General features: G+C 35.7%; 3 protein-coding genes across 9 annotated transcripts; 2 read left to right on the top strand and 1 right to left on the bottom strand.

The window, feature by feature from the left end:
- Positions 1 to 969: 969 nt before the first annotated feature.
- LOC113352389 lies at positions 970 to 3,011 on the top strand. Its single transcript, XM_026596213.1, has 3 exons — positions 970 to 1,078; positions 1,894 to 2,169; positions 2,260 to 3,011. Exons 1-3 carry the CDS (start codon positions 970 to 972, stop codon positions 3,009 to 3,011), a joined length of 1,137 nt encoding a protein of 378 aa, XP_026451998.1.
- A 22,258-nt stretch (positions 3,012 to 25,269) lies between these two features.
- Positions 25,270 to 32,426, top strand: LOC113349667 (ABC transporter C family member 4-like). 3 transcript variants are annotated; one of them, XM_026593675.1, is made up of 12 exons: positions 25,270 to 25,423; positions 25,857 to 28,056; positions 28,909 to 29,229; positions 29,340 to 29,426; positions 29,501 to 30,127; positions 30,205 to 30,369; positions 30,462 to 30,756; positions 30,839 to 31,053; positions 31,133 to 31,438; positions 31,549 to 31,612; positions 31,714 to 31,953; positions 32,063 to 32,163. In XM_026593675.1, exons 2-12 carry the CDS (start codon positions 25,957 to 25,959, stop codon positions 32,161 to 32,163), a joined length of 4,521 nt encoding a protein of 1,506 aa, XP_026449460.1. In that variant the 5' UTR covers positions 25,270 to 25,423; positions 25,857 to 25,956. The 3 variants fall into 3 exon arrangements, with proteins under 3 accessions (XP_026449460.1, XP_026449461.1, XP_026449459.1); XM_026593676.1 differs by having other exon boundaries at positions 25,349 to 25,538; XM_026593674.1 differs by lacking the exon at positions 25,270 to 25,423 and having other exon boundaries at positions 25,957 to 28,056; positions 32,063 to 32,426.
- On the bottom strand, positions 32,240 to 37,144 carry LOC113349668 (double-stranded RNA-binding protein 4-like). Of its 5 annotated transcripts, XM_026593681.1 has the most exons (8): positions 36,921 to 37,144; positions 36,643 to 36,727; positions 36,099 to 36,372; positions 35,089 to 35,133; positions 34,926 to 34,981; positions 34,159 to 34,412; positions 33,934 to 34,049; positions 32,240 to 32,973 (listed from the first exon to the last, which is right to left on the bottom strand). In XM_026593681.1, exons 2-8 carry the CDS (start codon positions 36,668 to 36,670, stop codon positions 32,925 to 32,927), a joined length of 822 nt encoding a protein of 273 aa, XP_026449466.1. In that variant the 5' UTR covers positions 36,671 to 36,727; positions 36,921 to 37,144; the 3' UTR covers positions 32,240 to 32,924. The 5 variants fall into 5 exon arrangements, with proteins under 5 accessions (XP_026449466.1, XP_026449465.1, XP_026449464.1 ...); XM_026593680.1 differs by having other exon boundaries at positions 34,154 to 34,412; positions 34,926 to 35,133; positions 36,104 to 36,372; positions 36,921 to 37,143; XM_026593679.1 differs by having other exon boundaries at positions 34,926 to 35,133; positions 36,104 to 36,372; positions 36,643 to 36,720; positions 36,921 to 37,141.
- Positions 37,145 to 72,089: the final 34,945 nt, after the last annotated feature.

Below are 72,089 nucleotides of genomic sequence, written 5' to 3' on the forward strand. Positions count from 1 at the left end.
GGGCAAATTTTCCTGGGTTGTTTCTCGAAATGGTATCGAATCCACACCTTCTGTTTAGCTGCATTAAGAAGCCAATTACCTCTCTTCAATGGTTGGCTAAGTTCTACTTCAATTTTTGCAGAAACTACTCTTCCTCTTTTAGTAAAACCCATGCTCCCTTCATGAGTTATTTTCCTTCCAATATCTTGACATAGTTTGTCAAGGATGCCATCATGAACATGTTCAAGAGCAAGACCCTTAAACATTACTGAGAAAACTTGACGATAAAACTCATATTCTTCAAGCGGAATAGAGTTGTCATACTTTTTCAGCACCACCAGGTGTTCGTAAATGATCCATGGGACCCTTTTTAGAATCTCGTTTACATCATCAGCTGTCTTGAATTTGAAAACAAATAGATTTCTGCCCATGGTGTTGATTTCAACTCTTTTATGTTTTCTCCAAATGATATTTACATCCTTCTGCACCTTGTCGAAATCAATATCATCTTTTGAGATGATTTTGCCGATCAAACTGTTCTTCCATTCATTGGCAACCGCATCAATATCTGCTTCCGAGATAAGGCTTCCTCTAGCACGGTTAAGTTGTCCCTGACTCAGATTTGAGTCTTGCAATCTCCTAGTTAGAGCAGCAACTTGAAGACGAGAACTCTGAGACATATTGTTGGAGGATAGAACACAGTGTTTTTTTTTGAGAGGAAGAGTTATTTTTTTTGAATATGTTCTTCCTTTCTTAAGAGCTTAAGATATATCTCCTTGGGATTTTAGGGTTTTGCTGGAGGTTTCCTAAAATTGTGGGATACTTTCCAAAATAACGTAATACTGTTGATATATTCATATAATTCTGATTAATAAGATCCGCACTATAATAAGCTTTTAATTTATGAAGGTGAAAATTGCAGTTTTTGATTAGCTGTTTCTGCACTTTTGAAACGGAACTGTTGAGGCTTGATTTATGGAATTCTATTAAATGTGCCTTTTGGTTATCATCATTGCTAAAATTACGGTTGAGGTTGAGGAGATTGAACATTGGGGTATCTTGGAATTGATAATGAAGATTGAAGAAAGGATAGTAGAAGGTATTTATAATAGTGAAACCTATCATTTCATGGTTCAAACTGTGACAGATCATAATGGAGAACTCTACAAGGAGTAAGATAAAAGTTCTAATGGAGATGAACATGGCCATATCTATGATATGGAAAACACTACTGTTTTAAAGAGTGTATAGAGAACCAAACTGCACCACTGCTTCCTTAACAACCACAACTGGTACCCTACTGAGATCAACCAAAGCACTACAAATCACACCGATTAGTTTTCCATGAAGAATAATGATAAAGAATAAAATCACAAAAAGTAAAAATACTAATAGAAAAAGAAGATCAACAAATCAAAGTGACAAAATACCAATTCTACCGGTTATCAAACCAGCCAAACACTATAATCTCCCAACATGTAAACCCCTCTTCTCTCATTAGGTTTGTAGATGAGCAAACTAGTGATGAAGATGCTAAAACTGAATTTGTTTTGCAACAAGACAACGAAACAGTCATCCCTGTTTATTTAAACAGTATCAAAACTTACTCGTCTGTTTCAGAGTAGATATTCAACACCTCAGACTCATATCTCATCTCTATGCACAAACTCTCTCTCTCGCACCTATTACAAAAAGTAATAATCCAATCTCTTTTGGGTACTATACACTATACAGGTTGCTTTGTTCATAACGTCAATGTTGTTAATGCATACACAAGAAGCTCCGTAAGATCAAGAAGGATCGGAAGCCAAAAGGTAAGTAAGAGATGAGAATGTCAGGATTGGTGATTTTATTGATGCTGGTAGTAAGTGTTGGAATGTGGGTTTATTAAATGATTTATTTTCTCAATTTCAGGTCAAAAAATTTGTGCTATTAGATTAACTCCAGAGAAAAATGATAGGATAATGTGGAGTCATACTAGGAATGGTAATTATTCAATAAGATCCGCTTATAAAGCTTTTACAAATGAAAGAGCTTCTCAGGATGAAGCTATCTTTTGGATAAAAGTCTGGAATTTATACCGTCTTCCGAAGATAAAATTATTTATGTGGAAAATTTTTGCTCACATGTTACCAGTAAATGTCTTGTTGAAGTTTTATAATCCTTATGCAGATGAAATGTGTCCCCTATGTAATGTTGATGAAGAATCAGTATTTCAGTTGTTCTTTAAATATCCTACAGCTTTGCATATCTGATTTGGTTTATCTTTGCAACATTTAGTTTCAGTGGATTCAGATTGTTCAGAAGATGTTTTCTTGTATTGGTTTGATAAAGATTTAGGGATTTCCCCTTTTGCTGTGAACTGGCCAAGTATTGGTTCTATAGTAATGTGGTGCATATGGAAGCTGCGATGTTATGTTGTTTTTAAAAAAGTAAACATTGACATGGTTAAAACTATTTTGGAAATAAGAAGAATGATTAACACTTATATGTTCTCTCCTATAATTACTCGGATTGCTAGAAAAGAGTTTAAGATTTCCAGTGAAGATGTGAATCATTTTATTTTTGTTGATGGTTCTTTTAAAGATTTTAATATGGGAAAGGGTTTCATTTGGTGTGATATTGCAGGAAGGATAAAAAGTCGTGGTTCAGGCTTTGGGCTGATTCAAGATGCGGTTGGTGCTGAAGCAACTGCGCTTTTTTGGGCCATCTCTTGGGCACAAGAGAAGAATCTGTCTAAAGTGATTTTCGTTAGTGACTATCTCCAGCTAGTAGATTTTGTTAATGGGGATAGTAATATTATCGGATGGAGAAGTAGTGATAGTTTGATAGATTGTCAGTCTTTGCTTTCTAGTAGTAGTGCTTTCAAAATTACGTATATTAAGCGTGCTAAAAATCGTTTAGCAGACCTGCTTGCACGTCGGGCTAAAAAGTATTATATTAAAGACTATTGGGTTCATTTTCCTTCTTTTCTGGACACTCTAGTTAGGAAGGAACCTCTTGTAGAAGTTTGTAATTCTATTCTTTTGTAATATATGGTGTGTTTCCATGTAATGGTAACTACAGCTTAGTCACTAGTGATGAGTATGAAGTTGCTTGATCCGGAAACCAAGAGTAAAATAGATAGGTATTCGTAGGTATATATCCATCGGGAGATTTATAATCCACGGATTTACAACTGTAGTTTTGTAGTTAAAATAACTTGAATATTTCAATTCACTTATATACTTGCGGTTTCAAAATCGTTCAATAGATGTGGTTTGGTAAAGTTTTGTAATCATTGACGGAAACTAAATTAAATTTGTGGTTTTTCATCGTTTCATGTGTATGCAATAGGTCGCATTAGGGTGCAGATCTTGCACTTTTGTTAATAATTATGTTCGCAATTTTGATTAGGCCAATGATAATTACATTTCACCAAAATAATTGCAAGTACGATGGTGAGTCGGCTGAATTATCAGCTTGTAGCTTTGCCCATCTCATTACTATCCTTCCCAAACGTGAATGACTAACTTATTATCCTAATAGCAAAAGTGATGAAGAAAGAAGAAGCGTGAATATTATAGTGAAAGTTGTGATTTTACTACTAATAAATATATATGAAACATGAGATTATCACTGATCACCGTTCAGTGGAAAGTGCGATTTTCACCAGCACATAATGAAAACTGCGATTTTCATCATATAATTACGGGTGAAAACTAAAATATTCAATGAAAATTTGAATCTCATATTAATTACAGACGAAAATCTGAAATTTACGGGTGAAAATTGGAATATTCAATGAAATTTTGAATTTTCACAAGTCCCGTTAAGCACGTGAAACCTAGAAATTTCTAAAACTTCTTGGTGAAAATTGTTTTCTTTGTTAGTTTCCTGAATCTCCGACCGTGGTAATTGAGTTTTCCTATTTATTATCGGCAAGATGTCAAGAGTTATTTTAGGGAGTTAATTTGGGAATTAAATTGATGTCAAGAGTTATTCTAGGGATTAAAATAAATCATTGCTTTTCACGTTTTAGTTATTTTAGCAAATTAGTTTAGGAAAATCAGGAGTTATTTTACGGATTATAATTATTCTTTTCTTTTTCACTTCTTTTTTTTCTTTTATATAACGATATTAATCTAGATTAAAGGTTGTTTTTGTAATCATGTCATATTTATAGATAATTATGAACATAATTATGAGTTTCTCATATATGAAATTTTAATGACGGGTTTTTAATATTTAAATAATACTTTTGGGCTAGCAAAAATTCCCCAAACCCATATTTGATTCCTCTCTCTTCCATAAATCCATCATTAAAATAATATATATTTGTAGCCGAAAATGTAAGATTTACGGTTAAAAATAATAATTTTAGATTAAATATAATGTTCATGAAAACAGAAATAATCAGCTCTTGGTTGGTAGCCTAGCAACAAGTTGGGCACCAACTCCTTTTTGAATAACAATGCCTAATCTATTAAAAATAAAACCACCCAAACCTCTAATAACGTCATTGCTAGCTAGACAATTCTTCAGACGCTTAAAAAAACACAAAGTATCTTCATTGAGTTCCCCTACAATAGAGAAAGCTGTGTGAAACGCACTTGTCCAAGTATTTAGTACGTTTTTGGGAAACAACACTAGAAATAGCTTTTCCTGGGACGAAAGAGCGAATGTCATTACCAGTGAAGGGCGATACACCCGTGACATCCATAAAAATATCTTGTCCATTTCTCAGTTGAGAACAAGAATATCAGCAGGCCTCAAATCTCTGTCGTCATCCATTAGAAAATCAAGAGAAACTTCCTTGCGCGCAGGCACACCAGCTTTTTAACAAATGTCAGCAATAACATCACGAACAAAATCATGTCGAAACTTAGTTCCAACATCCTTAGCATAGTGAAGCGCGTGATCCCCAAAGATGTCCATGGATCTGTTACAACTCGAGGATAAACTATTCTTAACAAATAGTGGGATACCGAGACGATAGCAAAGCACATCTCTAAATTGTCTTGGATCGAGGAACTGGTTAAGCCCACTAATAGGTACTGCTAACAAATAGTCTTATGCGTGTTACGGTTACACTGCCATAGAATGGAGTCTCTTACAGACATAGGAAATTGGTCTGGGATTTGCTTTTTGACTGCATCAAATAAGTAACTGCCAGGAAGTGCATTGAATGGGGGGGCAGTATCATCGACACAGTAAGTAGAAGGTAGTCCACATACCTGAAGGAAATTCTGAAGAGCCAAATGATAAGCAAAGCCTTTATCTATTGAGAATAAATTACCAAGGATCACCTTTTGCACTGGCGCAGTCCGACTCTGGAAGTTAGATAACAATAAGTACGGGTATCAGCCATGGTATAAATGCCAAGTCCACCAGGCAAGGTAGCTACTCTCTGTTGTAAAGGACCAAAACCCGCACCATCACCAGTGATTAGGAGTCTCAAATACTTAAGCAAATGGTCATCAAAAATATCAGTGGCTGGTTGTAGGGCAGCAGGATTGGTAGTACGCATAACAAAATATAATCTAGACACACCAGTGCAATTGCGAAGTAATATCATCTCGCTTTGAGGGTCGTTGAGTTTTTTTATTGCGGTCATTAGTTGAACAGTCTTGTGCACCCTGATCAACATCATATCACTAATAAAGTCCAAATCCAAACTCACAGGACCACCCAAAAGTTTAACGCCATTTGAAGGTCTACCGATGTCCGGAGGAAAAACACTGTCAGCTGTGCTTCTGGGATCAATAGAAGGCCAAAAGACTTCCGTTTTCTTCACATTAAGATGTAAACCCCTGTTTGGTCCTTCATTTTCTATTATGCTCAAGGCCTTAGCTACCTCCAGTGTATCACCAACAATTGTACTATCATCAAGGTACCAGGCATGCAGATCAAGTGTGCATCGAGAAGCAATAGACTTCACAAGGGGGTGAAGTGTCAAAGCAAACGACAAGGGACCGAGAGGATCACCTTGATGGACACCAAGTGCAAAAGAAAAAATATATTGGCCATAACAGAGTTTAGCAGGTCGCAAGTAACAAAATTCTACCCAAGCGATAAATATCTGGACAATGGAGGAGATTTCCTTGATGAGCTGGGATCTGCTCACCATGTTGAACGCATTAGAAAAGTCAATGAGCAACATTGACATTTTTTCCGAGTGGCCCTTCAACTCCAATAAGTGATTTACAACATGTAAAATACTTTCACCCCCAACAAGAACACCAACCCCGAATTGGAATTCGGCTGAATATGATGTCATATCCTTTCCGTCAGAGAAAGAAGTCACTTTGAAAACCAGTCTGCGCCAAACCGTACCAACATCAATGGGCCTAAGACTACCCCCGGGTTTAAGAAAAGGTGTCAAGGCCGCACTAGCAACGAACTCTCCTAAATCCACAGAGCATTTTCCAGCCAACCAAAGATTGACAACCCCTGAAATAGAAGATAGCAAATCGTCTGCTACAGCTGCTGCAGCCCCATTCAACACATCAACTAAGTGTTGTGCATGTAAGCCATCACGACCACACGATGTGCCTTTTGCGAAACTTTTGATAGCTCCCAAAACTGGCCTAGAATCCACCGTGACATGGTCACCAATAACATCATCAACGGGAACTTCAGAAGGAAGCGCATGTGGATGTTTCTCAAGCAGTTCTGAGTACGTTTTCTAGTTGCATGGAGCAACCCTAGACGAAGATAAAACCCGGATAACATCTGCTAAGTGGTCGCAGCCCATCTTACTCCGACAAGCTGTCAAATTGGCATCAAGACTAAATTAACCTTTATCTATTAATTATTAATCCTTCTTGATCTTACAGAGCTTCTTGTGAATGCATTAATAGCATATATATAACCTTATATATATGTTCTCTGTTTATTACACCCCCATCTTTATTTCATATTGGTGTTGTAAACTTAGGCTTCCTATTATTAAGTTAGTTTTATTTGAAGGTTATTATTGGGGCGTCACATTCCATTAGAGAGGCGTCACCTAATATGACAAAAACGAGTTATTCATAAGTAATTTCAAAAACTCTTTATCTTAAATAATTTTGTAATGACCAAACAACCCTTATTTAGTTAATTTTAATTTTAATTTAATTTAATTTAATTAGATAATGATTAAATTAATGAATTTTGTTATATACTTGATGAATTCTGGGATAAAGTTTTTGTGGGAAGAAAAACTAGAGAGAAGAAAAAAATTTAGATTTTTCCACTTACTGCTCATGTTACGGTTGGGTTGAAGCTTCGTTCCCAACCGTAATCTGTAGTTACGGTTAGGTTTGGATAAACCTGGACATAACTCGATACGGTTGGAAAAATAAGCCAATAAACAGGCCGTAAAATCAACTTCTACGGTTAGAATTAATCAAAACCTGGACGTAAAACTACATGCAAATCAAAATTTATGGTTGGAATTAATCCAAACTTGGTCGTAAGTTCTTCATAAACTAAAGTTACGGCTAGAAAAGCAGTACCGAACCTAGACGTAACACTAGCAGAAACGTACTGGAACCCTAATTTTACTTCAATTTCATTCAATCTAACCTATTTTAAGCACAAAAACGAGTAAACAAAGATGGGTTTGTTCTATTATTACCTAACATACACCATGGGTTGTTGTTGAGGAGTTTAAAATTCTGATTCTTCAGTTGCTTGAATCGGTTGTTGTTGAATTAGAATAGAAACGATTAGGTTTTTAAGTTTTTATTTTAGTTAAAGGGTAATCTAGACATTTTGTATTTGTGTTAGGATATCCCATAACCATTTTTTGGACATTAAGAATCCAAGTGAAATCCCTCCGTTGGAGTGTGACGCCCCAATAATAACCTTCTTTTATTTGTCTGTGTCAAATGAAAACACTGGTTACAATCAGAATTAGTAGCTTTGCATGATAAAAGGATTGCAAAACAAACCACATTTTCATGTAGCGCAAACATGTTATCAAAATGAAGTTCACATATGGCCGTAGCGCCTACCATATCAGTTCTTGCAAAATGTTAGGTTATCAAAATGAAGTCCACATATTGCGGTAGCGCCTACCGAATCAGTTCTCACAATTGTTGCCAAGCCTTTAACATGCCTTGCATCGTTTTCTAAGCTCTGAAAAGCACGTGCGCTTTCTTTTTTTTGTGGTTTGAACTTGTTTCCATTCGTCACTCATGACATCACACAAAGTGGCCAATCGACATCACAGCTGTCATTGCAAGGCCAAACTACTCAAAGAGATGCGGTCTACCTGAATGTCAATTTCGTAATGAAAATGCAGTTGATTTATGCTAAAAACAAAGTAATCAATTCCTGGCCACTGTGCTGGTATCAATAGCAAAATTCTAACACGAAGAGTGACAACTTTTCATAGTCTAATTTTCTCTGTCAGTGACGACTTTAGCATCTGGAACATCACCGAGGGTTGGTACCCTCCCCACCGAATCTAATCAACAGAACAAATGGAAGATTTTCAGTGAATACATGCATCGGGCAACATTGTACATGAATGTAATGTGCACGTTCCAGACTAGTTAAGCTCTTAAAATTTGATAAACTTCACCATTCTATGATAGTGGTTGTATGGCACCCGCCATTTTCATTTTTCAAAAGAACTTCCAAATTTGCAGTTTATATTGCATCCAACCAAATGGTTTACATTTAGACCAACTAAATTGGTCCGTCTTCCAAACAAAAGTGGGCTTCCATAAGACTAAGAAAATTTGAATAAAACAAGGCATTCCTTGTCATTCAACGTAACGGTGCAACAAGTTACATCAACATGTAGTATTATACTTTGTTTTGATGACAAGGATTGAAAGAATAATCCAACAAAAATATTCACCTTATGTGATTGTGGAAATTAGTAATTAACTTAGCCATCGTTAACCCGCAACATGCATATAAGGTCCATGGTTTAAACTGCGTGTATTCGTTTTCCGAAAGTGATATCATCTTTAGAATGTAGCAAACATTTGTATAAGAACTAAGAAGGGTATCTGATTCTCTGAATGAGTTGAAAAAAACAATATCTCAGTAAGCATGCAGCACGGTCAACTTGCATTCAGTTTCATCCACAGAATATATATATATATATAATACTCCTATGTCACAATCCTAGTTACTTGAGATACAAGATCATCTCAACTAGATTCCGGAATTATTTTTCAACTCTCAGGTGAATCATTGGCTCCCTAGCTAGCTTGTGGGAGGGCCACGCTCCTTACTCCCTGGCCTATGGGGAGAGCTTATACTTATTTTGGTCACTTCTGTGGTTGTTTCCTTTCTTTTGTCGTTGAGCCTATGAGGTTGGTGTGTGAATTCTCACTTGGTTGTTGGGTTTTATGAATGTGGTTCATTCTTGTCAATGCTCCTCTCCTCATGGGTCATTTAAGATTTTGACAAGATCTGTGCAAGCAAGATTGCAGGAAAGCTGTAGCAGTGTATTTGCTGTTTCAGGTGCTTAGTTAGGTGCAACAATCGTGGTGTTACAAGTAATGAATTTCTTACTTAAATTCTGTCGGTGGGTGCATATGTAGGTAGGAGTGTTGTACTGCATGTTTTATATAAGAAATGACACTCCAAGTGTAGTAGCATGTGTTTGCTGCCTGGTTGTTGTTTTAGTATTAATTTTGTTGTAGTAGTGAAGTAGTATTTCCCACCATAGGTTTGTCACCGCCCCAATTGCAAAAGTTAAAACTTTCCGGGAGATATAATTTGAGATCGAGACCTGCTATTTTCTTCGCACAAAAAAAGAGGATATGGAGTCTAATTTGGTAAAAATACCAAACTAACTGTTTACTAATTAGCCCAGATTCTAATATAATTGAGTCCAAATTTGTGCACCTGTAATAAACGGTTGTGCATATTCCGACCGTTGTTATTGGTTAATATTGATTTGAGTGGTTTTCATTTATTTTCTGAAAATTTCGTTGAAAACCGAAAATAACTGTAATTTCCAAAAACTCCGTTAAACCTCTTTCTTCTTGTTCTCTTTGTGGCTCAAAATTTTCTCTTCATCTATAAATTCTCTCTGATTTTTAGAAACCAAACTATAGAAAATGGAAAATTAATGTTGTGGAAGCAAGACTTAAAAAAAAAAAGGAATTAAAATGTTAAAAGTTAGTTCCAACCTAGACAAAGCCGATATTATTTTTAAAGATTTTGAAATCAATTTTTGTTGCAGCAATAGCTAATGAAGAGTTGATGTTCAAAATTACTTACATCCTTAAGATTTTAAGGTATTCAAACTCTAGCAAATTTATATTCAGATTGGGAGCCCATAAATAACCAAACTCAGATAACATTCCTTTGGCCGGTTCCTATGGGGTGGCTAACCCATCTATTTGCCATGTCAGGTGGCCTGCCAAACTGGCCGCGCCATTATGGGAAATAAGTTAAGCGGTCGAGTCTCAACCTAGTGGTAGAGACTACACCGTTAGCGGTGCAATTTAGACAGCTAGCAGTCTTTGTAAAACCGGTCGGTGTTGCCGCTTATTAGATTACGAAGTAACGGCTATTTCCCCCTAAATTCACCGCCATTCAATTCAACTTGATCACACCTGAACAACTCATTGTGTCATTAAATCTATCATCCTACTTTTTTGTACCTTTAATCCTATGTTTAATTTTTAGTTTCAAATCAAATGGATTCTTCTGATGAAGAGGTGCGTATTCATATGGATCGATTTGAAGAACAACAACGAATATTCGTTCAGGCGTTGCAACAAATTGATATGAGTCAGATGAAGATAGACAACTAACCAATAATTTGCTCATCTATATTCATCGGGGCATATACCTAGAGATCCAGAGCCAAGAGAAGTATTCACAAGAATATATACATACCGGGATTGGGATGAATGACACGAGAAGATGATGCACGATTATTTTCTTCATGACTGTGTGTTCTCTGATGAAAATTTCCAAGGCCGGTTTCGCATGCCCCGACATTTGGTGCTAAAGATTATTGGTGAGCTTTGTCGGATAAAACCTCAATTTAATTATCAGTATGATGCACTGAATATTAGAGGTCATAGCCCTGAACAAAAGGTTACTTCGGTCTTAAGGATTTTAGGATATGGCAGACCTCCAGATTCTAATGATGAGTACCTTCGTATAGGCAAAACAACCGCATACAAGTATCTTTCGTTGTTTTGCGAAGCAATGATTAATCATTTTGGTCGAACTTATTTAAAAAAACCAACTGACGCGGATGTTAGAGAAATATTAAAGCAAAATCAGGATAGGGGATTTCCTGGAATGCTGGGTAGTCTTGACTGCATGCATTGGGTATGGACCGGATGCCCTGCTTATTGGGCCGGTCAGTATAAGGGTCACTACGAAAAACCAACGGTTATCCTTGAGGCTACTACTTCTTATGATTTTTGGATATGGCACGCTTTTTCCGGTCTCCCGAGATCTCAGAACAATATCAATGTTTTACACAAATTGTCGTTGTTTGAGGATTTAAAGTATGGAATTAGTCCTCATGTAAATTTCGCTACCAACGGGAATCACTACACTCATGATTATTATCTTGCAGGTGGAATTTATCCAAAGTGGTCAACTTTAGTTCAATGTCACCGTCATCCACCTGCCGGTGAAATGGGTCCTTCATACTCGTATTTCAATAGTAGACAAATGGAGCTGAGAAAGGATGTGGAACATGCTTTTGGAATTCTGAAGCGGAAGTTCACAATCATTTGTGGGCCTTATCGTGGTCTAAGTGCTCGTGAAATGCATAAGACTATGTCGACTTGCATCATTATGCATAACATGGTAATTCAATAAACTCGTCGTAATAAGAATTGGACGAACCATGAAGATGGAGATTTAAGGCCTGAGATTCAACCAACAAGAGGATTACCTGCAAGAAATTATGCGCAAATTACTAGTCATATTGAGAACATAACTCTGTATAACAGGTTAAGAGAAGATCTCAGAGCGAATATATGGGTTGAGTTTGGAAGAGATGGAGGACGAATTGAGTAGTGTTATCAAGTTTAGTTGTTTAAGTTTAATTCTTTATTTCATAGTTTTGTTTTGAGGTTGTTTAAGTTTAATTGTTTGTTTCATAGTTTTGTTTTGAAATTGTTTAAGTTTAATTTTTTTTTACGTTTTTCATTAGAAGTAGCGGTCTAGACTCGGTCGCTAGCGGTCTAGCCTCAATCGCCAACAATCTCTTATAAATACATACCACTTCATCCATTTCAAAATCACACCATTTCATCCATTTCAAAATCATAAATTCACTTAAAAACTTCTCTACTTTCTGGATAATTTATGGATGATCCTAGATTTACTGAAGTTGAAGATTTATCTCTTTGTAGAAACTATGTAATATATTACTCGAAGAGAGGTGAAGAACGACATATGAATAGTTTACCCAGTATGAGTTATTTGGGTAAAATTCATGATGCCTTATGCAGAGAGACAGGTAATCCTCATAACCGGGATCGAACTGCTTTGTTTTTCCGATTCATGACTATCAAAAAAGATCTTGTGGATTTTATAGCTATGAGAAGGATTGTGAATCGATATCGTCTTAGAGGTGAAAACAATGCGGAACTGGGAATACGAACTCGAGACGAGTGGCGAAGATGAAAATGATTTTTTTTAATACGAAGCGCATTACCAAATTCTTAATTAGTTTCTAATAACTCGTATGGGATGTTAGGCTTAATTTAGTTTTAATCTTAAGTTTAATTTTAATGGATGTTGTCAAGTTTAAGTTTTAATGTAATGAAAAAACTACTATAAAGTTTTGTAATGAAAAAACTAGAACAGTTTCATTCATCATAACCGAACTACTACATCTTCATTCAAATTAAAACTGATATATTAAAATTGAAACTGGTACATTAATTAATTAAGCGGCATTACTTCATCATGGTCTTCATCATACTCATCTTCAGCTTGACCTCCAAATTGTTTTTCCACATTTCTCTTGTTTCGTTTTTCTCCTAACTCCTCTATTAACCTGTCCATCTCCAGCTCCCATACTATCAATTGTCTTGGGTCATTGTTGAGGTGTTTGCATTTTGAATCTTATTCTTGTCATAGTCTGAAATAAAATTCTCTTGAGTTTTTCGATTTTTGTCATCTCCCTAGTCAAGAAGTACCGGTCTACTACTCTTTGCTTTTTGATGGTCTTCTGATGATCTATTAAAGCATCCAGAAAACCTTCACTTGCTTCTCCTTCTTGGGAAGATTTTCTCGCTGCTCTTGCAGCGTTTTTTCCTGAATATTTTCTCTTAAGTGCAGCATTGACATTCAAGTTGGAATTCTTGTTTGTTATGGTTTCTCGTGAAGAAAATGGATTCTCTGGAGGGGGATGAGATGTTTGAGATGGTTGTGAAACTGGCGTTGAAGGAGAAGAAGTGCATGGTGAACTTGCAGGTACATTCTGCATGTTTTCTAACACCTCTGGATTATATTTAGGCAACATTTTCAAAAAATGATAACAACTTTCATAACCAATTTTTTCCCATATTTGTGGTGCCAATTATTTCGACACTTTCGTTTGACATCAACATCAACATCGACAAGACCGCTCGCTCGAGCACGAGCAACTTGCATTATAGCAACAACATACAAGGCAACTTGGGCGTTGATTACAACGAATCGACCAGACAATCCATTTGCATCACGATCGTCGATGCTCATAGTTTCATCACGAAATTTAGCAAATATGTTATCCCACAACTTGGTAGATTGTTGTTGGGCACCATCGACACTATCTTGTGTAAAGAATACGTAGTTTATGCAAATGCATTCATCTCCAGCTAAGGTAAATTTGAACCCCTAATCTTCTTGCTTTTAATTAATTGAGAATTAGATTGAGACATATTAAAAAAAAACTACTCAATACGAATGAATCAAAGAGTTGGATGATGAAATTTGTTTTAGATTAACAAATGTGAAGAGTAGAAAAGAGAAGGTGCAAATTAAAATGGAAGAGGAATTCGGTATTTATAGGGAGAAGATTTATGGCCGTTAGATCAGATTATATGTGGCGGTGAAGACTAGTCCGACCGGCCGAGTATAAACCGTTGTCGGTCTAAATAACACCGAACCGTGTAGTCTTGACCGAGCGGTCGAGTCTCGACCACTCAGTAGAAACTTGACCTCGCCTGGCTAAGTGGCAAGTTCGCCAGTTAGCCAGCTTCATAGCGGGTGCAAAAATGACAAACTTCAGAGTTTTCCATGCCCATAAGAACCGACCTTAGATTGGATTCAAATATTTTATGTTTAGTTTCACCCCTTATATGATGTATCATCATCAGAGATTCAGAATAATAGATACTCATTCACATTCAAGGACAACAATTAAACTATTATTTATAGAGTAATTATTTATACAATTACACAAACACTTACTGTGCAACTTATGCATATATTTTTTGTGTACTGTATAGACATTCTGTCTCCTTCCACACCCAAATCATACATCCATCTTCATATTCTAAAGTTTTTACCATCAATTTCTTAAGTCGTTTTATATTAGGTGAGAAGAAGTCCCGACATCTGGTCCATCTATTTTGAAATACGATACCAGCCCGACAAAAGTGCAAATACCTCTGTCTCAGTAAAAAGAGTTCCTTCTCCATTCGTAAAATTGAACATAGGCTTTCCAGATTTCCAACATCTCTCCTAAGTCCTAACATTACCACTGCCATTACCAATCCTTGTGTGCAGAAACGAAGATTAACATTGTGATATCAGTTGGTTGTTTCGTTAAAAGAGAACCTTGATGGGAATATAATTAGAGATCTGTTTTGTTTAGCATATTGAAAATTTAAATAGTATGGAATCAAAGAGGTGCTATGTGTTCATCGAGACTTGGTAAATTATGTTTTTTTATTTGTTTCGAAGTGGTTTTAGAAACCGCCGAAAAGAAATTTGGGCCAATAGCAGTGGCCGGAACGTGCACCCCGGTTTATAAGGGGTGCACAAATTTGCACTCCATATAAATATTAAATCATTTTTATTTTTATCTAATTCACAAAACTAAAAACCCTGAAAGCAAAAACAACTTTTGATATTTTTTTGTCCAAATATCATAACTAGAATCTGTGTAAGATGCATCTAAAACGTTGGTTCTTTTATCCAGTAACAATCGCTGGGTACTCATGTGTTTTATCCACTGATTAAATTCATCATTCTTTATTTATTTTTTTGGGTTTTCCCCTTTTTTAAAATGGGTGGTTATGCATTTGTTTCATCCACGACATCTACGAGACTCATTTTTCTGAAGTTTTCTCATTCTTTAGAATCGCTGGATATGCATATGTTATATCCGCCGGTTCTGTGGGATTCATTTTTTGGAGTTTTCGCCAGTAAGAATTGGTGGATGCCTATATGTGTATCTACTGATATTATCTCCCTGTTTCAGAAACTATTCTTCTTTATTCATACTTGTATCTTTTCTCTTGATTTTACTTTTTGCAGATACAGGATAACGATAAGAAAATACGTTACTATTGAGTTGTCGAACAAAAGGATGTAGATAGGATGCCGGAGAAAGAAATTGTAAAATCTATGTATAAGTTTTCCTACTATGTAGAAACCAGACTGGAGAGAGCAATTTTATTTGGTTGATTTACTTACTTATGAAGAAATTATTGACAATTATACAAAATGTAGGAGAGATGATATTGCATTATGGTGAGAAAACGACGCAAAGATGAAGGAAATCAAAGAAGAAGTTGTTGTTGAAGAAGATGAAAATGTTGTTGATGCTGCTGATGATAATGGTGGTGCTGGTAATATTTCTTCTCATGATAATTAAGATGTAGGAAAAGAAGTAAAACTGGTTTTTATGATAATTAAGACATAGAAGTTTATGGTTGTTTAATTCTATGACTTGTTTACTTTTCTAATACTTGTTTGTTTATTTGTTTGGTTTTTAATTATTGTAAGACTTTTTTATGGATGATAAAAATATAACATCTACCAAATAACTGACAGTCGTAAGATACTAGAGCTGAGTGCTAAGATAAAACCGAGGTCGAGACTTGGAAAATGAGTCTCTAGCACGGGGACGACCAAAAAATTATTACGTGTGAGACCTGAAGACTAAGACCATGACCCTTAAAATGGAAATATGAAACTGTTTACGGTAACGATGAAAAATACCTCTAGGGTTTCCAATAAGAATGGGAGTAATTAAAAGTTTTCTTTGGAAGTGTTATCTTGTAAAGAAGTAGTTTGAGAAAAACTAATGAATAGTCTCTATAAAAATATTTAGCGAAGTGGGTAACCAGATCGATAATTTGATGAACATTTGCGTGGTAAAAAATAAAATTAGTCCCAAAAAATCATAATGTTGGTTCAATGAGTGGCATATCAGAGTGCCGGAGCTTGCCAGTTAAGCGGTCATAACCCACCAATTCAAAGCTGGTATTAGAACAATTTCAGTTCAAATGGGATTGTGCATCTGTAACTCACCATTCTCTACTCGTGCGGTGGTTATATGTAATTTTTCTCTCATTCTAGTTTTATATTGAACTTCGGGATGAAGTTCTTTAAAGAGAGTAATGATGTGAGACCCTGCACTTTTGATCATATTTATCTAAACCCCTTAGTCAAATTCTGTACTTATAGTGCGTAAAAATCTAATACTTAAGGTCCTTCAATACTTTTATGGTATCTCTTGGTAATACTAGTAGTGATGATTAATATGTGTTATGAAAACCCTAGCCAGATATCTTAAGCATGTTTTACACGTGTCATCTAAGGAGCTTGTCAAGGGTATTTGAGTGCTTCATTTGTTAGTAGTAAAACTAAAGTGGAAAAGAAAGAATAAAAGGCTCGATTTTTCCTAATCTCATTTATTTTTCCTTTTATCATCTTCTTCTTTGATACTGAAAATGGAAAAGAATTTCATTTAAGTTATGCATGAGTGAGCATTCTGGACTTGCAGTCAATTGAGTTGAGGATGTCGATAAGGTTGGTTGGTTTCATGGTCGAAGTAGAAAAACTCCTTCTACTTGTTTTTTAATTGGGAATTGTTTTTAGGTGATCATTGTTCTTAATCAGCTTAACAAACCAATGCATATCAATCGATGGGTTTGTGCTATTATACATATTGTGTGTTTTAATCAAAGGTTACATTTTCATCATTGAATTAAAGTTGTTATAAGAATAATGAAACTAGAGTTCCCACCAACTTAGCAATTTGTAGAAATTTGATGATTTAACTTTAAATTAGTTGATATGGGGTCATGGGATATCCCCATTTTACATCACTTTCATGTTTGTCACTCTGAATTGTGTAAATTGATAAATTAGGGTTCTTGTGAGAGTATAGCTCGGTCAAACTCAAAAGTTTTGGTATTTCAACATCATTACCAGATTTAATTGATCAAAAATATATCTTAATCTAAATTCTACTAGGGTCAATTTAGGGATACAAATATAGCATGGTAGTTGAGTACCGAAATTCATCAATCGACCTTGAAGACTGAGAAACAACACATACATCTATGGGAACTTCATCAACAAAGGTATGTGAAAACTGACTATCCTATTTACTCATATTTTCTACCATTCTATCTAATGAGACAATGTCGTATGACTTTAGTATTATTATAAATATTTCAAAGAAGAAATCTTGAGTAGTTGATAAAACTAGAATCATAATTTAAGCAATGGAAAAATTATCGTTGTTGATGGTGGATTTTTGACGAAGGTTATATTCATCAAATCACATCGGAAATTATGCATCTCTGATCAGTATCGATATCATAAGAAATTTGTGTCTTCACCTTCCGCAAGAGAAGTGAATTGCAGTCCTATAATCTCAAAGTAGTAATATATGTCGGCGACATTAGGGTTTCTGAAGCATAATGTTCCATATATTTCATGATTAAGCTGGAAGACTCAGCGTCTCTTTTGAATTCGGAATTCATCTCTGGTGTCTGACCCATATTAATATTCAGAATAAATATGATGTTGATCACATCATATCTGAATCAATTAAATGCTCCTAGACATATTGCATGCTAGTATAGAGAGACTAATTAATTCTAGTTGAAGTATTCATCGGTTGAATTCCTAGAAAAAATACACTGATTAAACCATAATGTTCACTTGTTCAGGACCCATGGCTTTTCTCAGCTGAATTCCATGGAGCAGTAATGAATATTTACCTTTCAGGTATATGGGGAACCCTCCGAGTAAAAGACACAGCGTTATTTAGTAATAATGCTCAAAGGAGTATCCAAAAATATGGAAGAACAATGATATGGAAGTTTGATCAAAAGAAGGAAAACGAAGAGAGAGAAAATATTAATAACATAGTAAAAAAAAAGAGGAAACCATGGAGTGTGGTCCTCACGACCGGACGGCTAGGCGTGCGCCGGGTTTAGCCGGTTCCCCACTCCTTTTTCCTTATTTTTTATATTATTTTATTATTATTAGGGTTTCCTCTTTCAAGGACTTCCTCTTTCTATCAAAACTTCCTATTTCCATATCTTTTCAAATATTGGTCCATTCACCATATGGTTAGCAAAACAAGTGGTCCCGTAACCATCATGTATTTCTACCATGATTCTTCGTAAAAAAGACCAAAATTAAAGTCCCGCAACCATCATGTCTTTATATTATTATTAGGGTCTTTCAACCAAAATTAAGAATTTCATTTAAACTCAGATTCTTCATAATATAGCCAAATAGTACTCGACGGACCATCAGAAAATACCAAAATTCTTAGGATTGGTCGGCGAACAACATATTAGTATGAGCATGCCACCATAACCGGTCATGGTTGGCCTTTTGGCTTGCAGAAGTCAGTCCCACCTCTTTCTGTAATTAATGATCCAATTAATCATTTATAGTTCATATTTGGTTCAAACTCTCTCTCCAGCAACTGGGAAGATTATCCATTCACCATCAGATGGTTCCATGCCCATTTGGTCGGTCCCTCCTCTCTCCATAATTAGGTTTTACTACTTATTGCTCAGTCAAGCACTATTTTAATAATGAATAAACAACAATTAATCATCCTTTCACCAACTGCTCCACAAAGGACTTCGGTGAATGCTCAGTCGAGTACCTAGACACTACATGGTCGTTCCATCACCTCATGTAATCGGTCCCTCTCTCATCCGTTGGTCATCTATTGATCATCAATTGATCTAAATTAGGGTTTTGAACTGCATAGCATAATTCTGAACAGGTTCAAACACCAATAATTTTATGTTGAGTCAGCAATCAACATTTTAATTAATAATTTTTTATTTGGCTCATAGTATTAGGTCAAAGATTGACCACACGTAAAAATACATCTGCAAAACATACTTTCACATGAGACATCAATTCATGTCACATGGGGGATATCACTAGGGTTTTGGTCTGACGGCCTACAATACGTGTTATGTGCAATACATCCACAACAGGAAATGTAGTAAGTCGTGATGGCAGTTGAAGGAGTAAATGGAATAGTGGATGGTAATGCAACTAAGTCTTCCACGTAAAGTGAAAGTGGTTTTTTCACGTTCTCCCACTTCCCCATTCTTCCACTTCCTTCAACTGTCACCACTTACAAGAGATCGGTGTGCTGCAATAAATAAGTTTTCCAACCTATGATTTGATAACTTAACAACGACATTCGAGTAAGATTCAAAACTGTCAATTATAAAACACTTACAGAGAATTTCTCTCGTTTACATAGAGAATTCATCTTCAAAGCAGTCCAATACATCACATCATCAATCGACCAATTTTCATTGATATCCACACATTCTCAGCTTCCCTCCCTACTGACCGACCCTTCTCCTCCTCTTGTGACCGAGTTGAACCTAGAACGGACATTGTATTGGTTTAGGGAAGGGTCCTACAGATTAGTCTCTCGAACTCAAAGTACTCACGTGCAGTACATTTGTTTAAAGGTTCAGTGATTTTCTACTTCGACCACTTGCCTTCTCCACCACTTTTTACCAGAAAACCAGCGAGTCGTTTTTGCCTGCGAATAATCGCATAACAGGTTGAGAGCAATTTATTTTTTGACATATTGTGTTTGTGACTTTGTGTATTAAGCTCACTGGAGTCGTCAATTTAGTTTTATATTCACGAACTGTTATGATCAGTCCACGCACTTGGAACTTATAAATAATAAGACTTGGTGAATTAATCTCCAATTAACTCGCATACACAAACTGATTTGATCAGTTCATAAACTGGTTGATTTTGATATGTTCATGGACACTTTCGAATTCTCAAGTACATGAACTGATTTGGTCAATACGCAGACTGGTTGATTTTAAGGGGCCTATGGAGACTTTTTGTAACTTGAGTACACAAACTTATTTGGACAGTTCCTAAACTTATGGATATAAAATAATTTTTCAAAAACTGTTCTGCACAGTTCATATGTTGTTTTGGTCTTGAGAGTTATTGAGCTCCATGAATGCTAGATGGTTCATGAATGATTTAACCAAAAATATTGGGATAACCACTTGGTGCACAAAGCTTATTCTGACGAATATGTGGTAGCGCATTCTTCTTTCTAATTCAAGGAAAACTTCTCACAATCTTGCATGATTAATCCATATTAAGAACATAAGATTTATTGGTATCAAAGTAATTCATAAGCATGGAAACCAGTTTATTAACTCAGATTTTATTGTAAGCTACCTATCCTTGTTCATCATTAATAATAAAGGACTCCTTACAAACTAAAATCTCAATCCTGACACTTATGTGTCCTAGTTGCGGTTAAAGTTACAATTTGCTACCACTTATGATGGCTCTGAAGTCATCCAAGATGCTAATGGTGAAGCTATGCAGATTACTATAATTGGTTCTTCAATTAGATCCACTTCTTTTTCTTACTTTGATTTGAAAAATATTTTACTGGTACCTCAAGCTTCTGGTATTATATGTGCATAGATTTACTAAGGACAATAATTGGCCCATTACTTTTGATTTTGCTGGCTTCTTTGTTAAGGATCTCTTATCTTGGAGAGTAACTTTGAAAGACCCTCAATTTAGTAAACTTTATCCTCTGAACTTTCTCCATCAACAATCAACTAATAAAGCTCCATCATCTACCACAACAACATTATGTTCCATAAATAAAGTTATATATATGTCAGTTGATATTGCTTCACAAGTTGTTTGTGCAGATATTTGGCAAGAGATTGGCACATACTTTTTACAAAGCATTAAAACATGTTTGTAAGCACTTAAATATATTACAATAATGAGGGCACTGTCATGACAAGTTAGTAGGAGTCATAAACTCCCATTTTCTATTTTTTGTTTTTATAGGAATAGGCCTCTTGAATTACTTCATCTAGGTTATGGAGTCCTAGCCATGTACCATCCAATTATGGGTGCAGATACTATGTCAATATTATTGATGAACATTTCAAGTTTTGTTGGATATTCCCATTATATGAAAAGTTTGATTTCAAGAAAGTATTTTTTTAGTTTGAAGCTCAAATTGAGAATCTTCTGCAGTTACACATTGTTGTCATTAAAACTGATGGAAATGGAGAGTTTATAAGTCATGAATTTGACATATTTTTTGTCTGATAATTATATTGTTCATGAAGTATCTTGTCCCCACACCCATGAGAAGAATTGGGTTGTTGAGTCTAAACATAGAGATCTTGCTGATATAATAAGAACTTATTTGATACAATCAGGTCATGTAGATTCTTTCTGGCTTCAAGCATCTAACTACACTTTTAACATACCACCCATTAGAGCATTTGATTTCAAATCTTCTTATGAAGTCTTATTTCACAAGAAACCTGATTACTATTTCTTAAAGTCCTTTGGATTATCCACGGTTCAGACCTTACGTTGTTAATAAGCTTGAGCCAGGAAATGTGCGATGTGTGTTTACTGGATACAGTCCACAAGGAAAGAGATACATATGTTAAATCTAATCACGGCTAACCACGGGAAAGGTATTCATTTCTAGACATGATAAACTTCATGAAGTTATGTATCCTCTCAACCTATCTCAATTGTGTGATTTTGTTGCTACTTGAACTTCACAATTAGTTTCAGTTGATTCAACTACTGCATGCTTCTACTTTAACTGCATAATACTTTTTTTTTGCTCGAAAATAAGAATTTCATTAATACAAAAAGTTACCAAAGAATATAAAAAATACCCATTTTAGAGGGTATTGACTAAAGTCCTTTCAAGATTTCCAGCCTTTATAAGATAAGCTTACAAAAAATCAACTAAATCTAAAATAAGGGTAGAAAGGAATTTCCAGTTGATGAAGGAAATTAGGCTTTTCATTATATACTATATATGTACTCTCCTCTTCTGAGCCCAGCTCCTTTCTTTGCCAGAGAATCTGCTGAGAAGTTTACTTCTCCAAAGCTATTAGTAAAAGACCAAAGACCTAGCTTACTTCTTATTCTGTTCCATCTAGTTATAGCTAGCCAGGGAAGATTACTCGTTGAAAAGGCTGCTATTACTGCTTTTGAATCAGTTCTGAAGCAAATATTGAACCAGTTATTCTGTATAGCCCACTCACTTGCACACAAAACAACCATAATTTCTGCCAGAAAACTTGTCCCTAATCCCAAACACCTAACACATCTACTTCCACTCCACCTTCCCAGTTTCTTCCAATAAATCCATAGCCAGAATCACCAGGATTCCCCCTTGAAGCTCCATCACAACACATAAGCAGTTGATTTTCATATGACAACTGGAAGAAAATTTCTTTGATTTGGAAACTTTTATTTTCCTGCACATCAATCCAAAGAATTTTATAATCTGGAGATCACATGGTGAGTTCCACATTGGGCATTTCATCCTCACATCACTTTCCAAAGTGAATTTGATTATTCTATTCTTGAGAGAATCCACATTCAATTATTCCTCTTCATACACCATTATGTTCCTTAAGAACCATAACTCCTTCACAGTTATGAATGTTGCATTCCTCCAGATTTCTTTTACTGCAAAACTTTTTAATTTGGCAAAGACTTAGAATATCTTCCAGAGATGTTGGATTTTAAAAGCAAAAGATCCCTCCCAACCAATTCCAAATTATTTCATTGAAGTCATCATACCTTAATATGTGATCTAAATTTTCTTCAACTTTTTTACAAAATGGACATCTGGAAGCCAACTGAAATTTAACTGCAGAATACTTCAATTGATTATTCTAGTAACATTATTTTTGCTCCTTAAGTTGAATCACTTACTCCTACAGGTATTACTACCTCTACTGACATTGAATTACATGTGCTTTCTTCTTCTAAGCTTTTACTACTCTAGTTCGAAACAACCATTTAACACAAACCAGAGGTAGATATGGTATTCACAACCCAAAATTTGTTCTCTAAAAGAAGAGGATACCAAGTACACCACCAACTTTTTTGCTCGACAACCTGCGTGGACAAACCTAGTACAATTACATGTAAACCAACCTAATGATCATTGACAATATGTATATAGAGTTTGTGTCTCTATATTTTCTCAATCAGAAAATCTAGGCAATGGAGTCCGTGAACCTAATTGTTAAGAAGAGTACTTGGACGATCCCAAAAATCAATATCCAATATCAATCTTGTCGTATCTAATTATTCAGATCCAAATTCTGCCAAGTAAGAAACTTATTATCTATCTTTCAAGATACGAATTCTACAAGAAACGAGTCTCGTAGTTGATCATAATTATATATGGACGTATTTAATGAGATTGAATACGTACTGCTTGTGTAAATCCAATTATAATCTCAACATAACGAAGTTGACTCTAGTAATCTAATCAAGCAACTTATGAGTTTTGATACTGAAATATGACAATCAATTTTGACATACCAATGCTTGGTGGGTTCAACCGAGCAATGCTCTAGCAAACCCTAACTTTTTTGTTATTTCTCTTATGCTCTAGGATATTAGATGTGTACTTAGTGTCTTTCTTAGTGTTTTGGTTTGGGATCTGATAGGCTCATATCAACTGATTTCATAATTAGTTTGATGAAGAAGATTAAGTTTACAACATCAAGCTTTTTACCAAAAAAATATGTTACTTTTATCCATGCATGGTCATTTAAACTGGTCATATTACAGTTACTGTTATTTATGAAACTATGGAATCCAAAAGAATGGATAGAACTCTTTAACAAATTGTGTCTGTAATTGGTTTGGAAGGTGTTTGATTTGTTTATATCACTGTGTTGTTTATTGTCCTTCTGAGTTACCAAAAACTTCTAGAAACGAGTTGGTCTCTGAGGAAAATAGAATCTTTAAAATACTAAGCCAAAAAACAATTTATTTTTGTGAAAAGTTTGTGCTCAATGTGCTGTCGAAAAAGTAAAAAGTGCAGCCATGTTTTCTTCTTACTCGTAAAGATCTCTGTACAAAAGGCAAAGTCTGTCTCATCATACGTATAAATTATCACACAAAAAGCACTTTGGAGAATCATAAACCTAGATAGAGATTTAGACGTATTTCCTAAAGTTAAGCCACATTTATATAGTGCTGACTGTTGAGTAGGGCAGTGACTTGCAAATTCAGAAAAGTGCAAGGCGAAGGCAAAATGAACCTGCTCACTTGTCATTCCACAGAAGCCGCCAAAAGAAAAACAACAAACTCTGTTAATGTCTTAAAATTCGGTTCACGTCGCTTCTTCGTAAGAAATTAATAGGCAACCAATCTACATCAGCTTTCGGTTGATCAAGGTACCGAGAGACATTGAGCTTGGAATGGACAACAAGAGTTGGGGCTGGACTGTGTACGGTGGGTGGGAAGAAGCCACGGGTTTGCAAATGCGTAGTGCAATAAATAAGAAAGAAAGAGAAACATGGTTAAGTTAGGTATGACAATCGGGTCATATACAGGCCACGTGATCATAAATTTTGAGTACTCGGAAAAACCCGTCACAATATCTTATCAAAGTAACAAACTAACGTTTCTACGGTCTGCTCGGAAGAAGAAAAATCGTACTTATTTACCAGGCAGATTTTCCCTCTCTCTACTTAGAAATCTTGTATGCCTTGTTGGGCACGTCCAAAATGGCAAGTAGCACACGGGTGTTACCAATCATTCTTTTTCACTTGGTGTTGGATCTAACACAAATAGCCTGCTCTGATATCATGTTAGAATATGAGCATCCAACTCAAAATCAATTGACAATAAATGGAAAAGTCTAAAAGATTATAAACCCAGGATCTTAGAAACCCAGACAATGTGGGACTAATAATCTCAACGGTATCAGACAAATAGTAATAGTACCAGTATTGCGTAACAAGGTTTGGCCAAGTCTAAACCACGTATCCCCTCTTTTTCCACAAAGGTTGCTAACAATATTTATATTAAAAACCCATTCATCTTCGTTTGATTACTTCAAAGACTTCCTAGACAAACTCCTCCCTCCTCCTCCTCATTTCAACCTCCAATAAAAACAGCAGCAACAACAAGAAGAAGAAAGTTCTAATCAAATCTGTTCTTCTCTTCCTCGAAAGAGGTAAGTCAACTATGTGATTAATTATTCACGATGTTTTCTTAGTTTCGTTTCTTCTGAAAATTTGAGATCGCCATTACAAGTTTTGTTGTTTTCACAGTCAAGAGAAAGAAGAAAGGTACTAATGATCATCATGTTGGATTCCATTTTTGAACTTCTTCATCAACATTTATATATTTTCTGGGTTGACTTTAAGTTCAATTTTTTTCCTTTTTTTTTTCTCGAATAATTCTTCGTTCTTTATAGTATAAAAAGATTTTTCCAAACATTTTTAAGAAGAAAGTCTTTGGGTTCATTTGACACACTGTGGTTTGACTGACTAGCGTGTTTTAAACTTTTAATCCCCAATTTATACTTGCTTTGCTTCGATATATGGGATACTCTGTTTGTTTCTGAATACTACTAATCTAGACAGTTATTATCTGAATCACTGCAGAAGAACAGAGGAGACACAGAGAAAACAAAGAGCTGAATGGGAAAGTAATCAGGGCGGGCATAAAAGGAAGTGATTTTCGTTTAGTTATTCAGGACTAAATATGTCTTCTTCTGATTCATGGCTGACTTCACTCTCATGTTCAGCTTCATTAATCATCCAAGACGAAACACGCTCATTCTCAACAATTCTTCAATGGACAAGATTTATATTCTTATCACCATGTCCACAAAGAGTTCTACTCTCCTCCACTAGTCTTATTTTCTTACTCATTTTCATATTACTCACCCTTCAGAAACTATTCTCTAGATTCCTTAATAAGAAGAATAAGAATACTTCCATCAATAATCCCTTGATTACTAGAACAAGTAATCCTGTTAGTGTAAATCTCTGGTTTTATTTATCTCTAGTTCTATCAGCTCTGTTATCCATTAGTTATCTAGTACTATCTATTATAGCTTTCAATTCGAAACTCGAATCTTCATGGAAGTTAACAGAAGCTTTGTTTCTGTCAGTACTAGCCGCAACCCATCTAGTAATCACAGTTTTAATAATCCATGAAAAGAAATTCCAAGCTGTGACACATCCAATGTTGATTCGTGTTTACTGGATTGTAAACTTTCTTTTTGTTATGTTGTTCTCGGTTTCTTCCATTGTTCGTTTCACGGGGAAACAAAAAACGGAATTGAGAATCGATGATATATTCTTCTTGGTTAATCTGCCTATTTCGGTTTATCTTCTTGCGGTTGCCGTGAAAGGATTTACAGGGATTACTGTTAAAAGAGAGTTGGAATCAGATGAGTATGAGCCGGGATTGAGTCTGAAAACCCCACTTCTGAATAAGTCTGTTCCAACTGGTTATGCTTCTGCTTCCTTCATTTCCAAAGCGTTGTGGTTATGGATGAATCCGTTGTTGCAAAGGGGTTATAAATCTCCGTTGAAGCTCGATGAAGTTCCTTCATTGGCACCTGATCATAAAGCAGAAAGGTTGTCAGTGTTTTTTGAAATGAATTTTCCAAAACCGGAGGAGAATTCAAAGCATCCCGTTCGAACTACATTGATTCGATGTTTCTGGAAAAATTTGGCTTTCACTGCTTTTCTTCAGATTATTCGTCTTTGTGTTATGTATATGGGTCCAATTCTTCTTCAACAGTTCGTCAATTTCACTGCGGGTTTGGGTAGTTCACCTTATGAAGGATATTATCTTGTTTTCATCTTGTTATCGGCAAAAGTCATTGAAGTTCTTTGTTCTCATCAGTACAATTTTCAGTCCCAAAAACTTGGGATGCTAATCAGATCTACACTGATCACTTCATTGTACAAGAAGGGACTTCGGTTATCATGTTCGGGTCGTCAAGAACATGGGTTAGGTTCTATCGTGAACTACATGGCAGTTGATGCGCAACAGCTTTCGGATATGATGTTGCAATTGCACTACATTTGGTTAATGCCAGTGCAAGTTGGTGTTGCTTTGGCTCTCCTTTACTTTAACCTCGGCGTCTCAGCATTTTCTGCATTGGTTGGCATATTTGGGGTGATTGTTTTTGTTGTTTTAGGAACAAAAAGAAATAACCGATACCAATTCAATTTGATGAAACAACGAGATTCGAAACTCAAGGCAATGAACGAGATGCTTAATTACATGAGAGTGATCAAATTTCAAGCATGGGAAGAACATTTCAATAAGCGCATACAAGAATTTCGAAGTGCTGAGTTTTCGTGGTTAACGAAATTCATGTACTCAATATACGGAAACATTATTGTATTGTGGAGTGCACCGGTTCTTGTTTCCACATTAACCTTTGCAACAGCAATTTGGCTAGGAGTTCCATTGACTGCTGGTACTGTTTTCACCGCCACTTCGTTATTCAAGGTTTTACAAGAACCATTAAGGAATTTTCCTCAAGCTATGATTTCGGTTTCGCAAGCAATGATTTCACTTGACAGATTGGATAAGTTTATGATGACTAAAGAATTAGTGGATGGTGCTGTTGAGAGAAGTGAAGGTTGTGATGGTACAACTGCTGTTGAGGTTCAAAATGGTACATTTGCTTGGGATGATGAAGGTGATGCTTCTGTTTTGAAAGATTTGAATCTTGTGATTAAGAAGGGTGAACTTGCTGCCATTGTTGGAACTGTTGGATCGGGAAAGTCATCCTTGTTGGGGTCGATTCTTGGGGAGATGCATAAGATGTCCGGAAAGGTATGGTTACTAAAATTTACTTGGAAACTTTTTTTTTCTCTCCAGCAATAGCCCTGCAAAAGGGAGCAATGCTTACACCAATAGGTACCATCCCAAGATATTAGATAAACTGTGCGCACATAGATTTCTAGAAATTGACATTTAAAATATGGAAATACAAAAACTAATTCAATAATTTGCTGTCATGATCGTGTGGTTTTATTCCTTGGTGGTTTATCATTTCTTACTCTAAATTCTATTTAAATTTTGAACTGGAAAGTTCAATTTATACATTCAATTTTGTCTAGTTCAGAAAATAATTTTTGTGGGTATATGACTCTATGTTTCTGAGTTGTTTTGTCTCATTGGAGAATTCATTTTTGGAATTTTGTAGAATGGTCAATCGTGTTCATCTACTCAATTTTTTGTCTACCACAAGTTTTTTTTTTTTTTTTTTTTACAAAATGAAATTGGTGAACGAGTCCTTTTTAAGAGTCCTATCCGTTTTAATATATAGCGAGTTTAGTAAATGTGCCTATATCTGTAAGCTCGTAAGAATTCAGCCATTAACCGTCGTTAGGCCATATACAACTTTTTTTCCTAGTTTGGAAATGCACAAGAGTGTCGGCAGGCAGCTCTTTAGTAGAGCTGCACAACATAAATATTTAAATACTCATTATATTTACCCGTCCAATGTTGGATGCGTATTTGCTTTTATTGTGCAGTTCTTTTCTACATTCCGAAATTTAGAAAGATAGTAGAGACTACTATTATGGGAGTTCTGTGTTACGGAATCATCCATCCACTTGTGCATGACATATTTTTATATGCGAGTTTCTATAGCAATTCAGTGTTCTGATCTGTCTGATGCAGGTAAGAGTATGTGGAACCACAGCATATGTGGCCCAGACCTCATGGATACAAAATGGGACTATCCAAGAAAACATACTGTTCGGATTGCCAATGGATATAACAAGATACACAGAAGTAATCAGGGTTTGTTGCTTAGAAAAAGATATGGAGATGATGGAATTTGGTGATCAAACTGAAATCGGTGAAAGAGGTATCAATCTTAGTGGTGGTCAGAAACAACGAATTCAACTCGCTAGAGCCGTTTATCAAGAATGTGATATTTATCTTCTTGACGATGTCTTTAGTGCAGTTGATGCTCATACTGGTTCTGATATTTTCAAGGTGATTACACTATTAATGCACGGCTTTAAATTCTAAACCACCATTATCAACAAACAACTTTGTAACTCTCTCCCCTTGTCCCGTGTGTTTATGTTACTGTTACTTTGCAGGAATGTGTCAGAGGAGCACTGAGAAACAAGACCATTTTGCTTGTGACTCATCAAGTTGATTTCCTTCATAATGCTGATCTCATTATGGTAAGTGTGTTATTTTGGTGAGGTTAATTGAGGTCCAGATTCTGTGTTTGCTAATGGCTATACATTGGAAACAGGTTATGCGAGACGGGATGATAGTTCAATCAGGGAAATATGACCAGCTTCTAAGTTCTGGTTTGGATTTCGGTGCTCTAGTCGCTGCTCATGAAACATCAATGGAGCTAGTAGAAAAGAGCAATGCAAATTCTGGGGATAAAGAAGTCGATCTAGAACCATCAATATCTCCAAGAGAAGCTAATGGTAATAACGAAAATGGCTCAGTTGATGACCAATCCAAATCCCAAAAGAAATCATCAAAACTTGTCGAAGATGAACAACGAGAAACAGGACGAGTTAGTTTGGGAATTTACAAGATTTTCTGCACTGAAGCTTATGGATGGTCGGGTATACTAGCAGTGTTGTTCTTTTCTCTCTTGTGGCAATCTTCTCTGATGGCTTCTGACTACTGGTTAGCTTATGAAACTGGAGAAAAGAATGCGTCTTCTTTTAATCCTAACCTCTTCATCAAGGTCTATGCGCTCATTGCTATTGTTTCTTGCGTTCTGGTGTTCTTAAGAGCTTTTCTAACAGCATTCGTGTTTTTGAAAACTTCTCAAGTTTTCTTCTTACAAATACTTAATAGTATCTTACATGCTCCAATGTCCTTCTTTGATACAACTCCTTCTGGACGAGTTCTTAGTCGGGTAAGATTCATCTCTTTGTCTCTGTCTAGCATTCTTTGGCATGGGATATCTCTGATACTTGTAGATGTATTTTTCAGGCTTCTTCCGATCAAACCAACATAGATCTCTTCATTCCATTTTTCATGGGATTAACTATAGCGATGTACATCACAGTTATCAGCATCGTCATTGTAGTATGTCAGGTTGCTTGGCCAACTGCCTTCCTCATAATTCCCTTAGGATTAACCAATATTTGGTATCGGGTACATATTCTGCTTCCTGTTGCTTGAGTTTTCGTATACCCTTTCATTTAGACAGTGAACGTAAGCCAAGTTGATTTATGATTTATCTGCAGGGATACTTTCTTGCATCATCTCGTGAATTGACACGTCTTGATTCCATCACCAAAGCTCCTGTTATCCAACATTTTTCTGAAAGTGTTGCTGGAGTTATGACCATCCGGTGCTTCAGAAAGCAAGAAAGCTTCTGTCAGGAAAATGTTGAAAGAGTTGATGCAAATTTACGTATGGATTTTCACAATAATGGTTCAAATGAGTGGCTGGGTTTCCGTTTGGAATTGATCGGAAGTGTATTTCTCTGCACTTCTGCTTTGTTCATGGTCATGCTGCCTAGCAACATTATCAAACCTGGTATACACTATCTCCTAGTTCTCTCGCTCACTTGTAAGGCAGACATGGCGTAAAACTGACCTCTAACTATATCCTGATGCAGAATATGTGGGCTTATCGCTCTCCTATGGATTGTCTCTCAATGCTGTTTTGTTTTATGCGGTATATATGAGTTGCTTTCTGGAGAACAGAATGGTTTCCGTGGAGAGAGTAAAACAGTTCATCAATATTCCATCTGAGTCAGCATGGGTTATCAAAGACAACAAACCTCCCACTGAATGGCCTACTCATGGCAGTGTACATCTCAAGCAATTACAGGTAAGTTACCTGAATTGTTTTGTTAGAAGAATCGTAGATGTTGTCCTAAGGCTGACATGTTGATATACTTGTTAATCAGATAAGATATCGTCCAAATACTCCTCTTATTCTCAAAGGAATCACTCTTAGCATCCAAGGGGGGGAGAAGGTTGGTGTTGTTGGTAGAACGGGTAGCGGGAAATCAACGTTGATCCAGGCTTTCTTTAGAGTGATGGAACCTTCAGGTGGAACAATTATCATTGACGGGATCGACATTTGCAAGTTGGGTCTTCATGATCTCAGGTCCCGTTACGGGATCATTCCTCAAGAACCAGTTCTTTTCGAAGGAACAGTCAGAAGTAACATCGACCCAATAGGAACATATTCAGATGATGAAATATGGAAGGTAATTCCTAAGAAAAGCTAATGATTTTCGTTTCTCTGTAATATACTGTCTGGCTTAAGTTTGTTCAGTCCTCAAATGTTAATTCTTGGTTTTATGTTACCTACAAATAGAGCCTTGAACGCTGCCAACTAAAAGAAGTGGTGGCTGCAAAACCCGATAAACTCGACTCCTTAGGTAACTACTTTGAGATATTGAAGGATATTTATTTGTTCACTGATCTCCTCAATTGTAATCCTCTCGTTACTCATAATATTCGTGTGCTTTCCTTTTCTTAGTGGTTGATAGTGGAGATAACTGGAGTGTGGGACAAAGGCAGTTGCTCTGTCTCGGAAGAGTAATGCTAAAGAAAAGCAGGATTTTGTTTATGGATGAAGCTACGGCTTCAGTCGATTCACAAACTGATGGTGTTATTCAAAGAATCATACGAGAAGACTTTAGCGCTTGTACTATCATTAGCATTGCTCACAGAATACCCACTGTCATGGACTGTGACAGAGTTTTAGTATTAGATGCAGGTATGTTCCCCTCCTAGTGTCCGTAATCATTTATTCTGGTAACTGTTTCTTACCTGGGGATATATGAACTAAACTTTCTTGTTGAAACCCATGTTTAATACTTGGGCAGGACATGCAAAGGAATTTGATAGTCCATCTCGTTTGCTGGAACGCCAGTCTCTATTTGGTGGATTGGTTCAAGAGTACGCCAACAGGTCTGCTGGTTTATAGAAGAATCAAGTTATCTTTGGTGATTGATCTCTGTTGATATTGCTGGTGAGGCCGAAAGCAGAAAGATCCGGATATATGAAATCGAAAAGAACTTAATTAGTAAGGTTTGGAAAGTCAAACCAAGGAAACAAGTTCGGCATCAATAACATATCAAAACTTCCTTGTACCATTTTTGTTTCATCCTAGTCAATTAGTTTGTAATCTACTTCACTCTGATTATCCATTATAATCTAAGTCATTTGGAAGCTGTAGAGTTCAGTTGACGTCTCAACGAATTTAAATTGAATCACTAGAAACTACCAGTTCCTTGCAACACTATTATAAACTATCTTTGCACCAGATAACTGACAGATTTACAAATCCGCAAAGCATAGTTTATGAACCTTCCATATACTCAAAAAAGAATCTTCTCAAAATTGAAGCTCCATGATCCACCTGAGATCGCATCACACTTTGTAAGGCAGTGGCTACCACAGCTGCAACACTCAGGACAGTCATGTAGAGACCTACATTACTCTCCCTGCAGAAGACGCAAGTACCCGTATCCATTCCCATACCATAAGAGAAGTCCTTCAATGAAGCTTCCTTAAAATCATAGTAGGAATACGAGTTTGGCATGTCACAGCAGAAATACAAGTAGTAATACACCTAGTTTCTGATATCCAAGACTCGATTATCTACATTCAAAACCTTTTCCCATAGTACTAATTCACGTCTAACTTCCCAGAGAGAGAGAGAGGGAGTGACAGATCATGTATCATTTATAAAGCAACGGAAGGTGGCGTTTGAGATGATGGTGTCATACATAACCTGCAAATGAAAAGAAAAATTATAAATAGTGAAATCCTTTAGAAAGCTTATTGTACCAAGGCCACAATATTCATTGACTAGCTTCCACTATTATCATGAACATATTCCTATTTATGTTATGCATTTCAGTAAGGGTCCAAAAACATTTTAGTAGACTTTATTTTCATATAAAATATTAGAATAACAGTTTAAAGGGATAATAAAAGCATTGGAGCAATAACAACACCAAAAGAATCAATAAGCAGTTGGACTATCAATAAACAGGTCTTTCTTTTCTTCCCTTCTCTTTTATTTATCCCTTTCTTTTTCCCTCTTATATTCAGAAGTACGTCTTTTTTATAGTCAAGAAAATTAAGACCAGGTAAGTTTTTAATTAAGTACAAGATACTGCGGTCGAACTCTCTTTTACTATACGTAAAAGTTCTGATCCCTTAACAAGCTCCAGTGAATAGAAGTATAGGGGCTAGTGGTTCAAGGACTACGTGTAGGTGGTATGCCAGACAAAATGTAAATGTAATTTGATGACCAGGTGGGGGTGGGGGAATACGGCTAACTTTTTATTGGTAATAAAACCCAAAATCAAACTAGGCAAATAGTAGATATTTATGAACTATCAGGATGAAGGGGATTGTCACCCTCCTTCATGGATATGTCCATAAGCTAAGAAAGATAAATACAAAATAAAGCTGTAACCAACTATAGCTATCAATTTCATGACATGTGTCAGAGTGGTTTTAGGAAAGAAAACCATATTACTTGCCACCCATGATCCAAAACTAAATTATATATCATCATTCGGCAAAAATATCGAGTAAAACAGTAGCTATGTGTTTGTAATATGCAGGAAATATATCAGTAACAGAAGACACCTCCAATTCATGATGTGGCACAACCGCACAAGTACCTGACTGGAAGAGTTTAAGCCTAAGAAATGAACCAGAGAGAGAGAGAGAGACATACTGTGAACCATCTCGGCTTTTTTTCTGTTTCTTCTTCTTCTTCTTGGAGTTTGAGGGTGTTCCTCCAACATAGAAAACGCTATAAGGGTCCTCAGAGATATGGCTTGCCGCGGAAGGCTGAAAAGGAAAAAAGAAGAAGAAAAGAATGTTTATCAGTTTGAGCATGAAATTTACATCAGAAACAGCTCTGCAAGGTTCGCGCGGAAAATCTGCTGGCACACCTAACCTTAGGTTGATTTAATAAGATTGCTATGTTTCCTATTTCATGGGAGGGTGGAAGTGGTGCTGTTACGTCTTCTGCAAGTGTCTGTGAAGCCTTCCTTTTCATTAAGATGCCTCGACAATTACTCCCTGGGATTGCCACCGTCGCCATGCAAGTATCGTGGATAATCTGGGGTTCCGCAACCAAAAGGGGTGCTTCAAACAGAGTAGATTTGGATTTTATAATTTTAGAGAGGTAAATCCCCGAATCGGAAGTACCTGCAAAATACATTAAATAAGTAAAACATAGTTGAATCTCAAACATCTGTTCATGTGTTATGTGTCTTATGTGTGAAAGGGAGATCATCAATACTAATTATAAATTACAGCACAATGCCACAAAGGCACAAACAGACAAACTTACAGCAGAACAACATGAAGTTAAGTAGTTTAAGTGAGTTACCATTGTCTTAGCCTTCTCCTAATACAGTTAAAGTCTCGTGAAGATGATGTTTGACACCAAATTCATAGATAAGTTGGGCTCGCCACATTAACCACTACTTAGGTGGTTAACAATTATTCATGCAGAAAAATAAGAAACCCAGTCTGTCATTATGGCTTCTTAGGCAAACCATTATCAAATCCCTCAATTTGATAATAAGATGAGGGCTAATCTTTAAGTATTTAGGTATACCAGTGATCTCCATAGGGAACCACAAACTCTAACAACAGAGAGAATAAATATGGGACTAGGAGCTAATGTATAAATTTTATATATACAAAAATTAATACCTAATATAGAACGAATAGCCACACGAGCTGCCAACCGCTCTGCTTCTTTCTTGCTTCTGCCAATAGGACCAGTGTAAGTTTTACCATCAAACACTAAAGAACAGATGAAGGTGGAACTAGGCTCCAATTGCGTCGTGGTATACGTAGGTGTTGGCAGATTCACCTTGGCTGCGAATTCATTGAGGATGCATTTGCAGTATACCTTATCCTGGAAGGAACAAAAGTAGAATATATCCATCTTTAGCAAAACATAACTCAGCCGAAATTAGACACAAGTATTATGCCTAACCCACTTGAGATTCAGGTTTAGTATAAGCAACTCATTTTAAACATCTTCTAGTGAGGTGAGCTAACAAATGGACATTGCAAATTGCACACTGCTTGCCACAGCTCAGTATGAGATGCTACAGCGAGCTGCATGCTCAAGTGACCTACAATATAAGTAGTTTTTTGAAACCAAAATCCTTAAGCAGTCTACGCAAATTATAGAGAAGGAATCTTATTAGCTTCCCAGAACACGTTTCTAAAGTTGCTTACACGAATGACGCATGAGCAGGAAAACACAACAAATAACATACAGGGTGAGCCACAGTGAACACGCTAAGATTGTTAGCATAAACAAGCTTTAATCTAATCTAACAAAAGAATGGTTACCAGAACCTGGATAGGCCTTGATATCCCTATTAAGGCATGTGTGGAATTTAAATCGAGTTCCAATGGTGTGTGTGTCTACAGTAAAAAACTTCAAATACTCAAGCTTCCACTGCAGGGAAATCAAAATAAGAAAACCTAGGTTGGTATTGGACCCATGCTCTGTATCACCCCATGATTTGTTGTCTCCATAATCATCTCACAGCTTTTCTTCATAACCAAACCTTTGAACAAACATAATACTGACAGAATCTGAATGGTGTATATATTGGTAAGGAATAGCCGACATATGATACCTCTTTGATATACTAAGGTTGTTCGGAGTTGAGCTCGTGACTTGCTGTTGAAAATTCGAAACTCATTTACACCCTAACATCTACTAAAACTTGACCACTACTGCCACATCAAAAAAAAAAATGGACAAGGCCAAAATTGAAATGCACCATATCAAGAGAGCTAGTGTAGGAAACAATAAACACAAATGTGAAACCAACGAATCAGAGACAGGAAAGCTTCAAATACCTCACCTCATAAACTATGGCAGAACTTTCATCCTTTATCTTCTTAGGCATAGACTCTAAGGCCAGCTTTGAAGCATCCTGCTCCGCATCTTTTCGATTCCTAAATGTATTAACTGACCTGTAAGCTACTCCATCAACATGGACTGTACATCTAAACTTAGGTAAATGTTGTAACCCTTCGTTAACAGATTCATAAACGGGTACTGGTATTCCTGTTTGTTGTGTAAATTCATTCAAACGGCTCTTATACATCAGAGGCTCTGGAGGAACTGAACCTGCATATGGCGTCACCGTGAAACAAGAAGAATCAAAACGAAAGAAAATCTAACAGTCTCAACTTATCTGGTTCAATGTCCAATTATACTTGTCACCCTTTCATGAAACTTTGTGCACATCTATTTTTTGTTTCAGTCAGCAAATTATGTTGTAGAGGAGTTTCAACCTCAGGATGCGGGTATCACCACGCAACAACTTTAATAACCTACTGGGGAGGCATACATCTACTTGCAAACAAATATTATAACTCCTGGAAAATGAATCTTTACCGTTAGAGCTGGACTGATTCTGTTCCATTGCTTATAACCTGGCATGCATGCGGAGCTTACTAGTTACTTCTCTCTCCGCTGAACACTACGAGAAAAAGAAAAGGTTTGAAACCCTTGAGCAGTACAGTGTGATTTGAACAAAATTGTAACAGAAATTAACTTGTATCCCCAATTCTAACATTAAAATAGTAGAAATGGTGTACATTTCTTCAAAGATATCGGTCTCAAATTACAAAAGGACATAAGCAAAAGTGGGGATCTGAGTTGTACTTACTTACCTTGGTTGATAATTGACATGCGATACTCAGAATGGATAAACCCTAGAATGCAACTATAGCTGGAACAAAGTTGTGATCTTCGCGAGTTAACCTCTTTTGCCTTTAATTAGGGTCAGTTTCTTGCTTTAGGAGCTAAATCGAGTCTGAAGGCAAGTCTTGTGGTCACAGGATTGAATGTCCGACAGGAACTAAATTGGAACCGCATTTCCTAATAGCGAGTTTGGTGTTTGGATGCAAGAACGAAAAGTGCTTTTGGTTCTAAAGAAGCGGATTTCGTTGACTTTTTGCTTCCAGGAATTCTATACCCCAACTAACTTATTGTTCATGGGCTTCTAGAAGTCGAAAACCTAATTCTGGATGTGTATCCAAATAGATGATTTGAAACGCGGAATCTAAGACGTGTATCCAAACAGATGATCTGGAGCGCGGAATCTAAGACGTATAACCCTGTACCATCTATCACTTTGAGCTTGCTCATTCACTCCCTTTCTCCATTACTATTTTTATACTCTTTTTTTGCTAGAGTACTGCTCAGTTGAACTCGCAAGTTTCGTTATCTCAAGCTTATTGTCAATGTTAGATACACAAAACTATATCTTGATTTCCAGTTCACTAAAGTCAAAGTTCATACTAGGATTAGAGTATGGTAGTTGAGTATCAAACATCATTGAATAACCCTTGGAGATTGAAGACTAAAGAACAAGCGAAGAAATTTGCGAGAACTTCATCAACAAATAGGTACGTGAAGACTGAATCATCCTATTTACTCATGTCATTTACCATTCTATCTTATAAGACTATGTCATATGATTTTAGTAGATTTAATATTGCAAAGAAGAAATTCCAAGTCAAGCTTATAATTAACATCTCTCGAAATATGATTCAAGCAATGGATGTTCTTAGATCCTTAACAATCTTGGTTAAGAACAATTTATTGTTCATGAACTATTTTTGTTTCAAGTTGATCATTTGGAAATTTCCCAATCAATTTATTGGGAATGTTTCAAATCTTTTAATGAAAGTATTCAAAACATCTGAAATCCATGAACAGGACAGGTATGCATAAATGGTACGCGTGCCCTATTGATCTGAGTTCAGAAATGGATGCGAGACACGCGTACCCTTGGGATCTGAATTCACGAACTAGATAAGGTACACATATACGATATGCGTACCCTGGAGCCTGAATTCGTGAAATGTCCACAGGTATGTATACTTACCCAATTCCGATTTAAGCAGAAGCTCACAAACTGTTTTACGAATATGTTCGGCTTTGCTACAAATCTTATAAACACTTATAAGACAACTTTGTTCGCAAAATCTCTTGAGCTTGTGGATCATGGTTTAAGTCTCGAGCGTCAATGAACATCACTTAAGCTTGTAAGTTCAATAGGCATACTAACCAACATGAACCACCATTATGCACGGTTCCCAAACCCTAAACCGTAATGCATATTCTTTGTGCAATTTCAAGGCATACATATCACATGCTTACAGGAATTCCTAATAAGAATTTCATCTAAACTGAGAAAGTGCTTGCTTGAATTCCAAGCAATCCTACCTTGAATTCAAAGCTACATGGAGCCTTGAAAATATATAAATAGAGAGACTCTTGCAATATGATTTCTTAATCCCTTGCACCTTTTTGTCCTAGTTGCAATTATAAAGTTGTTCTTTATAATATAGGTTTCCTTTGTGAAATATAATTAGGTTACGACCTTGAAGACTTCACTTAGGGATTCGTGAAGCCCAATTAGACTATCTTTTATTAATAATTCGTGTATCCGGATCTTATTCTTATTGATCTTTGAGGTTTTAATAATCTCATATCAGGAACAAGATAGATAAAAATCACAAAGTTCTTTTTGTCTCAGACTTCATGATTCATTAAGATAGATATGTAAACTCAACTTTGATTTGTTTGGGTTGTTCTTGAGAGGTGGTTAGTAATCCAGGCTTCTTATCTAACGGAGTGTAAGTATTCTGAATTCGTGAGGTTTGTTGGACTTTTATCTACTGAAAACAGATTTCCAAACCTGGATTGAATAATCAAAAGAGAAATCCAATAGGCTTGTCTGTAAGAGGCATATTGGTATCAAAAGCCCTTACTGAGGTTGAAGCAACTCTTAGGCTGTAAAGGATGTCGGCTAAGTAAATCATGTATGTAGAACCTTTCGAGGTTCGAGAAACAAAGAGAACGCAACTGCAGCTGAATTGCTTGAAGGGTTAATTCGGTCTTAACTACACATGCCAAAAACTGATAGTAGGCTAGTGTCTATAGCGGTTTAATATAGTGTGATGTTCAAAGTATTAACTACACATGCCAAAGTCTGGACGAGGTTTTGGTTTTTTTTGCAAGTGCAGTTTTTCTCATTAACAAAATTCTTGTGTGTGTGTGTGTTTTACCTTTTAGGCGTCTTTGATTGTCAAAAGTACTACACGGGTTCATACTCCTATCAAACGAAAATTTTGGTGGTTTACTTGGTAGCATCTCCTTTTCAGTTAAAATGCAAATACTTTCATCCTTAATCTCGGAAAAATTTATACCGAGTAAACACATTTGTTCACATACACACTTTACCTTGTTTTCTAACTTTTCAACCCTTTTGATAATCTTGTGTAAAAGTTCCAAGGAGGTAGGATCACAAGTACCGATCGAGGATAAAGATCTTATTTTGAGATCATAGTTCCTCATACAGTTGAAGAAAGTCTTGATAATGAGAGTGGGAGAACCAATTGAAGTTCCAATAGGAGCAATGTCCTATAATTAAAAGATTTCTCTCAACAATATAAGGAAATCTCAACTTCTTGTCACAAGCTTTACCATTCTATCTATACGAGAATATATCGTATGACTTCTAGTAAATTTATTGCAAATAAGAAATTTTAAGTCATGCTTATATTGTTAAACATCTCGAAATATAATTCAAGTAATGAATGTTCATCGGTCCTTAGAAATCTAATTTCAAAACAATTTATTGTTCAAAAAAAAAAAATGTTGTGGATCATTTGGAAATTGCTCAAGCAACGTGTTGATGGTGGATTTTTGACGAAGGGCAAAATTATAAAATTATAGATTTGTATATTTCTGACCTAGCTTCAAAAGAAAATATGAAATTCTTATTTTATAATTTATATATGAAAGCTCATGTCACGATGATCTCTGTTGAGGGTGTAGCCTCTTTAGAGCATGCATGAATGGACAGTCGTCGATATGATGGTCCGTGCACCACTATGGATGGACTTAGTTGGTCCACTTGGCCACCATGGCTGGATGATCCCACATTCCTTGATCCATATATTTGATAATCCTCCGCTTGTATTATCCTCCGTATTATGGATAATCCTCCAATCTCTTTCCACTAGTTGAACAATCCCCCATACACCGCCCAGTTAGTCTCTCCACCACCAATGGTCGGTCCTCATACCATTGGTTGGTTGGTGTTGATGGTGGATTTTTGATGAAGGTTATATTCATACAATTCACATCCAGAATCATGTATCTCTGACCATATCATAATGCATAAGAGGTTATGTCTTCGCTTTCCGCAAGAGAAACGAATTGCAGTTCTATAACCTCGATACATGACCGAAATATCCGAGCCTCTTGCTTAAGAGCTCTCAGTATCCCATGTATCTCATACTAAGCAATTCAGTATCCCTTTCAATATGCGCAATGCGCTTGAAAGATGTTTGGTGCCACAATCATGCCCAGAATTATATTAAGAATAAATACGATATTGATCACACCATATATGAATCAATTAAATGCTCCTAGAAATATTGCATGCTAGTATAGAACGGCTAATTAATTCTAGTTGCAGTATTCATCCGTTGAATGCCTAGGATTACACTAATTAAACCCTAATGTTCACTTACTCGGTATCCATGGCTTTTCTCAGCCGAATTCCATGGAACAATAATTAATATTTGCCTTTCGAGTATATGGGGCACCCGAGTAAAAGGTACGGGTGTATTTAGTAATAATGCTCGCAGGAGCATTCAAAACACGTGGAAGAACAAGGATATGGAAGTTTGATCAAAGAAGGAATGAGAGGAGAGATAATATAATAATAAAATAATCAAAATAAAAAAAAACGTGAGAATGGACCCACAACGGCCAACCGGCTGGCCATGCCGCCTGTTTTGTTCAATCCCCCTCTTTCCCTTGATTTATTATTATTATTTTTTAAGATTTCATGTTTCAAGGACTTACTCTTTCTATATCTTTTCAAATATTTCCCCATGAACCATATGGTTAGCAAAGCAAGTGGACCCGCAACCATTATTTTAATATTTTTAATGGTTGGTCTTTCAACTAAAATTAAGAGTTTCACTTAAACTCAAATTTTTCATAAAATGACCAAAATATGCTCGATTGACCATTAGAAAATACTGAAATTCTCAAGATTGGTCTGTGAACAACATATTAGCACTAGCATGCCACCATGATTGGTTATAGTCGGCCTTTTGGCTTACAAAATCTGGTCCCACCTCCTTCAAAGATTGATGACCTAATTAATCATCTGCAGTTCATATTTTGTTCAAACTCTCTCTGGTGGCATGACTATAAAGTAGCTTACCATCATACTAACTACAAGCGCACGGTGTCGTTATGCAACACAAGGAAAATACATGTAGATCCTCAGGGACTTGGAGTGTGCAATGGTTGAACTCAAAGTAACACTACAACTGATTCAAATGGGAAGTAACAATAGGGGTTTTGTTGTCGATACGACTATATGGTTGCAAAGATTAAAACATAAAGTAAATTGAATGAAATACCAAAGATATAAACTCTGAGAATGAAAGTACTAGGTGTGTCAACTCCATCACTAACCTACACTACGTATCTGACTGATGATATTACTCTTGTCCTTATAACAGATAAGGGTGAAGATTCAAGTCTCCCTTGTATCTAAGGTGTTTCTCCGATGCACAGTTCAATCGCAACTAAGGTATCTTTCCAAAGCATTAACTGTCTAGTTAAAGCATAACTAATATAAGGATCGATAACAGACTGGTTAAGCATGAGTTGCAGTATAATCAACATAATATTGTTCTAACCACAATGGATGCATGACATACATTGTGAGAGTAAAATGTTGACATACTAAGATTAGTTTTATCCTAAACAGTTTAAGTATTCAAGAATAACAAAAACAGTATGAATAACATAGTAGCAAGCTAGGGATTCATATAAATCCTAGCAAATAAAATTAGAACATGATAAAAAATGATTAAAACAAGATGCTATTTTTAAATAATTGATCCATATAATCTTGGATGATGAATTACAAAGCAACAACCCCTATTTATACACATAAATTCTCAATCTGCCAATAGAAACACACTCACCCAAACACGTTTTTCTTCTTCAATTCTCTGACTTTCATTCAATTGATGTTTCTCCAGCTGTAACAGATAACCCTAACCTTATCTCTCTCAAACCTAGCTTATAAGTTTACTGTTCTTGATAAGGTATTAGATAAGGTTGAGAGAGAGATGGAGTTAGAGGATTAATTGATGGCATTTGATGATGATGGTTGATTGAGGTGAGGTGGGACGGTGGTTTTAATGGAAGAGGGACGCAGGTAGTGTTGTTACTGTATAAGAAGAGAAGAAATGGATAAGGTGTTTGCTTCTGATCGATTTTGGGGAGAAAGAGCGATGATTCGATGTTGAGCAGTTGTATTAGTGTTGATGTAATGATTCGGGGGATATTGGGTATTGAACGGCTATATCAAACTCTGATGCATCGGATCCAGATATGGGTTTGGGTTTCTTGACTCTCTTAAGCCCATATCTTCGGAAAGGTATGTGCAAGCGGATTTCCATTGACTTTTAGGTGATGCTTATTCACACTTCACTGCCTTCTAGCATGACTCTTGCTTTCTGCTTCTGACCACTAATTTCCTGCTCCTTTTGCTTTTCTTATTCATCTAATTTTTATTTACTACCTAAAAACACAAAGTTAATTAGTAAAAGTATTTATTCTTGAAAACAATGAAAATACAGAATTTGGGATAGAATAGAGAGTTAAAGCACAAAAGATGGGATAAATGCCAACAAAAAGCTATAAGATTGTGCAATATTTGGCGTCTATCATCCAACAACTGGGAAGATGATCCATTCACCATCATATGGTCCCACGACCACCAACGGCCGGTTCCGCACCCCTTGGACGGTCCCTCCTCTCTCCATAATTAGGTTTTACTACCTAATGCTCATCCAAGCACTATTTTTTAATAATGATTAAACATCGATTAATCATCCTTTCACCAACTTCTCTGCAAAGAACTTTGATGAATGCCCAGTTGAGCATCTAGACACTACATAGTCGGTCCATCACCTCATTTAGTCGGTCCCTCTTTCATCTATTGGTTGATTCTGATTTGATCATCCATCGATCAAGATTAGAGTATTGAATTTAATGCTCTGTCTAGCGTAATTCTGAACAGGTTCAAACATCAATATTCTTAATATTGATATAACAATCAATATTTTAATTAATTATATAATATTCGATCCATATGTTATTATTTTCAATTAATATTTTATTTGTCTCTATTACCAATTATTAATTGATTTAGCAGTATTTTCTTTCCCTACCGATACTTAATTGCTTCAACTAGCAATGTATTGGCTCGACCAACAAGGTTCTGCCATTTCTGTCAATATTGATTCAACTGTCAATATTTGAGAAGCAATATTGATTCATAAACCAAAATTCAATTGGTCCATCAACCAACACTTTGTTCGTCAGTCGACCATTATTTTAATATTATACTCTCTACTTGTCCTTTGACTGACTCATGACACATGAATCAAGATGAACCTTCTATAATCATTCATCAATTATTATTTTCATACTACTTCCTATCAAGTGCTCAAAGCACAAACATGATGGTTTATGATCGATCTAGCAATCTCATTAACCTATGATCACCAATCCAAGTCATTCAACCATAATTATTGCTGAAAAAACGAGGGTACCCAAATACACCACAATCTTTTATTTATCGACCTATAAGTCATCTACCAAATGTGATCATATATGGACAAAGTCGAGACAATACGAAAATTCGGTTCACACTCCGTGATCGTCTATGGATATGATAACGAGACAATACAACAACAAGATAACGTGTGTGATTGACTATGGATACAAGATCGAGACAATACGACAACAAAGTGTGTTACTTGATAATAGGTTCGGTAATAACCAAACTCTATAGGATCAAAATCAAGTATTGCAGAGATAAAGTACTTGTGTATTTTAATTAATTATAATAACAATTATAATGCGGAACTCAAAGTAAAAGACACAACAATATTTTGCTAACGAGGAAACTGCAGATGCAGAAAAACCCTGGGACCTAGTCCAGTTTTGAATACTCTCATAGTTAAGCTATTATACAAAATCTAATACTAACTTCTTATAGTTGAGACCAAGCAAACTACCCCTAGATACTTAGTTCCATCAGTATCCCTGCGCCTTTGACTTCTAAAGTCACGCACGTGAATAGAAAGTCCTTTGGATTATATTCCAAACAACAAATGAAGAATTTGTTTGATAACTATTCTAATTAATATTGCTACAAGATATAGATGAGTCGTTGACAAAGGCTCTTCCATTTAATCTAATAAACTCCTTTGTCTGGTTAGATCAATCTAACTGTAACTACCGAAATAGTCAAGTATAGATTCACACTCAAACAATATAAATCTCAAAGAGAAATATAGAGAATACCGATTTCACGCAACTGATCAATCAGATCTATCAAAGATAAATCAATTATAGTTGGGATCTCAGTCGATCAAGGTTTGTGCACTAAATCCACAAGATACGAAAACTAATAACAATTCTTCTTCGTTTTCAAATCTTCTTTTATCTTCAAAACCTGCACAACACCACTTGCATCTCTTGTGATCAATCACACACAAAATTGGGTATGTTAACAATGGGTTATTACAAGATGTCTTTAGATCTAAAAACATTTCTAAAGATCACGTCGATATTTTGACCTAGTCTGAGTGAATCTTATATCAGAAGAGAAGATTCTCAATCATAAACAAACTAGGTGCAATCAAAGTTTCAATAACCGTTAGTCAATCAAATAAAATCGGAAACTAACAACACTGCAATTATCTAGTTTCCTACCAACGGTACTCGTAGAGCTTCTTGATCCCACAAAAGTCTTTAAACAAGCGGTCTAAGAGATTTCGCCTGATTAGGATACTTTCCTCTCTGAATAGACGACTCCACCTGAAACAACAAGAAATGAATTTTGCCTGGTTCTTAGGATAGTTTGCTAGAAATGTAAACTTAGGTATCTATAGACCAAGGATATTTTGACACCAAGGAATTTCAAAAAACAAAAATATTCTCAAGATATGCAATGAATGCCCAAATTCGGTTTTCATAATTCCAATAAATGTTGGTCAAATATTTCCTAAATCTCTCAATAGAAAATTTCCAATTAGTAAATGCACATTACTAATTTTTATTCTCTAGAGTTATGCAATAATTGCTGGTAATTAAAGCATATAAAATCAAAAACCTTAATTAAAATATTTTTAATTTATTTCGGCATAGGATCACCTTGAGTACCAAAGAATATCTTTGAACAATAAATGATAAGAGTTACTTCCCGTATTCAAAGTATGTTGACATCTTTTCACTGCAAATCCTTATTTCATATTTACATGGATTTGCTTCTTGGAATCGGTTATACCACACTTCCAAACAAGTTTAGAATTGGTTTTCCAGTATTCCAAGACTACTATGTGTTAGAGCATTGCTCGGTCGAACTCGCATGCGTTGCTATCTCAAGCATGTTTGTCAATGTTAGTGATCAAAACTATAAGTCTTGATTTCTAGTCTATTATAGATAAGTCTCGTACTAGGATAGAAAGTGTAGTTGAGCTCAAGGACTTCATGGAGATTCATCATACAAGTAGAAGAACTACTCAAGGAACTGATAGAACTTCTCGACAAAAAGTTATGTGAAAAATTGAACTTATCTATCACTCAAAAGTCTATCTACTCTATCTCATACTCTTTGAGACAAGAAGTCGTATGCTATATATATAGACTTGGATTATACACATTTGGTATTTCGAGCCGAGTATACCTCGCCTATCTATATCTCGAAATATGTGTTAGTAAGCTTTTCGCTTCTATCAAGTTTATCTTTACCATGTGACGAAAGTCATGATATGTTTCAATCATCTTAAAAATTGCTTTGACGAGAAATGTTGTAACAACTATATAACGTCTTCTAAGAATGTTTCAATGATTGAAATAAGAGTTTAGATTACATAACCAATAGTGGACATAAGCATTGTTGTGGAAACACATTTATGTATAAGTCATATTCCTTGAACCAAAGTTTGCGAACTTTTTTGATCAAGAGAACCGGAAGAATGGCGTGAGCCAAGTCCGCGAACTGCCGAAGTTCTCAAACCCGAGAATTTCTGCTGGAGTTGATAAACTACTTGCGTGAAGCTAAGTACGCGAACCCAGTCCGCGAACCGGCGAAGTTCTCATTCCCGAGAATTTCTGCTGGAGTTTGTAAACTCTGCCCGGTAACTTAAGTCCGCAAACTTGAAAAGGTTATATATCTGAAGATGATTATTGAACTTAAACTTAAAAAGACTAAGGAATGCAGTTTGCAAACTGTGGCTATAAAAGTTCATGAACCGATTCAAGTGAATCAAATCATCTTTGCTTCAATTGTGTCTTGTGTAGTACATAATATTTCCTTGCAATTGAACAACTCTCTAACTAGTTCATTTGAAGTCATTTGAACTAGCTATGGTGAAGAAGAACATGGTTGATATGAAATGCTCGTATGGCTAACCTTTTGGTTAACTATTGTTGAACCAACAAGTGCATACGTTTGGGTACGGTTAACAAACCTAGAAACGTGCATTCACAAGTGTGTGTAACAAGCTAAGTTTTCGATCTAACGGTTGAGAAATATTAGCTTAAATCTAAATCGGGTTTTCATCTAACAGTGGATATTGATTGCTTTGTTACCAAGTGATGTGATTTTTAATCGTTGTTGTAAATAAGGATTCGAACTCTAAGACTTGTGAAGATTAAATTTAAAGGTTTAATGAAAATTAAAAGCAAAAGGGAGAGTTACTGGGACTAGGAGTTCACCAAATATTCAAATTTATGCGATTCACCTATTTATTCTAAACCATTATAGCTCATTCAATAAGAAATTTGACTCTATTTCTTTGTCTAAGGTAGATTCTTAAAATATTAATTGTAAATCTTAAGCATGGCATATCAAAAAAATTAATCCTAAGCATAAACCATCAAACGAAATGACAATTAATTAAGAAAAATCTTTTTCTAATTTTAATTTAATGCAAATAGTCATATAAATAATTAAATGAATTTACCACATGACGAATTTTGGTTTCCTCCGTCGTCCCAGAGAAAGGTTTAGCTCCACATAGTGAAAAACACGCTCAAAATATATTTTTTTATTGCTCAAAATGTGTTTACAAAGAGGAAAATATAACTCAGGAAATTCGCAACGCTGATACGGCGTTACAGAGCTCACAGTTACAATAATTTTCACAAACTGAAGATGACGTTACAAACTGTTAAAGATACGACCCTTAAAACGAAAGTTTTCTACGGTTTTATGTTCTTCAGGTTCTTTTTCCCTGCAACAGCAGAAAAATCTGCTCTGCAGCTTCCTATTCCTCTCTGTAGCCTCACCCAACTCTCTATGCCCATCTATGACTCCAGTAAACTCATTATATAGTCTCAACATCACCCAATATCTCCTGTTCAATGTGAAAATATTCTCTCTTTACTCCATTATTCTCCACGGGAATATTTTCCATTATTATCACGCGATTCTAAGTTGTTTGATTCATCCCAAAACCCCCCATTAGACATCCGCAAATATTAAAAGAATATCCTACGTAACTTCCTACTATAACTCAGAGAATCAAATCACTTAAACCCGAAAATATCTTCTTTTGACTTCTCTGCCAAATCATGGAGATTTTATTCTCCTTCCCTTTTCTGTTACGTGTATATGAGCTGTTGAACTATCTTCAGGATAATAACAAATCAAAACAGAATATCGTCTTTCCATTTCCTTCCATATAACTCCTTCAATCAATGCAGAATATACTCCCATGACAAAGCTTCTCCAAATCAGCATGTAATAACACAAACAATATCTTCACCTCTATTTTCTTCAAACCGAGAATATATCCTTCCTTTTACAAATCAAAGGCGATAACCGCTCCTCCCCTTATCCAATCCGGGAGTGCGAATAGAAATTAGGATGCCCCTTAGTAATTGGGTACCCCTTATCCAAAACCGAGAGTCCGAATAACATGTGTCCTCCTGGGTACAAAAACCACTTTTCGAGCAACTTTCTCCATAAGAGCTTATTTCATAAAAACACCTACAAACAAGTTTATTAATGATAAAATGAGTCCCATCTAATGTATTTATGGGTGAAAATGCTTCGCACTTTCGTGCTCATCACCAAGGTAACTTAATTGCAAACCCTGATTTGAGAGACTATATAAAGGAGACATCTAGTATTGTGCAAAACTAATCCATACACCTCACGTGTGATACTAGTTTGCGCGCTAGAGTCGTTTCTCCTTTAACCTTTGGTTTTCTTCTTCTAAAACCAGGTTAACGATTTAAAGACTTCACTGGGATTGTGAAGCCAGACCGATACTACTTTTATCGTAGTTGTGTAATCTGATCTTGCATCTTCTATCGTATGAGTACAATCAGGTTGATTGTCTTGAGATTGATATATCCGATAGGCAAGATATAAAAAGTAATCACAAACATCTTCGTCTCATTTTTGTGATTCCGCAACATCTTGTTTCGCTACCATACGATTAAGATTGTTGTGAAGTGATTGATAAACCTAGGTTGTTCTTCGAGAATATAAGACCGGATTATCAATTGGTTCCTGTTCACCTTGATTATTATCAAAAGACGAAACAAAACCTTTAGGGTTTATCTGTGGGAGACAGATTGATCCTTTGATAGACTTGTCTGTGTGAGACAGATTTGTTTATTGTCAAAGCCTGCGATTTTGGGTCGTAACAACTCTTAGTTGTGGGTGAGATCAACTAAAGGAATCAAGTGCGCAGTATCCTGCTGGGATCAGGGGCGTAGGGAGTACAACTGTACCTTGGATCGTTGGGAGACTGATTGGAGTAGGCTAGTGTGTGTAGCGGCTTAATACAATGTGTGTTCAATCTGGACTGGGTTACGGAGTTTTTATGCATTTGCAGTTTCCTCGTTAACAAAATTTCTGGTGTCTGTGTTATTTCAATTTCCGCATTATATTGTTTTATCTTTATAATTGAAATAATAAAGGTTGTGCATTTAGATCATCAATTAGAATAATCCAACCTTTGGTTGTTGATTGTCATTGATTGATCCTTGGATATTGGTCTTTGGTACCATCCAAGTTATTCCTTGAATTTGATTAGAACTCGCAGTTCTTGCTTGAGTAAATCAATCAAGAAGAGAGATATAAACTCGTTGATATACTTTTAATTGATTGAGTCTTGTTGATCTCTTAAAAGTATATTTGAGTTTGTCCATACATATTGTTAAGCGAAATATTGGGTGGTGTTGTTAGACCCCCGCTTTTTCACTATGTGATTGGTCATACCAAATCGCAATGGTTGGTTGTGATCGGTCCTTCCAAGACACATACATGGGTTCAGATCGGTTATGCCTAAATATGGTATCTGCTTGTGATCGGTCACACCAGTCACTAGGATCGGTAACACCAATTACAAGGACCGGTCACATAAAACTTATGATCGGTCACACCAATTACTAGGATCAGTCACACCAATTATAAGGATCGGTCATACCATCTCATGGTGATTACTTAGGATCGGTTACACCAATTACCAGGACCAGTCATACCAAATCATAAGTCTAGGCATTGTGATTGGTTATACCAAGATACATAACCTGAGTTAAGATCGGTTCTACCAACTCACACATATTGGTCATCCAAACATATGCAATAAATAGCTAGACCAATAAAGCTATTGATTTCCCTTTCGATTCACGAAACAAGTTCATGACTGTACTCCTTTAAACAAATGTAAAACATTGTTTCCTATGATGAAATCTTCACCATAACCCATACATATAATCATAACACTATATTACAAGATTATGTCAATGTCATATCTACGAAGTTCAAAAGATAAGCGTTATACTTTATAGTCTAATTCTTTAATACTATGATCATACTATTATGATCATGTCACGTCACTAGAGTATTATATACAATATGTACAATATATACAGCTTCACAATTATGGCTTCAATATAGCACGACTTGAAAGATATGTTAGGAATGAAACAGTTCAAGTCAATATTACTAACCTCAAGTGGAAGGATGATATCGTCGTTGTAGTTCGTTACTTCTTCACATTCTTCAAGTCTTCGGAGTATTACTTGTATGTCTCAACATTCCTAGACTTTTTAGTCTAATCTTAACGAAGTTGACTCTAGTATTTAATCAAGCGACTCTAGATGAGTTTTGATACTAAAATATGACAACCAAACTTGACATACCAACGCTTGGTGAGTTCAACCGAGCTATGCTCTAACAATCTCCCCCTTTGTCAATTAGTGATAAAACTGAAAAACCGGGGGTCTAACAAACACACTCAATATTTCGTTTAGGCAATCTGTATGGACTAACTCCAGTATATTTCCAATAGAATCAACTATACAGTCAGACTCAATCAAGGAAAATACATCCAAGAGTTATATCTCAATTCCACAAATCAATCTGCAATCGAACAAATAGAAATATGTGAGCCGGATTAATATGAGAAATAACTTGGATGGTATCAAAGACCAATATCCAAGCGTCAATCAATTTATATCAACGACCAAAGATATGATTATCCAATTGATTGAACTACACACAACCTGTGATAATTCAATTATATAAAAATATAATGCGGAAAAGAAATAACAAAGACACCAGAAATTTTGTTAACGAGGAAACCGCAAATGCAGAAAAACCCTGGGACCTAGTCTATATTTGAACACCACACTGTATTAAGCCGCTACAGACTCTAGCCTACTACAAGTTAACTTCGAACTGGAATGTAATTGAGTCCTTACCAATATCACACTGATTAAAGTACAGTCGCGTTCCTTATGCCTCTTGAACCACGTCGGATTTTGCGCACTTGATTCCCTTAGATGATCTCACCCACATACTTAAAGTTCCAGACTTGGTCTGGGTTCTCCAGTTTGCGAACGGGTACGTATACTGTCGTACATGACCAACTTCAGTTGAATTCCTAGACTTAAACTTTTCAGCCGGTACGCATACGGGTATGCATACTAAGTTCCCGGACTTCAACTATCAAACCAGTATCATACAGGTATGCGTACTATCGTTATAAACTTCATATTGATCATTGAAACAATCTTGAAAGACGGAAATACCTGTCTCACACAAACTATTAGCTTCAAAGCAATTTTCAAGTGATCAATAGATCAATGCGAAATATTCTGAGTCTACATCAAATGACTGTCTCACACAAATCATGTAAGATGTTACTAGGCGATTTTCGCATGATCATCTTTTGACTTTCGTCAAGAATAAAGATGAACTTGGTTAAAGTGAAAGCTTACCAATACATATTTCTAGAAATATGTAAGCGAGTTAAACTCATCTCGAAATAGCAATTGTGTATAATATAAAGTCTATATAGCTATACGGCTTTTGTCTCAATAAGAGATAGAATAGAAATAGACTTCTGAGTGATAGGTGAGTTCAAGTATCCACATACCTTTTTTTGATGAAGTTCTACAAGCTCCCCTAAGTAGTTCTTCGTCTTCAATCGATGAACTCCATGAAATATAAAGCTCAACTACACATTCAATCATAATCCTAGACATAGCTATAAGTAGACTAGAAATCAAGACTTATAGTTTTGTCAACTAAACTTGACAAACAAGCTTGAGATATCAACCCTTGCGAGTTCGACCAAGCAGTGCTCTAACAAAAACTCTTATTACATATGGAGCTAAACGAATTACAAAATAACTCATTCTTCATACGCTTGATTCCAAGTTTCAATAGCACAATAACCTGCATATATTCAATCAATAAATGTCGTTGTTGACATTTGAATAATAAAAGCTTTTAATCCCCCTAAAGGTAATCTAGGTAAATATTCAATCCGAACATCTTTGTTATTCCCCTTTTGTAGTAAGAATTACTACACAGCAATGTGATATGTTTCTCCCCCTTAGTAAATTTTTTATTCTTTCGTTAGATATAACGTTTAAGCATAATTGTTATTTCCTAGTGTTTTGGGGTAAAACCTGTTTCTGCCGGTTTCGGTAAATTTGGGTGTGTTATTGAGAAACTAATTTAGACCTAAACAAATACACTGCACGAGAGTTCTTTAGATTCGAGAGATCAATTTGTACAATCCTGGACTAAACCAAGAAATGGCCGTTCCATTCTTGCTTCGGTCACAAAGTGAAGGAGAAGGGTTGATCTTAGAGAGGGAAGCGATGAAGGTGTTGAGACCAGAATGGTTAATTCTGAAGGTGTGGTTGTTTTATGACTTGTATCAGAATATGGAACTGTCTTGTGGAATGCAAGTTATCAGTTCTTTGGTGTTTTTCTGGGTACTTGTGTTGTTGTTAACCAAAACTGTTGTTTTGGTTGAAATAGGTAGAAACCTATTTATACAAGTCATAATTGAATGTACCCTGATCTCGTAGGAAGTGGGAGTGATTGAGTGATGGAGAAGTGGGGTAATGTGTAAATGCTAGAACCCACGTCCCCACTATGAAGGAAACGGGTTAGTTTACACCCACTACTTCATGTCGCCACTAACTACCCGCTTTCCTGACACTTTCTTATAATAGGCGTGTTGCACGCCGCATGCTGTAAAAATCCAGACAAATACCCTAATGGGCATCCCCAAGTTTGTGACATGTTTGATGTCTCGAGTATTTTCATGGAAAATGTGCAGCAGATTGCTGAGTGGGTCTTGTGTACAAGACCTGGATATTCTGATTAATCGTACGCCAACTAAATGGAGGATAATCATGTGTGGCAAGTTAAGTAATGAGACTTTCCGTAGGAAAATAGCATGTGACGCTATTAGGTTAGTCTTGGTTGGTCACCTGAGACTTGTTATAGGCCGGTTAACTCCATGGCGAAATCGGACGACTGAGATTGCAATTTATGAGAGAAGGTGGTCGTTGATTATGGCCACATCTTGTTGGCGCCAGTAGTGGCATAATGGCGCCTGTCAGTGGCATAGTGGTGCAGTGGTGCCTGCCTAAATTAGGGTTTGTCATGCCGCAAGTAGTGTATGTGGCATGTGGCGTAGCGGCCCTGCCTAACCTAATTAGCGCGTGTGGCATGTGGCGTAGCGGCACGGTGACGTTTTTTGTGCAGATGGTGCCATGGCCACGTCAAAGGAATTACGGCAGGGCCATAATATGGGAACGACAGCGCAAGGGCAGCCATGGGTGGCCATGGCATGGCGCCTTTTTTAGGGTTTTATGGGTCCATCATGACTCGTGGCATGTTGTGGGGCCAAAGTGGCGTAATTTGGGCTACGACCAAAAATTAGGGTTTCGACTAATGCCATTAAAGCAAGAATAGTGTTCTGATCGAAATACCCTAACTGGAATCTGTTATGGCGTTGGCCACGAACAAAAAGTGGGTTAGCACGTAGCTGCGCTGTTTGTGGTACGTTGGCATGTTGCTGCGGCGGAGTGGCGTGTTGGCATGTTGCTGCGGCGGCATGGCATGTTGGCATGCCGATTAACATGTTGGCGCGGTTTAGCGAATTGTTTAACCAATTGACATGGTGGCCGTTTGGCACAGTTCGGCCTTTTAACGCGTGTGGCGGGTTTAGAGCGACCTGATTGGTCGATGGAAAAGGGGTCGGCCAAACATAGGGTGTGGCCACATCTCTAGCGCGTGGCGCATTTAAAGCGACCTAATTGGCCGATAAGAAAGAGGGCCGACAAGTATGGGCCCGACCACATTCCATGTGCATGTGGCGGATTTAGAGCAACCTGATTGGTCGATGGGAAAGAGGAGGGCCGGCAAGTAGCATGGGGGCGTGGCCATATCTGTAGTGCGCGTGGCGGCTTTAGAGCGACCTGATTGGTCGATATGAAAGAGAGGGGCCGATCAAGCAGCATGGGGCGTGGCCGTCTGCGGGTGGCGCCTAAACTGGCCGGACATGTGACATGGCCACGCCTCCTTTTGTTGTTGCTCCTATTTTTACGGCACCTCTTTTATTTCTTGTTTTCTGGTAGGACTTTTCTCCTACTAGATCCATGGCGGATTAGTTTCCTAGCTTGCCTAGGTTTGTCCTCGACCAATAGGGTTCGAGATATTTGCACATGCGCAAATTTTTGCAAATTAATTAGGTCAAAACTTGAATTTTGTGAATTATCAAAAAATTTAACAAATTTAACAAATTCTGTGTGTTGACACAAAATCCTTTTATTCTTAGAGAGCAGTTAGCGCATCTTCTGATTGAGCATTTTCATGCAGACCTTCATTTTGATACTTCGCGAAATTCGTGCTACTCAGCTGCGAGTGAACACTAATTGTCATGTCATACCAATACTAAGGGTTCGTCTAGGGAACATAGCATAGGAAAATACTTAATAAACCATACACTAATGAATAATGTAGGCGAGAGTTTACAGAATGTTTGGGATTGTTGCTACATGCACCATTCTGAATAAATATACTGAATTGCTTTGTACATGTGTGAGTAGAGAGGCCCGGGCAGTCGTTACTTTAATATGGCTCAGTCCTTTTGCAGACGGCACGTTAAATAGAGGGTTTTACATTTTTAGCCCTGAACTAAAAAACCACCATCAACACCTAGTGATTAAAAATAATTTGTTTACTCCATATATTTCTCCCCCTTTTTCACAAAATGACAAAGGTTCGAGCAAATAAAGGACAAACCGAAAGAATCTTACAAATCTACAAGAATTGTTTACAACCTATAAGAGTTAAGCATGAAGGTTTCACATACCATTTTAGATAACTAATATTAAAACCGAAACTACAAAAGTAATTTAGTTTCAATAGGTTATCAAGAATCAATTGCCCGAAGAAGTTTTCCCTATAATCCAACAATTCGACTAAGATACTCAATTCCTTTGTTGGATCGATTGCGTATGTACAATTGCTTGTTTCGATAAGACCAAAATAAAGATCAGGATTAACTTTATTTTCTCGTGAGGCTCTAATTATTCAGACAATAACTTAGACCTTTCCCTTCAGATGAGACAAACACTACGTCAGTTAACTAGTTTTTCTTGCCAAGGCATCCGACTAGACTTGAATAACCGACTCCTCTAATTGATAAGTCTAACTAAGATCATAATTAACTTATTTTATCTTATCCGAAATCAATTGGACTAAACAATGATCCCGTATATTTTTTAAGCCACAAACAATAGATATAAACCAAAATAAATTGGCTTGCACAATTATTTTCTTAACGGAAAGCAATTGAAATATAAACATTACAGCACCGCAATTGCACCGAATTTCGTTAAGCAAAATCACTTGATACCCAACAATAAAGAAGATACCAAACAATAAGCCAAATAAATTGATACGGTTTTTTTAAGTGGGAAACAATTGAATCACATAAATAATCCATACACAACATAATGGAACATATCAATTGTACCGAAATTTTGTTAAGAAAAAGCAAAATATATATAATATAAACTGGATTTTCTTAAACGGGAAAACGATTAACTAACAAATTTGTTACCTCAGTTTCCGCATCCACTACTCCCCAGAAAGATATATCATTAAGCGCAAGTTCAAATAAGAACTCTCCCCCAATATGTTGTCATCCTCTCGCAAGAACAAAAGAACAACAATAAAAGCAACCTTTACCAAAGAAAGGTTGAATTGGTTTTAACTAATGCGCGCCAATATAAAAAGTTGAAAACCCGAAACACATATGTTATGATAAACGCAACTTATGTAAACACAAATTGATTCAACATATTGTGACTTTTTACATATGAGTTTCAATCGGAACACATTATGATCCTTTGATAAAGCCTACCAACATGGGTTAGAACTTAATCCCGCTAAATCAAAAAGCCACACAAATCATAAGGGTTTCACCATATGAGATCGAATATTAAGTTTAATAAAAATCGAAATCAGACATCTCATAAACCGAAAATACATAGCAAAAATATAAACATTCATTCACAGGCTATGTAATCGGCAACTATCACAAGAAACAAAAATTATAAAGTAATAATTTTATTAATAAATAATTGAATAGACCTTATACAAAGATATCAAAATAAATCAATATATTGATGTCTATTTTCCCTAAATAAGAATCTAATCTTATTTTTATTCCATGAGCAACTTAATCCTTCATATCAGTACTTGAGGAAGGCGGTTATTACTTTCAGTATTGAGCTTGTGAATTTCTTGAAGAAGATAACCTTGTTGCTTGACCAGAATTCTTGCAGTTGTGATACTTTTTTGAAGGACTCTGCAAGTACATGTAATTATATCTTCGATTGAACACAAAATTTTGTCAATATCCCAATACACTGATCTTTCTTCGTTATATTCTTTCTTTCCTTCTTGCTAAGGCAATCTATATTTTTGATCTTTCTCTTAAGTTTCTTAGCATCAAGAGATGGTGCAGACTTATTCTTAAAGAACTCTTTTATATCAAACACTTTTGCAATAGAAGACATCGGATTCAGACTCATAGTTCGGACAAGGAATGACCAGAGAATGAGAGAGATCATTTATATCGTACTACCGAAAATATTATATTCCTATAAATACGAATATCTTAAAATATATTTTTAATTACAACATTTTATTCCCATAATATACGCATAAGTGCCTTGATTTTTTCTTCCCCCCACACATAATCGGTACACAAGGTGAGGAATACCGATTAAGTGGTATTAGTATGAGATTTTATCTCATCATTAGATTTAGAACAAACAAGGTGTTATTGACCTAGTGAAATATGATTCAAATAGCTTCTCTTGTTACCTCGAGATACCGAAGTTTCCGGAGATTGGTTGGAATTGCATATGCACTTCTTAGCAATCCTTGTTTTTGAGACACTTTTGCACTTTGTCTTATTTTTCCTTGCACCATTAGATGATTTTTCAACATTGGAAGCCATGCCCATTTTTAAAATGGTTAAATCACTAATGGAGAATGAGGGAATTAAATTAACAACTAGTGCAATATTAGCTGTCTCCTCTTCCTCGGAGTTATATGAATCAGAGGTCTCATCTAGAGTCACAACTAATGCCTTGCTTCCAGTGTATTTCCTTAGATCAGGATAATATTTAGCCAAATGACCAAAACCTTTACACTTGAAGCACTGAGGTTGATATTCATCATCTTCGTCTTGATCTTTTTTTTCTTGACTGGAACTTGATCATGAGGGCGAGAAGAACGATGAACATCTTTTACAAATATCTTATTCCTTTTTTTTAAGAGATCCCGAGACTGTCTTGTAATCAGTGATAATGTTTGTTCTACATCATCATCAGAATCTGCAATCAATTCATCAGAATTATCTAACAATCATTTTTTCTCCACGGGAGCTTTTGGAAAATTTTCAGATTTAAAAGCGATTCCTTTAACTTGAATAGATTGTGATTCATAATCGAAGATCTTTAACTTCCCAACAAGTGTGCTTCGAGAGAAAGTTGAAAGATAATTTTCCTTTATGATTGCATGCTTCTTAGATTTGTATCTAGATGGCAATTATCTGAGAATTTTGCACACTATTTCCTTTTCAAGTATAGTCTTTCCAAGCGAGAAGGAAGCATTGACAATATCATAAGGTTTAGTATTAAACTTCTCGAAGGTATCATTATCATCCATGCTAAGGAATTCCTGTTCAGAATAAAGAGATTTAAGACGAGATTCTTTTTCTGAATAATTCCCTTCAAATATAGTCTCAGAAGTATCCTATGCTTCCTTAGAAGTTTCACATGACAAGACATGATGTAAAAGATCATGACTCACTGTATGTATTATGGTATTTAAACCATCGGAATTATGCTTGGCAAGAGCTCTTTCTTCATACATATAGAACGCTAATCGTTTAAACTCAGTTTTCGAATATTCCACTTTTGGTCATTCATATCCTTATTCGATTAATAGCCAAGTATTAAAATATCGGGTGTTAGAGCATAGCTCGGTTGAACCCACCAAGCGTTGGTATGTCAAGTTTGGTTGTCATATTTTAGTGAACCAAAACTCATTTAAAGAGTCGCTTGATTATATGCTAGAGTCAACTTCGTATAGGTTAGCTTGAAAGTATTAGGATATGAGACATTACAAGTATTACATGAAGACTTGAAGAATGTGAAGAAGTACGGAGCTACAACGACGACATCATCCTTCCCCTTGAGGTTAGTGATACCTGACTTGAACTGTTTCATTCCCTAACGTATCTTTCAAGTCGTGCATATTGAAAATATAATTGCGAAGCTATGAATGATTATACTCTAGTTAGACGTAGTATTAAGGAATACAATACGAAGTATAACACTTATCTTTTGAACTTCGTATATAAGACATCGACATAATCGTTTGAATGCTATTGTGATTATGTATGGATATGAGGTAAAGATTTCATCCTAGGAAACAATGTTTTACATTTGGTTAAAAGGAAGTAAATTCATGAACTTGTTTTGTGAATCGAAGGGGAAATCAATAGGATTATTGGTATTGTTATTCATTGCATATCTTTTGAACTACCAATATGTGTGATTTGTGTAACCGCTCATGAGTTGATTATGTTCTTGGTAAAACTACTCGCAAGGCCTGACTTTTGTATTGGTATGACTTTTATTAGTGAAACCGATCTTAAGTAATTACCTGAGATGGTATGATCGATTTAGTGTTATTGGTATGATCAACTCTAGGCAAAGGGGAACCGATCCTAGTAAGAGGTGGAACCGATCACAAGAGGGGAATCGATCCTTGTAAGAGGTGCAACAATTTTCTATATATTGGAAACCGATCCTATGAACATGTGCAACACGCTTTTATATATTGGGAACCGATCCTATGGACATGTGCAACAAATACAAGTTAGATACCATATATATATGGGAACCGATCGTAGTACCTAGTCAACCAAGTTTTGGTAACTAGCATGACTAACTGTAGTACCCACATGGAGGTAGAACCGAAACTTGTTTTGATAGAACCATGAAATCCATTTTTGGTGATTTGATAGGATAATCAATCACATAGTTCTGGGAAGTCGGACGAACCAATTCTAAACTTGTTTGGAAGTGTGGCAAATCGATTCCAAGATTGTAAGTATGAAAAAGGACTTACAAAGTAAAGATGTCGACATACTTTGAACATGTGCAGTAACGCTTATCTTTTATTGTTCAAAGATATTCCTTAATAGCTAAAGGAGAATTCCGGATAGAAAATAATTTGAGAATCTTTTAATTAAGGTTTTTAATTTTATATTTGGAAAATAAAAATTAGTAATGTGCATTTACTAATTGGAGATTTTCTAAGAGATTTCGGTCAATATTTGGACAAAGCATTTCCAGGAATTATGGAAACCGAATTTGGAATTTTTGCATATCTTGAGAATATTTTCGGTTTTGGAAATTCCTTGGTCTATAAATATTGAAGTTTGCATTTCGAGCAAACTAATCCTCAGAGCCAGTAAAACTACCTAGTTGTGTTGTTACTGGTGGAGCCACCTATTCAGAAAGGAAAGTAACTTAATTAGGCGAAATATCTTACGGCCGCTCGGTTTAAAGACTTCTTTGGGATTGAGAAGATCTATTAGACCGTTGGTGGGAAATTAGATAATTGTGGTTTATCTTTTGTTTTGGATTGATTTAATTGACTTACGATTGTTGAACTTTGATTGCACCTAGTTTGTTTATGCTTGAGAATCTTCTCTTATGATATAAGATTCACTCAAACTAGATCGAATTTTCGACGGGGATCTTTAGACTGTTTGTAGATCTAAAGACGTCTTGTGATAATCCATTGTTAACAGACTCCGTTCTGTGTGTGATTGATCACAAGAGATTTAAGTTGATTGTGTGCAGGTGTTTATTGAAGATCTAAGAAGATTTGAAGACGAAGAAGATTTCTAATTTGGGTTCATAATCTTTGGTATGCATAATACTTGTTTCGGGTAAAGAGGATCCAACTATAATCGGTTTATCCTTGTGGTAGATTTGATTGATTAGTTGAGTAGATCGGCATCAATACCCCATGTATTGTGGTTTTAAGCCTTAGACTTCACGCGAATCGGTGACGACTCGGCGACAACACGGTGTCCAACTCGTTCATTAAATTCGTGGATTTATTTGATAATCGTACTGTTCTTCGGTTTAATTCAGGTGTTTTTCTATTGAATCTAATGATTAGTGTTGAATATTTTGTTGATTCTGATACTTAGATAAGAAAAATCGTATCTGAAAACCCATTTTCGAGTGGAACTGGTTTTTGACCTAATACATAAAATTTGAGCTCTGAATTTGGTTCTTCATCAATGAATACTGAAGATCCTCCATCTTTGTTTATACCTGATGATGTTATTGAAGAGAGTATAAATGAATGAAAATTTAGTTTGATTGGCAGGCTTGATTTTGTTAAATTGAATATGGAAGTTGCAGCTTCTTCATTAAAAAACAATGGGCTATTAAGGGTTCTTTACAATTCATACCTTTGGGAAAAGGATTTTTCATCATCAAATTAGATAATGAAGCTGATAGAAGTCTAATATGGAAAGGTCTCTGGATGGTTGAATCTCAAACTCTGAAACTTAGAGCATGGGAGCCTAATTTCAATCCTGAGACACAGAAATATTCTTCAACTTTTGTTTGGATTACTTTTCCAAGATTGAGTATTGAATACTGGAAGGAGAGTATTCTTCTCCAAATGGGTAATAAACTGGGTACAGCTATAAAGGTTGATAAAGTTACATTAAAAAGAAAGATTGGCTATTATGCAAGTGTCTTAGTAGAAGTTGATTTTGTACAGTTTATTCCAGCAAAAGTAATTGTTGAATACAAGCATGGAAAATTTAAGCAAGCGATTCAAATATCAAAGAAGCCAAAATTCTGTACTCATTGATCAATTGTGGGTCATTTAACAACTAAATGCAGGATTAAGATCTGGAACTAATACTGCAGAAAAAGTTCAGGAAGTTTTGTTGGAAAAATTAAAGAAACAATGGAGACAGAAAGCTCAACCGTCCAGAGGTTTTGATATTTGTTTCACTCCAACAGAGAGAGAAACTGAGCATATAATTGATCATATTGAAGAAAAGTTATTGAGTGATAATGAAATGATTGATGCAATAATTCCTCCCATTCAAAAAACAAATGAATCTTCATCTGGGAGATTTCATATTTTACAAGACAAGTCTGAGGAGGTTAGAGGATCTCTTAACTCACATGAAGATTTTCCAGTACTATCAGTGGACAATATTATTACTATGGTCTCCAGTGCTCCACCTATAAACAATGTGGTCAATATTCAACCTCCTATTGGAACTCCAGTGCCACCTTTTGAATCAATTCCTCTTCGTACTTCTAGTGATACTACAACTGCTTCTACTTCAAAAGGAAATGAGGATACCATTCAAGAAATACATTCTGCTGCAACTGAACTTCATTTCACTAATGATACTTAAAATTCTTCAAGTTCAAAAGCAGGTGAAGATTTTATTCAAGTAAAGCCAAAAGTAGGTAAAAATCCAAATGTTACAATAAGAAATCAGGCTGCTACCTTGAATGCTAATGTGAGCAAAAATGGACAAGGTAAGAGAACTACCTTTTTTTCTCATCATTCTTTTTCCAAATGAAAGTCATATACTGGAATATAAGAGGCCTAAAGAGAATAAAGGCCAAGGCAAAGTTAAGAAATAAAGTAAAATTTTTTTTTCCTTCTTTAGTTATTTTAGCTGAACCAAAAGTCTGGGTTACTTCTGAGTTTATTAAAAAATTAAGATTACCAGGTATGCATTACAAAGTGATTCATAATTCTTGTGAAGCAAATAAAGGAAATATATGGATTATGTGGAGTTCTTCAATAAATGCTCCTACAACAATTTCTAGTTCAAGACAGTCAATAGCAATAGAAGTGGGTGATGTTTTAATTACTGGCATTCATGCAGCTACATTAACAATAAACAGAAGAATTTTATGGCAATAATCGGAGGCAGTAAGCATTCTAAATAAACCATGGCTTGTCATTGGAGATTTTAACACTGTAACAAGTGTAGATGAAAAAATTGGTGGTCTTTATCCTCTGAGAATATCAATGAGAGAATTTACAGATTGTTTGAATATTTTTGGACTCATTCAAGCTCCCAAAACTGGATTAAAATTCTCATGGTGTAACAACAGAGGTGGAAAAAAAAGGATAGTGTGTAATCTTGATAGAGCAGTATTCAATGATAAATGGTTGGAAATATATCCAAGTTGGGGATACAAAGTTGGTGTAAGAGGAGTTTCTGATCATGGAGTTTTATATGGTGCAAATGCTGATATGCCAAAACCTAAAAATGTTCCATTCAGAGCATTAAAAGTTTGGAAAACTCATCTTGAGTTCCTTCAACAAATACATGATTCATGGAATTTAGATATAGTTGGTAATCCTATATTCATCTTTATGATCAAACTAAAGAAATTGAAAAAGGATATTCAGCTATGGAACTGGAATACTTTTGGTGATGTTACAAAAAAATTGAAGCAACCAGAAGAATCTGCATTACAAGCTTCTCTCTTATCAGATAAGAATCCAGATGATATCAATTTGTTGAATAAATTAATAACTTCTAGAGGATTCAAGAAGTATTAAATGAGCAACAAAAAGAGATCCTCCAGAAAAAAACAAGAGTTAAGTGGTTAAAAATGGAGCATCAAATTCAAAAAATTGCATGTGAACTGAAAATAAGACAAGCCCAGAATACAATAATGGAAATAGAAGATTCAAATGGGAATATAGTAGCTGATCAAAACTTGATTTCTAATGTTCTAACAAATCATTTTGAGGAGAAATTTAAGTATCAAGAAGTATCTTTCACTCCAAATATATTTCAAGATATTCCAAATTTATTGAATGAAGAGAAGAATAAAAGTTTAGAGTTGATACCTTCAGATGAAGAAATTAAACAGGCAGTATTTGAACTTGAACCAGATAGTGCACCTGGTCCTGATGGGTTTGCAGGATGGTTCTATAGATATGCTTGGGATATTATGGGTAAAGACTTATCAAGAGCTATACAATATTGCTGGAGAAAAGGTTTTATACCTCAAGGATTTAATGTTAATTTCTAACTGCTTCTGCCAAAAGTCAAGAATGCCAAAAGAGCAAATCAATTCAGACCCATTGGACTGATGAATTTTAGTTTCAAGGTAATAACAAAGATTACAACTTCAAGATTTGGATCTTTAATTCAAAAAATTGTATCACCACAACAAGGAGCATTCATTAAAGGGAGAAATATCCAAGAGAAAATTGTGCTTGCTTCAGAATTGGTGTATGAACTTGAAGTTAAAAGAATAGGTGGAAACATGGGTCTAAAGCTAGATATAACTCAAGCTTATGACTCCCTTAGTTGGGAATTCTTATTTAAAGTCATGAGAAATTTTGGTTTTTCTAAACAAGTAATCAAATGGCTCCATATTCTGCTAAAATCATCTAGAATATCAGTATTGTTGAATGGTGTCCATGTTGGTTATTTTTAAGTAGGGAGAGGATTGAGTCAAGGTGACCCCTTATCACCAATCCTATTTGTAATATAAGAAGATTTATTGAGCATAACTCCCACTAGAATGGTTCATACTGGTCAACTTCAACCAATGGTTTCAAGAAATGGTGTGCTGCCTTCTCACATATTCTTTGCTGATAATATATTCCTATTTTGCAACGGAGATAAGAGAAATGTTAGAAAACTCTTAAGCATTCTGAAAGACTATCAAACTTCATCTGGTCAAGTTGTCAGCCTTGCAAAAAGCAAATGTTTCATTGGAGGGACAAGTGAATTAAGACAAGCACAATTAGCAGCAGAATGCAACATGCCACTGTCAACTTTCCTAGATAAGTATTTAGGTGTAATGTTAACACCAGGGTGCATAAAATCATCTCATATCTAGAGCTGTGTGGATCAAATACAAGAAAGTCTAGCAGGATGGAAAGGGAAGTTATTATCTTTCCAAGAAAGACTAATTCTGGTAAAGCATGTGCTCTGTAGTTACCATATTTATAGCATGTCAGTTTATAAATGGCCTAAAAGAGTCCTCAAAGAGTGTGAAAGAATAATGAGAAACTTTCTCTGGACTGGAGATCCTTCATCAAGAAAAAGCATCACTCTGAAATGGGATTTAGTGTGCACACCAATTGAAGAGGGAGGTTTTGGGATGAGAAGATTAGAAATACTTATTAAATCTCTACTCATGAAATTGCTCTGGAAGATACAGAACAACACTGAAGAATATGCCAGATTTTTTCAAGAAAAATTCATTACCAAACATAAAGAATGGATTAGTTATTACAAAAAATCACCCATCCTTCCAGGCTTAAAATGGATCGCAAAAGATGTTAAAAAGTATACAAGGTGGATAGTGGGAGATAGAGAACAAATTTCAGTTTGGAAAGATAATTGGGTAAAGAGTAAATCTCTATCTGAAATTTTCCCTGATAACTATTATATGCTTCAATTCCCTAATATGAAGGTGGAAAATTTATTGTTGGATGGGGAATGGCTAATACCTGTTGAAATTTTATAGATGATAGATATAAATGAACTTCCTATAACCACCAATGAAAAAGACAGAAGAATCTGGAGTGGCACTATCTCTGGATCATTCAATGTAGCTTCTGATGTGGAATTAATGTATAAGAACAAAGCAGCCTAAGCTAAAATGGACTTCTCAGGTATGGCATCACTCTATTCATCCTAATATCCCAAGCAATATCTGGAAGCTAGTTACAGGAATTTGTGCAACAGTTGAAAAAATGAAAAAAAGAAAATTTCAGCTTACTTCAAGATGCTACTTCTGCAAAAACTCTGAGGAAAATCTAGACCATATTCTATGGAATTGCAATTATAGTGAAATTATCTGGAATGCTAGGTGGTATGTTCTGTTTTAAAAATCCAAGCTCTTTTGATGAAGTTTTTAAAGCTGCTAAATTTAAAAGCCATGTTGTGAAAAAAGTATGGAGGACTGTTGTATTCATTACTCTCAGGGAAATTTGGTTTCAAAGAAACAAATGTGCATATGAAGGAGAGTCATTCAATGAACTCAATCTGAAGACAAGAATTCTGAAACTTACTGCAGAGTGTGAAGTGGAATGAAGGCTATGATGTGGAATACACATTATGATCTCCAGACTCTAAAAAATTTTGGAATGAAATGTAGAAAGGTGAAAGCATGTACTATCCAGGAGTTAACTTTCAAATTACTACAAAAAGAACAGCTTCTTCTTTGTTGTAATGGAGCCTCAAGAGGAAATCCTGGTGACTATGGATATGACTTTATAGCAAGAAATAATGAAGGTGAACATGTGATTGCAGAAACAGGAGGACTTGGTGTTGCAACCAATTTTTTTGCAGAAGTAATGGCAGTGATATGTGCTGGTGAATGGGCCATAATAAATGGATATAGAAGACTGTTGTTTAGATCAGATTCTAAAACAGTCATTTAAGCTTTAAAAAATCTTAAAATTCCATGGTTTGCATACTCCAGATGGAAGAAAATATGCAGCTTTGTTACAGAATATGAATTAATCCACAGTTACAGGGAGGTCAACTTCTCAGCTGACTCATTAGCTAAAAAGGGAGTTTCTTTAAACAGAGGAGAACATCAAACTTTTTATGCTAAACCATCTTTTCTAGGGAGTATAGAGAATGGATATCAGATATACTATAGATTTAAATAGTTGGGCTCCAAATATACATTGTATTTCCTTTTAGTATTTTGATCATTTTGATCTTCTTTTTTGTTCTCTTCTAAAAGAATTTTTTTTGTTATCAATAAAAGTTTATTATCAAGCAAAAAAAGAGAGATCGGCATCAATACAATTCTTTGTGATTAAAAGTATTGATTGCAAAATCTTGACAATTACTTTGGTGGTTGTTATTAGATAGATCCAAGGACCTGACAAAGGAGTTTATCGGGATAAACGGAAGATCCTTTTGTCGAAATCATATCACTTGGTTGAAAAGAGTTGTTACCGAACAGATTTGTTGTTCCTTTACTGTTTGGAATACGAACCAAAGGAATTGTTCCAAGTACGTGACTTACTACAAGTTGGAGGCGTGGGAATACAGACGGAACTAGGTGAACTATAGGTTTAGTTTCTTGGTCTCAACTATTCGAAGTTGGTTTGATTTTGTATAACTGCTCAATCCTGAGAGTATTCAATTCTGGACAAGGTCCCGGGATTTTTCTGCATTTGCGGTTTCCTCGTTAACAAAATCTTGTTGTGTCATTTACTTTTATTTTCCGCATTTATTATTGTTGTTATTATAATTTAAAGTAAATTACACAAATGTTAATTCCTATTTACTTGATAGCAATACTATTGTGTTTGGTTAAGTCCGAACCTATTATCAAGTAAACATACTTCGTTATTATATTGTCTCGATCTTGTATCCATGGTCAATCACACAAGTTACCTTGTTGTCCTATTGTCTCGATCTCTTATCCATAGACGACCACACGAGGTTGAACCGATTATTTGTATTGTTTCGACTCATTCCATAGACAATCACTTTCGGAGAAAGGACTTATAGGTGGAAAAGTTTTAGATTGAGGTATATTTGGGTACCCTCGTCTTTTCAATTGGTATCAGAGCAGGCAAACACGAAAAGATCTAACAATCCGTGTTTGGTGCGATCCAACCTATAAGAAATTGAATCCATGACTGATTCAGTTAACGTGATGGCAGGATTAGATGACTCAAAGTTGTTTGAATCAAAAACAAACACTGAAATTATTGAGTCGCTTCGATCCAAAGAATTTTGGACATTCGACAGATGTCGCTTATATCTTAATCTCACAGAAGATGTTTCTAGCAAAATTGACAAAACATTATCTGAATTTGCAGAAATGGAAAACAAACTTTCTGACTTAAAAAATGAGATTAAGATATATGAACAAAAGGAAGATGAGTCACTATCTAAAATACTCAAGATCCTTGAAGATTCTAATAGAGTTCAAAATAAGTTTGATGAGTTTCTCAAAGAACTGGACAACTCAAAGAAAACTAATAACTCTAAAGGAAATCATCTCATCCATGAGTATTTAATGAATTATAATTCAGAAAAATTTGATTTCCTTCAAGAGGACTCTCTTTATAACTCTTCAGAAGAATTTTCTCCCGAAGATTATAATGACTTAGATATAGATTGTGAGCCTCCTAAAACTGGTCTTGACTTGTCTAGTGAAATTTTATTGACTGATAACTTCATGTCAACGCCTAGTATGTCCAAATTGTCAAAACCTGGACAACTTGATATTGGTCAAAAGACAACTTCTTGGCCATCCCTTATCAAGTTTCGATACATGGTGTTTGGTCTTATTTGGATCCGGATCCACATCCAAATACAAGATAGAGTTGGTGATAAAAACAAATAAAGATGGGACTATCTCTTTCTCTATCTTCTTCGGTTTCAAAGAAACCTCTACAGTATACAAGGGTTCGAAAGTTTCTCACTTGTGATTTTTGCGTGTTCGATTCAAGTGAAATTTTTTGCTTCAATCAATCCTAAGTTGCAACAAGAACAAAGGTTCTCTCTCAAATCATTCCAATTCAACTCAAGCAAGGAGAATCAACACTCAACATGGCATATCGATTGTAAGTGGCTCTCGACTACTTTTGTTGATTCAATGGCTAATAGGAGTAGAAGGAATTTCAATGTTGGAGAAAGTTCAAATAGGAATAATATGCTCTACACTACTAGGAATATCAATTATGAAAACATGCCTAGTCTTACCTATGATGTTGGTTATTAAAATTATTTTATGAAAGATGAATGTCTTATGAAATTCGGTTCAATCAAAGAACCCATCATGGAAATGATTTTTGTCAAAGTTTCGGATAGAAATTATATGAACTTTGTTAAAAACCGCGAATGGGGTATTATCCATGAAAGCTCATTCAAGGCTACTCCGGACCTTGTAAATATTTTATATGCTAACATGCATGAGATGAATTTTGAAGGATGTACATTTCGTACTATGATTGGTACAAGATCATTTGAGGTTAACAAACAAGTGATTTCGGAATTGATTCTATATCTGTACCCGAATACATTTTTACCATGTTCGGATGAAAGATATAGAGTTGACAACAATACTATCTCGTCAGTAATTGGTGGAGCATGGTCAGGTAACTCTCTTCTTATTCACAATATTGAATTTTATCTCAAAGTTTTTGGAAAACTAGCTTGTGCAAACCTGTGTCCTAGCAATATGCATAAAACCAAGTGGACTAGAGATGTTGATGAACTTATATATCATCTGGTTAGAGGAATCAAAAAATTTGATTTTTGTGGTTTAATGATCAGACAAATGATCACAATTCAAAGAGGTAAAAGAAGAACCCCTGGTTTTGCTTGTTTGATTACAAGAATATGCAGCTCTTTTGGAGTTCCAAAGAAATTAGGAGAAGGAATTTTCAACAAAATGAGAGGAAAAGTGTTCAATGCTCCTCCTCCTATAAGAGTTTAAGGAGACCCACAAACTCTTAAGAGAAGACTACAGAGGAAGAATGACTGCATTGTCGATCTGATTGATCATGCTACAAATATATATCCATATCTTACTGAAGCCTTGAGTGGCATCTCAGACAAGTATCAAGATACTTCTTCGGAAGAAGATAATGACATGGGCAACTCAGATTAGCTTCTACAACTGTTATTGTATAATATTATGTATATTTCTGTAGGCTTGTCTGGTGAACAATCTTTAATGTTGTATGTTTGTTTATGAACCTATGTGTAATAGTAAAATGTTTTATACTTTCAGTGCAGTCTATCCGTGCTTCTCTTGGTTTAAATTACATAGCATGTGCCTGAATGCTTGATCTTATTGCTATGTATGTGTACGGGATGTTTGATTTCGGTTTTCAAGACCTTAATATTCGATCTCATATGTTGTGAAAACTAATGGTTTGGGTGACTTTTTGGTTTAGCAGGATTAAGTTCTAGCCCATGTTGGTAGGCTTTATCAAAGGATCATGAGGGGTTCTAATTGAAACAATATGTGAAAAAGTCACAGTATGTTGAATCGTTTGGTTTAGCATAAAAGCATGTGTGTTTCGGGGTTTTCAACCTTTCTCTGGTAAAGGTTGGTTGTTGTTATTCTTTTTGTCTTGCATAAGGATGACAACATAATGATATTTCGATATCAATTCTCCTGGAAAGAAGATGCAAACACTATTGGAGAATAGGATGCGAAATTTGAGGTAACGACTTCGTTAGTTAATCGTTTTCCTATTTAAGAAAAGCTTGAGTTTATTGCGTATATTTATTGCTTTTGCTTAACAAAATTTCGGTACAATTGATGTTATATTCCATTATTTGTATATGGATGTGTGTGTGATTCAATTGTTTCCGGTTAAGAAAAATTATTGTTATCTTGCTTTATTGTTTGGTATCAATCGTTTAGGCTTACAAAATTTTGGCGCAATTGCGGCGCTTTAATGTCTATGTTGTTTCAATTGCTTCCGGTTGAGGTAAATAATTATGCAAGTCGATTTATTTGGTTTGTATGAATTGTTTATGGCTTAACAAAAGAAAAGGTTTCGGTATGAGTTGTTTAGTCCAATTCGATTCCGGATAAGAGAAACTAAGTTAATTATGATCTTAGTTAGACTTATCAAAGTGGAGGTTTCGGTTATTCAAGTCTAATCGAATGCCTTAATAACAAATGCTAGTTAACTAACCTAGTACATGTCTTGTTTAAAAGTGAAAGGTCTAAGTTATATGGATAATTAGAATCTGATGAGAAAAATAGAGTTATCTTTATTTTGGTGTTATCGAACAAGCGATTGTATTTGTGCAATCGGTTTAGCAAAGGAACTAAGGTGCTTAGTCGATTTCATGGTTTGCTAAACTATTAGCGAAAATTGCTTCGGGCTATTGTTTCCTTGATAACATATCAAAACAAAATTACTTTGTAGTTTCGGTTTTGATACTGGTTATCAAAAATGGTGTGTGAAACCCTCGTGCTTAACTCTTATAGGTTGCAAGTCTTGTGAGATTTGTAAGATTCTTTCGGTTTGTCCTTTATTTGCTCGTATCTTTGTCATTTTGTGACAAAAGGGGGAGAAGTATATGGAGTAAACAAGTGATATTGGTATTGATTTATATTGATTGATATCACTAAGGGAAAGGACAATGGTGCTTAAACGTTGTATCTAACGAAAGAGTAAAGCATAGACTACGGGGGAGTAGCATATCATATGATGATGAGAATAACAAAAACGTGCTGATTGAAAATCTACCTATCTTACCTTTAGAGGGAGTATTAGATTTGTTATTATAATGTCAACAACGGAATTTATGGATTGAATGTATACAGGTTATTGTGCTGTTGAATTTGGGAATCAAGCGTATGTGTAATTAATTTTTGTAATTTTTTTATCCATATGATGTAAGAGTTTTGTCACTAAAATTGACAAAGGGGGAGATTGTTAGAGCACAACTTGGTTGAACCCACCAAGCGTTGGTATGTCAAGTTTGATTGTCATATTTTAGTGAACCAAAACTCATTTAAAGAGTTGTTTGATTATATGCTAGAGTCAACTTCGTATAGGTTAGCTTGAAAGTATTAGGATATGAGACATTACAAGTATTAAATGAAGACTTGAAGAATGTGAAGAAGTACGGAGCTATAACGACGACATCATCCTTACACTTGAGTTTAATAATATTTGACTTGAACTATTTCATTCCCTAACGGTATATTTCAAGTCGTGCATATTGAAAACATAACTGCGAAGCTATGAATGATTATACTCTAGTTAGACGTAGTATTAAGGAATACAATACGAAGTATAACGCTTATCTTTTGAAATTCGTATATAAGACATCGACATAATCTTTTGAATGCTATTGTGATTATGTATGGGTATGAGGTGAAGATTTCATCCTAGGAAACAATGTTTTACATTCGTTTAAAGGAAGTAAATTCATGAACTTGTTTTATGAACCGAAAGGTAAATCTCTAGGCTTATTGGTATTGTTATTCATTGCATATCTTTTGAACTACCAATATGTGTCATTACTATAACCGCTCATGACTTGCTTATGTTCTTGGTAAAACTATTCACAAGACCTGACTTTTGTATTGGTATGACTTTTATTAGTGAAACCGATCTTAAGTAATCACCTGAGATGGTATGATCGATTTAGTGTTATTGGTATGACCAACTCTAGGCAAAGGGGAACTGATCCTATTAAGAGGTGCAACCGATCAAAAGAGGGGAATCGATCCTTATAACAGGTGCAACAAGTTTCTAGATATTGGGAACCGATCCTATGAACATGTGCAACACGTTTTTAGATATTGGGAACCGATCCTATGGACATGTGCAACAAATACAAGTTAGATACCATATATATGTGGGAACCGATCCTAGTACCTAGTCAACCAAGTTTTGGTAACTAGCGTGACTAATTCTAGTACCCACATGGAGGTAGAAGAGAAACTTGTTTTGGCAGAACCATGAAACCCATGTTTGGTGATTTGATAGGATAATAATTCGCATAGTTCTTGGAAGTCAGACGAACCTATTCTAAACTTTTTTAGAAGTGTGGAAAATCAATTCCAAGATTTGTAAGTATGAAAAAGGACTTACAAAGTAAAGATGTCGACATACTTTGAACATGTGCGGTAATGCTTATCTTTTATTGTTCAAAGATATTCCTTAATAGTTAAAGGAGAATCCCGGATCGAAAATAAATTGAGAATCTTTTAATTAAGGTTTTTAATTTTATATTTAGAAAATAAAAATTAGTAATGTGCATTTACTAATTGGAGATTTTCTAAGAGATTTGGTTTTAATTTTATAT

The sequence above is a fragment of the Papaver somniferum genome, chromosome 2, assembly GCF_003573695.1.
Source record: "Papaver somniferum cultivar HN1 chromosome 2, ASM357369v1, whole genome shotgun sequence".
NCBI lineage: Eukaryota > Viridiplantae > Streptophyta > Magnoliopsida > Ranunculales > Papaveraceae > Papaver > Papaver somniferum.

Bases quoted from the DNA above. Each gene is read 5' to 3' on its own strand.
- LOC113352389 (XM_026596213.1), top strand. From the start codon at position 970: ATGTGCCTTTTGGTTATCATCATTGCTAAAATTACGGTTGAGGTTGAG. The intron at 1,079-1,893 runs GTATTTATAATA...TCTCAATTTCAG, and splicing joins TGAAGAAAGGATAGTAGAAG to GTCAAAAAATTTGTGCTATT. The intron at 2,170-2,259 runs GTAATGTTGATG...TGCAACATTTAG, and splicing joins AGATGAAATGTGTCCCCTAT to TTTCAGTGGATTCAGATTGT.
- LOC113349668 (XM_026593679.1), bottom strand. From the start codon at position 36,670: ATGGAACAGAATCAGTCCAGCTCTAACG. The intron at 34,413-34,925 runs GTATTAATTTTT...TGTATTTTGCAG, and splicing joins GGCTATTCGTTCTATATTAG to GTACTTCCGATTCGGGGATT. The intron at 34,050-34,158 runs GTTAGGTGTGCC...TTTCCTTTTCAG, and splicing joins TCTTATTAAATCAACCTAAG to CCTTCCGCGGCAAGCCATAT.
- LOC113349667 (XM_026593675.1), top strand. From the start codon at position 25,957: ATGTCTTCTTCTGATTCATGGCTGACTTCACTCTCATGTTCAGCTTCA. The intron at 30,128-30,204 runs GTAAGATTCATC...TGTATTTTTCAG, and splicing joins CTGGACGAGTTCTTAGTCGG to GCTTCTTCCGATCAAACCAA. The intron at 31,954-32,062 runs GTATGTTCCCCT...ATACTTGGGCAG, and splicing joins AGTTTTAGTATTAGATGCAG to GACATGCAAAGGAATTTGAT.